General features: G+C 35.8%; 2 protein-coding genes and 2 non-coding genes across 4 annotated transcripts; 2 read left to right on the top strand and 2 right to left on the bottom strand.

Annotated features, from left to right (window-relative positions):
- The first annotated feature begins 13,117 nt into the window (after positions 1-13,117).
- On the top strand, positions 13,118-16,150 carry LOC130973145 (gamma-interferon-responsive lysosomal thiol protein-like). The gene is made up of 5 exons (XM_057897560.1): positions 13,118-13,432; positions 13,808-13,873; positions 14,493-14,633; positions 15,370-15,462; positions 15,915-16,150. Exons 1-5 carry the CDS (start codon positions 13,118-13,120, stop codon positions 15,990-15,992), a joined length of 693 nt encoding a protein of 230 aa, XP_057753543.1. The 3' UTR covers positions 15,993-16,150.
- A 575-nt stretch (positions 16,151-16,725) lies between these two features.
- Positions 16,726-21,547, bottom strand: LOC130973315 (kinetochore protein SPC24 homolog). The gene is made up of 7 exons (XM_057897792.1): positions 21,180-21,547; positions 19,366-19,483; positions 18,317-18,544; positions 17,518-17,659; positions 17,294-17,395; positions 17,117-17,190; positions 16,726-17,013 (listed from the first exon to the last, which is right to left on the bottom strand). Exons 3-7 carry the CDS (start codon positions 18,492-18,494, stop codon positions 16,898-16,900), a joined length of 612 nt encoding a protein of 203 aa, XP_057753775.1. The 5' UTR covers positions 18,495-18,544; positions 19,366-19,483; positions 21,180-21,547; the 3' UTR covers positions 16,726-16,897.
- Positions 21,548-42,448: 20,901 nt separating this feature from the next.
- On the bottom strand, positions 42,449-42,556 carry LOC130978785 (small nucleolar RNA R71). Its single transcript, XR_009086400.1, has one exon. It is a non-coding gene; the product is annotated as a small nucleolar RNA R71 (small nucleolar RNA).
- A 14,371-nt stretch (positions 42,557-56,927) lies between these two features.
- Positions 56,928-57,035, top strand: LOC130977349 (small nucleolar RNA R71). Its single transcript, XR_009085044.1, has one exon. It is a non-coding gene; the product is annotated as a small nucleolar RNA R71 (small nucleolar RNA).
- Positions 57,036-72,089: the final 15,054 nt, after the last annotated feature.

Here is a 72,089-nt window from a genome sequence, read left to right as displayed (position 1 = left end):
GAAAATTTATGAGACAATTTCATTTTGTCTTATGAATATCAGAAAACAGGATAGAGCAGAGAAGAGAAAAGCTAACACCATTATGTATCCTGGTTCGGTTGCCTTGTGCTATGCAACCTACGTCCAATCTCCACCACAACTATGATGAAATTTTTACTAAAGTTAAAGTATTACATTCACCAATTTCACAGGATTGACACAATCCTTTCACATTCAAGTTCTAACCTAAGTGCTAACCCAACTAAGAAAGGGATACCCAACAGGTACAAGATACAAGACACAAACTTTACCTAAAGAAATCTAAAATAACTCTAGGCTTTTCTCTTGAGTGTATCACTCAGCCTCTTTCCACTCATTTGGCTTTTACTTGAACCCTCTCATTATGCCTTTTCACTCAAGAAATTACAGAAAGATAAACATTGAAAAGTAAAATACAATCTGTAAAACATGAAGGAGATTGACTTCTTCAACAGCCTCTTTGCTATGTGATAAACTAGATTTGCATGTCTCTGATTCAGTTCTTCATTTTTGGCAGAATGCCTCTTTGAAAGAAAGCAATGTCCAAGTAGATGAACTTCTTCAGAGAACTTCTTCACAGAACAAAATCTCAATACACTGGGTTATCTCTCCTTGATTTTGAATGAAGAAAAATCTTCTTTTATCTCCTTGCAAGTTGTTGCTAATTAATTAAGGTGGTTATGATTTTGTCAATCTAAAAGTTTCTCCAATAATTCCTGTGATATTAATGTCCAAATTCTTCTTATTTTTAATTTTTTTGCACATTTTCTTAGTGTTGTATATCTGTGTCATGTGTGTGCTTCATGTGCGAAGTATTAAGGATGACAACAACTATTTTTCCATATATTCTTATTCTGAACTGTGAATTCTTTGCTGAAATTTTCTTTTTTCCCTTCTAGCAATATATGTGTGCAACAATCTCATAACTATTTGTAATTAATTTGTGATAATTCACTTGCTCATACCATGTTTGTGTATTTCTCTATGTGAATTTTGGGGATGAATTAATGCCAATATTTCATTGAGCCGTTAATTTTCTAGAGGCTACTATTGCAAGAGTACAAGATGAAAAATGGTTGTTCCTTTTTCTTTCATGCTGCTCATGACTGACTCTGAACTTTAATGTAATGAAAAACGGCTGCCAGATGCACCAAACAGGACACCGGCTGCCAATGTTGAAGGTGGCTGAAGCATTGCATTTTTAGGTATTACTTTTTTTTGTTATTTATTGTTCTTTCTGCTTTTAAATGATCCCACTATACATTAAACTTCTCAATAACTAAGCAGAATATTATTTTGATGGGCACCAACACAGGTACTGTCTAAATCTCTAAGACATTAACTGTAGATGAACTGCTTTATTTAAAGGAGGAGTTTACACTTTTGGAGCCAAACAAAAATGGAACCATTAGCCTAGAAAACATCAAAGCGGTTAGTTTTGTTTCAAATTCTTTTTATATACTTGGTTAAGATGACGATGTTTGCCATCTCACAAATTTGACATGGTTAGGCCTCGATGAAAAACGCAACAAATGCTATGGAGTCACATATTCTTGACTTTTTTGGATCAGTAAGTTCTATGATTCAACTGTACCAATGCTTCCATACATTATATAAATAGCATTTACACCAATAGTGCTTGCTGATTAAAATGAATTTGGATTGTAGCTTAATGCATTGCAATATAGAAAGATGGATTTTGATGAGTTTCGTGCAGCTACACTCAGTGTTCATCAACTTAAAGCACTTGATAGTCACCCCAAATATATTACAATGCATTAAGCTGCAATATGTTGTACCTTTAACAAGTCTTTCTTCTAATTATTGTTGGACAATGCAATTTGAAGACAATTATAAAAATTTTTTAATTAATAATTTAGGACGCATTTTGTTTTTGTAGCTATAATAATTAGAAGAAAGACTTATAAAAATAGTTGATGGTATGAAAGGTACAACTTATGTGATGCTGCTCACATCATGAGTTAGTCTGCCACACCAATTTTTAAAATTGTGCTTCCTTTGTCATTAAGCTTCTCACAGCATCTCAATTTTGTAAGAGATACTGAAAAATATTATGTGATATTTCTACTGTTTTATTTTAGCGTGATCAAGTATTTTTCATGTTCTATTTTAGCGTGAACAATTTTTTGCTCATAAATTAAAAAACTGAAAGATAAAATAGATTAATGAAAGAATTTTTTTGTACTAACCCATATAGGACATGTGTTTTTCTTTAAACAAAAATGTCTTCTACTAAATATTTGCCACCATAATTTTCTTTGCTGTTGGGTTAGTTAGTGCAAGTTGTAGCCTTTTTTCATGGGATCAGAATTTGTATCTTCTGTTTGATACTAATTATATCTAGATGCAAGATCAATTTGTAGTTTACTACTTGAAATGGCATAAGAAACTTATAAATTGGCTGTTTGGTCACTGATTTTATATTTCTTGGAAGATCAATTTGTAGTTTACTTTACTATTTTATATTTACATTTTGGTGTTTGATACTAATAGAGATATTTATATCACGAATTTTATTTGCAGATTCCATGATGCAAATTCTATGTCATCGCCGTTTAGTGTTCTTAAGGATCTCATTGAGATTTTAGAGAGCAAAAGTAGCCTCATTGAAGAGGCAAGGAGCTTGAAATGTCTCCAATCAAATTGCTAGGTATCAATACTGCTTGTTATATTAGCCAGTAGTATCTAAGACTTATTTCTTCATTTGAGATCAAGCATCATATGGTTATGTTACCTTAATTAGCCTCCTAATAATTGTGGTTAACGGGTTATAGTGTTGTCCTACTTATTGATGGAGGAAAAGAACTTTTAAAATTTTCAAAATTAAAAGATAAAAGAACTTTTAATTCTGCGTTTTTTGTGTGCATGGTCATTTTTTGTGCGAGGAAGAGATTCTTTTAGGATTTATAAGTGAATTTTACAAATGGATGATTTGAATAAATTGTGAACTGTAATCTTGCAATTGTTGGGGTTTTGATCACTTATTTTTTTGTGTATTTTGTGTATCTCTATCTGAAATTTCATTATCACATGATTATATTATCGTTATTAAAATGATTCTCCTCTTCATTGTGTTTAACCAACTTTTTTTTTTTCACAAAATTTACAGATAGTTTTCGTTGATAATGGGTTTCAATTCAGTGTATAGGAGCTTGCAAGATATATTCCCCCAAGTATTGCTCTTTACCTTTAAAATTTGAAAGTTTAATTGAATTATGGTAATCTATTGTTAGATTTTAAGTATAATAATTGCTATCCTGTGATCTGATGTTATTTATACTATATTGTGGCTACGAATTTTCAATTGTGGATTGAATTTACATTCAAATAATTAACTAATTAAAAAAAAAATTATTAAGTGATAGAGATTCTAACTGCATATTAAACATACAGTAGCTGCATATTTTTAGGTGAATGAGTAGCATTATATGTTGAGATTTTCATCTGACAATCCTTACAAAAGACTACTAATTTCACCTGAATAATTTCTGATATTAGTTGTTTAACACTATGATTAGTTAAAAAGTACTTTCCCTTCCAAATTTTCAAAAACCAACGTTGGTAGTTTCCATTTACATGAGAACAAGCTTGAAAGATTTCTTTTAGCCTATGATTTCCAAATTTTTGAGTATTTTTGTGTGCATTAATCTGTGCATGCGACCAACATGTAAGCATGCCTCTTTCAAGATTTCAAAATAAACACTTTATCCCATTATTTTAAAAAATTTTTGTTCATACCGGAACATTTAAGGCTCTGGCTATTGAAAATTCAAATGATGCTAATCAAGCTGCTAAAATTGTTCTCAGTGAAATTCTTCTGGCATCAAAGGTTCTATAAAATTTACTCAATGAATTGCATAGAGACTTGATATGCATGTGTAACGAAATTGGAATGGCTTCGTTTTTTATGGGATATTGGTCTTTTCTCTATGTATGTGTTTGGTCTGCAAATTGATAGTCTAATTGTATTCTTCACAGGTCATGAGAAAGAATTATGTTTTTAATTTATTGTTGAAGTATCATTATGCTTTTAGTTTATAAAAGTATTGAAAATTATTCTAATTATGTCTCTTCATTAGTGATTCTAAAATTCTTAGTGCAAAATGATAAAAAATGAATAAATGAATGAACTATTAATTAGTGTCCAAACTCCAAATTATCAAATTCTTTAAATGAAAATTAATTTAAATTTGGTCACCGTACGTACCTTGCTTTTTTTAAATTTTAAATTCAATTAATAAACAATAATTGAATAGGGTGCATGTTTGCATGATATATTGGTTGATTGTGTTGTAACACTATAATTCACATTGCATTGTGTCATCATGTATAATTTATCTTGCCATGGTTGCATGTAGAAGGGGTGATATCGCAACTTAATTAATATGAAATTTAAGAACATTAGTATGGTGCTAAAAATTTATTGATGTTTTTTAAACTTTTTCAGAAAAGGATTAGGAGGCACATATGAAAGGGACGTGCCATTTGCTACTGTCCTTGAAGATTTTGGAAGTGATCATAATGATTTTCATTTTGCTGTTTTAGGAGATATACTTCAGATTCTTTCTTTTATCACAGTTTCAATTTTAAATCATTCCATGCTGGAGTTTATATATGAATTGTGTGAGAAATGCTGCTATAGTTACATAATTTTGTTTAGGATGCTAGCAAATATTATTACAAAAAAAAATGTTGATTGTAATATATAAAATGCATAGATTTCCCTGTAACTCCATAGCATCAATGAAAAAATACTGAGAAATTTCAACAATTCAAGTCCCATCTATCAAAATATTGAATGAGCATTTTTAATAATCTATAGAAAAATATATATAATTGTGCTAGAAGAATTAATATATGAAAAGAACAAGACTCTTTTCTAATTGTTTTTTTGTTTTTAATTTTTTTAATTTTAAGATTTTTGTATGTGATGATCATGATTTATATTACTACTATTTTTATAGGTAGTGTTTTTGTCTTTCTATCTTTAGATATTATATAAAAATTCTCTACTAAATAATTAAACAAATAAATAAAATTTACTATCTTATCTATTATCATGGCAAATAATAAATTAAATATTTTTTTTATTCAAAATTTTGGTGGTAAAAAATATTATAATAAAAGATATGATATATTTATGAATTTATTAGTAATAGATATCTAAAAATAACATATTCAGTAATTAAGTTTTGTTATTCTTGCTATATGTATATCTTTTATAATAAATACTATTTTAACATTTGTATTTTCTTAACAATTATACAAAGATTTTGTTTGTATTATTAATTAAAAATAATTTAAATTTGTGATTAATTAATCATTTTTATATTTTTATAAAAGTGTCAAAAGTGTTTAATATACGAATAGATTTTTTATGTGTTTTATATTTTAATTAATATAATTATTTTTTAATAAAATATTAACCTCTTTTATAATAGTTAATTTTACCTTTTCATAATAGTTAATTTATCTATTCTTTAAAATTTAGTTACAAAGTATTTTAAAGGTTACCATTTGAAAAAAAAATTATTAACTGAATTAAATATCAATATAATAAAAGAGATTAATAATTTAATTTTTCTGTATATACTAAGTAAATTAATTTTTTCAATAAATATATCAATAATTTTATAAACAAATTATACATAAATATAATAAAATAAATTAAATACATGATTTATGAGTAGCACAAGTTATACACTAGAGATTAATAATATAAATAAATATCATTTAGTTAGTATTTGTTGTTTGTGTGATTATAATATAAATTATTTTTATTAAAGTTTTAATATTTTTTTAGATGGCATAACAGTAACATATTTAAACACAAACATAATAGCTTTTATATTTAAATAAAATCTTTTAATATGAACTAGAAAAATAATAAAATTATTTTGTTCTCTAAGAATATAGGATAAATTAATTTTATACACTGTATAATAAATTTTTATATATAAAAACCTTTTTAAATTAAAAATAATAATTATTGATATCAATAAATAAGTATTAATAAATTTTATAATGCAATAGTGTTTGGCCCAGACGTAGTCCGGATTTTACACTAGTTTTATAAATAACAAGCAATTCATGCATTTGACTTAATTTTTATTGAAAGATTTAAGAATAAAATTGAAAAAAAAATTGATCTCTAGAATCATATTTTTAAATTTAAAAAAAAGATAAATAAGTTCCTAACTTTTAAAATTTTAGACAAATATATTTTTGACAAAATTTAAATACAAAAAGATTTTTTATTTTCATAAATGGAGAACAATTTTATCTTTTCATTCATTTGTCTCTCACAAATTAAACAGAACTGATTGACGTAGTTATAACGTTGTCCAATTGTGCGTTGCAGTGCCATATTAGAAAGAGACTAAAATTTGTAGGACAAAAAGGTTCTTAGTGATAAAAATGATGTTGTTTCGAAGATTGTAAATTATTATAAAAATTCCTTTAAAAAGAAAGAAAGTACCATGAATTCTCCTAACCCGTTCATGAAATCAGAGCTTCGTTCCCTCCAATAAGAAACTGAAGCGTCATCAAGAAAGGTGGAGTAGAAAAAATGAAACTCGTTTGCTAAAGGAGTTCAGTCATCAAATAAGGTAAACAAATCCCTAACCTTTATGCTTTCTCCGGATTGGGTTCTATGAAATGTAGGGTGTGATGCATGCAAATGCCATGAATCATAGTTACTTTTCGTTTGAGTTTTGTTGAAAAAAGTTATTATGTCCTTATTTTAAAGGTTTCTAGGATTTTGAAACTTGTGATTTGATTTTGATTTTGTTAAAAAGTTTTAGATGGTTAAAAGGTTTGTAATTTCTGTTTTTCGTCATGAAAGAAATTTTGTGAGAAATGGTGATGGGGGCTTGTTTACGTGAATAAAAAAGTAGAAAATTTTTCAGAAATGACATAGATTTTATCAACTTTGGTGATTTGTTGAAGTTAGTTGATGGTTTAGGATATCTTGGCTGCAAGACAATATATTGGTTTGATAGTACAACAAGTAATATTAAAGGCAAGCAATATTAAATCTGGGCTTCATTGTTTAAAGGGGATAGTAGAATTCGTGAATTGTGTAATAATTTGATGAAGAATGAAGAAAAAGATGAGTTCTACATTTATTTTGATCATGTTGTCAATGAATCCGAGTAGAGGAAGCAAGAGCCGAAAATGCAGGAACTGAAAATATAGATATTGGCCAAAAAGGGAGTGGAATGAAAGGAATTGGGAGTGTTAAGTCTATATATAGAAATAGATGACATCTATGATAATTTGATGACATCATCCTCTAATGATGGCTACAAAAGTACGGAGGATAAACCTTACAAACCTTCACCTTCAGGGTATGATAATGACAGTGTTAATGATGAAAACAGTGGAGAAGAGAAGCGTGCTAAAAAGAAGAGAAATATGGCTTGTAAGAAAAAAAAGTGGTTGTACCAAAGAGAAAGGTGTAAGAGAATAAGAAGAATTCACTAAAGAGAAAGGATGCACCAAAGAACAATAGTCAAATATTGTTCAAAATGGACCTAATGTACAACCAAGTGTGGGGCCCAAAGTAGAACAAATAGTTAGGCCTTCTTTGCAAACTGGGAAGTTTAGTAATGGACCTATTGTACATTTAAGTTCTTCCGATTCAGAGTATGAGTACCATTAAGAGAATTTGTATACCCCTATTTTCTCTGATAAAGAAGCTGAGAATCATCATTGGCTCGAGTTCAATGATGAGTATGGCTTTCGAGAAAGCCACTTTGAAGTAGGTACCAAGTTTATAACTCTTAATGATTTTAAAGATGCGGTAAAGAACTTGTTTATTTCTGAAGGCAATAAGCTTCAATGGATTAAAAATAATAAAAAAAGGGTTTGGGTAGAATGCAAAGGAGAAGAATGTCTATAAATTTGTACATATATTCTACAATAATTCTCTTAAGTGCTTTCAGGTTAAAACTTTTAAATTTAAGCATACATGTGCAAGGGATATGGACAGTAATGTTACTGACTAGCACTAGCTAAGCAAGATAATTGAAAAAAGACTAGCTAATAGCTATCCATCCTCATATGACTAGGAAAGAGGCTACTAATTTTCTGAAAGATGAGTTTGGCAGGCATCCTTAGGATAAGATAGTTTACAGGACACTAAAGGAGGCAAAAGATAGAATTGCTGAAAACGAGAGTGAGCAATATGAAAAGGTGATGGATTATCTTTTCGAAATCCTACAGAGCAACCTTGGATCTACTGTACTCCTAGAGATAATACCAATTTCATAGTCTCCACCAGTGTTTGATAAGATATATATGCGTGTGTCCGTGGACGCGCGCATGGATGCATATAAAAAAGATTTCAAAAGTGGTTGTAGACCACTAATAAATTTGGAAGGATGCTTTCTAGGTATTTTGGTGGATAGTTACTTCTGGCGATGGCACAAGATGCCAATAATAGTAATTTATAATTTTTACGTCGAATCAACAGAAAATTAGTAATTTATTTGTTTATGCTTCTATTCTAAAAATTAGTTCGTTTATTTATGCTTGTATGGAGCGAAAAATTCATGCACAATTCTATGTAATTTACAAAAGTTGTCAAATTCATTAGAAAAATATTCTCCAACTCAATCACCACGAAAAATTTTTATTTTCTTATCATGCATATTTTCTACTTTCTTTTTATATTTCTTAAACATTTTAAAAATTTATCTTTATTTTTAAGCAATACACATAAGTAAATCTAGAACAATCATCAATAAAAGTTATAAAATATCTTTTTCTTTCTCTAATAATATTGCCATTTAATTCACAACTATCACTATGAATCAATTTTAATAAATGTGTATTTCTTTCAACTTTAGAAGAAAGTTCTCAGTAATTTTGGATTGTATGCAAATATCACATTTCTTATTAAAATCCTTGTTACTAAGATCAATATAATTATTTTTATACATATATTCAATTGATTTCTAATTTAAGTATGCTAATTTATACTATGCCATAAATTACAAGAATCGACAACATACAAATAAACATGCACTTTACTAAGTTTAAACATGCCTTCAATACAATATTTTTTTCCTATTAATACATCATTTTTAAGCAAGATCACTTTATCAGATTCCATTACAATTTTAAATCTTTTTTTACACAAGATACTAACAGAAACTATTTTTTTTTTCAAATAAAAAACATGAAGTGCATTTATTAAATTTAATTTCTTTTTAGATGTAAAATTTAATTTTACATTTTTTTACCACAAATTTTGGTTGACTTGGTATTGCCTATCAAGACTTGAAGGTTGTAGAAGGTTTAGAAAAGGGAGGTTGAATCTATACCTCTCTTTTAAGTTACTGTAATAACCCTTTTTTAAAACAAACTTGCTGTCTGAATCTATTTGAACTTAGCAGTGAAAAATTTATGAGACAATTTCATTTTGTCTTATGAATATCAGAAAACAGGATAGAGCAGAGAAGAAAAAAGCTAACACAATCATGTATCCTGGTTCGGTTGCCTTGTGCTATGCAACCTACGTTCAGTCTCCACCACAACTATGGTGAAATTTCCACTAAAGTTAAAGTATTACATACACCAATTTCACAGGATTGACACAATCCTTTCACACTCAAGTTCTAACCTAACTTGATATTGGCTATGCTAATACCTAACTCTTCAATCTTAGTGCTAACCCAACTAAGAAAGGGATACCCAACAGGTACAAGATACAAGACACAAACTTTACCTAAAAAAATCTGAAATAACTCTAGATTTTTCTCTCAAGTGTATCACTCAGCCTCTTTCCACTCATTTGGCTTTTACTTGAGCTCTCTCATTATGCCTTTTCACTCAAGAAATTACAGAAAGATAAACATTGAAAAGTAAAATTCAATCTGTAAAACATGAAGGAGATTGACTTCTTCAACAGCCTCTTTGCTATGTGATAAACCAGATTTGCATGTCTCTGATTCAGTTCTTTATTTTTAGCAGAATGCCTCTTTGAAAGAAAGCACTGTCCAAGTATATGAACTTCTTCAGAGAACTTCTTCATAGAACAAAACCTCAATACACTGGTTTATCTCTCCTTGATTTTGAATGAAGAAAAATCTTCTTTTATCTCCTTGCAAGTTGTTGGATTCTTCTTCCTAGGTCAACTTCTTGAACTTTGTGCTTCACCAACTCAGCCGTTCACTTTCTTCCATTTTTACCCAAATTAGGAACTTTTGGTTCTGACCTCCTTTGTTGACCGAAAGCCTTAGATCAGCAAAGATACAAGTTTCAAAGGTAAACTTGAATCTGAACCATTGATGATGTGCTTTGACTCTAAGAAACTTTGTGAACCCTTGATTTATAGCAGTAGAGATCAAAGGCTTCTTTCTTCATTTAACCAGAAATGGGTATGAGGGAAAAGGAAGTTTCAGCAAGTTACTTTGGGGTACCAATAATGGAAAGATCTTTCTGATTCGCCTAAGATCTGATTTTGCCCTAACTTCTGATTTCTTCTTCTTTCTTCTTTGTAGCTAACCTCTTTTTCCTTCTAGGATGTGAACCATGGCATGGCCATCTCTAACTTAGCTTAGCTTGCTTTGATTAGGGTGATTAGACATTAGCTTTTTGTGATTTACCTTTCTCTCTCTTTCTCTTTCTTTCTGATTCTTACTGAAGCAAACATGTGAAGTGCTTTGGAAGGCTGATGGAGTCTTCATGGGCTTGGGTTGGATTTATTTTCCATTCAGCCCAGCTAATTTCTTTGCTTAACAACCTTGGGCTTTTAGTGCTTTGTAGCCCACTTTGTTTCTGGTTTGATTTTTCTCCTATTGTGCTGCTGCAATATTCTTTCTTTGGCCTACAACACTATATCAAGAACAATTAAAAACTAATTAGATGATTAACCCAATAAAATAATGTTTGTCATCATCAATTGAAGTTAGTTAATTTCTCAATTCAACAAGACTTCTCTATTGTTCACTTCTTCATGTTTTGAATTGGTTGTGATCATTACAAACATAAACAGTAGTCCCAGAATCTAACTATCATTCAAGTAATTTTTCTTGTGTTGCATGTAACCATGACAATTTGTATATTTTGTACTTTTTCTGCAACCATTGCAATTAGATCCTTCTATTCTACTAAGTTGGTCTTTGGTACTTTCTTTTTCAAAAGTCTACATTCTTTTATATAATGTATTTCTTGTGACAATGATAACATTCTCTATGTCTCTCCTTGTCTTTCCTTGAATCTTTTGAGAACTTTTTTTCTTCTTATTGGTGTTGTTTTCACCAATATGATTCACTTTATAACTTTAAGAAAGATACATAACATCACGTTTTTGAGTTTCCACCTTTATACGTATATGCCTTAGTAATTTCTCAATTTTGAAGTCCTCACCAAGATGTAAAAGTTTCTTCCTGTAACTATTCCAAGATGAAGATAATTTTAAAATAATTGCTCCAACTTGTAATGATTCAGGGATCACTACTTGTAGATCATGAAGTCTACTTATAAGGATTTGTAATTCATGAATTTGATCCATAACAGGCATAGCATCATTCATCATAAATTCAAAATATTTCATCATAATAAACTTATCTATTCCTTATCATTCAGTATTATAAATTTCTTTCAAAGACTTCTAAATCTCCAATGGTTATTGAATTGACATGTAGAGATCATTGAGTCGGTCGGATAAAGTATTGAGAATATGATTTTGACATGCAAGAGTATCTTCATCTCATTTCTTCTTCAATTGAACAATTTTTTATTTTTTCTTTTGGTGTGGAATTTTCAGCAGATCGGCAATTGGTATAGACTTTGGGTCAATCACATATGCAAGATTGAAAACTAAAAGAAGAAACATCATCTTGTCCTTCCAATGGTTGAAATTTGTTCCGTCAAAGCGATCCAACTTGACAAATTCTTGATTTGACCTTGAACGTGGTGTTTTGATCTTGTGCCATCTTTAAAAAATATCTTTCTAAAATTGATGGGTATATGAAGATGGTTTTAAGGCACGATTAGATCGCTTTCTTTAAAGAGGTATTTGTCCTCACACTTAGTTGTTATAGGGTTTATGACAATACTCTCCCAATATACAATGAAACCTAAGAATTTCTTAATTAGTAATAGTAAAAAATTATCAACTCTTTTGAACAAAGAAAATCTCTTAATAATTAAAATAAATACTTGATTAGTATGTATAAATATTGGACAAGAACTTTATTTATATCTATTGTACATAGCAATTATAATTTGTCACGTCCATAAATTATTGTAATTCTTCTATTGTCAATATGCACAATGTTTCAAACATACATCAATCTTAAAAAATTGTGTCCTTTTAGCCAATAAATACACCGTTCTTAAAAAGTTGTGTCCCTTTAGGCAAATGATACTATATGTACCATTATTATAATTGACAATATATGAACAACTAATAATCATTTATTAATATTAATAATAATATTAATAATATTAATTAATTAAATTTATAAAAATCTTTTATTTATTTTATTATTGTTGTCATATAATATATAATGATTATTAAAAAAATATTTAAGTCAAATAATATATATAATATACATTATTTAATTCTTACAGAAAATAATATACATTTTACAAATAGTAAAAATAAAAATATTATTTAGGTCCTTCATAGGAGAAAAAATTGTCATTTTTCGTAAATATGACATTTTTTATTTTTTAGATTATCTTTTAGGCAGTGGGTAATTACGTAGATGATCATTCTATTATTTATTATATGACAATATAAACTTTTATAAGACAATAAATAGAAATTAAATTCACATTAATGTTATTTAATGATTCAAATTTAGTCACTATCGTGTGAGAAACTCAAATAATAACTCCAAGACACAGCAAAAAAGTCCTCCTAGTTACTTTGAAGTCTCATTCTATATTTATTATATTTTCTATAACAATATAAAACTTTCGTAGCGCAATACATAGAAATTAAATTCAAATTGATGTTATTTAATGATTTAAATGTAGTCACCATCTTGTGACAAACTCAAATAATAACTCCGGAACACACAAGCTCAAAAAAAAAAAAAAAAAAAAGAAAGAAAAAGAAATGGTTGTTTCTCTAAAACTAGGAATAATGATCATTGTTGTAGCACAAACCCTTTTGATTTTCATGGATGAATCTAGTGGTGTTAATTCATACCCTTGTGATTCACATGATGCCAAGATTGTTGATGAGACTAATATTATGAAAGTTAATCTCTCAGTGTACTATGGAAGCCTTTGCCAGCCATGTTCAACTTTCATTATTAAGAATCTCCAGGAAATATTCTACAATGGTCTTATCAACATTATCAATCTCCAACTAGTTCCTTGGGCCAATGCTTATATCAACAATGACACTAATAATTCCATAATTTGCCAGGTTTTGTGTTTTAATTTGTTTAATTTCTATTATTGTACATATAGAAGTATTTATGTTATGCTGAAAGAATTAAATACTGTTTTATTATATCTGACCAGATCATGAAACTTCCTAAGAATTAATTTGAAATTTTTGTGAATTTTGATCATGATTTCCATTTGCTTTGTATTTTTAGTGGTGTACATTCAGTTTGTTCTTTCAATATGCTTTCTAGGAGTCTCTTTTCTTTTCACTTTAAACGGGAAAAATTGTTCAAGCTTCAAACTTTCTAACAATGACTTTTTATTTCAATTTTCACAAAGTTTTGAACATTTCTTGTTTAATTATATATATATTTTATTCTTTTTTAATATTTCACTTTGTAATTTTAAGCAGAATGGCCCGGATGAATGTGAGCTTAATTCGGTGGAAAGCTGTGCCATCAACATTTTGAATGATGTGGTGAGTAGTGCACATTATTTGTCCACAATTAACCTGAAGATAGTAAAAATAAAAGGCTTATTGTTATTTATATATAGTTTCATTAAATTTTCAAATTTTTTTTTATAAATTTCAATTAAACCTTACTAATTATTTTCTGTTCAAATATAAAATAATTTTGAAATATTTATTTTTAAGTTTAATTTTAATGCATTGATAATATAAAACGTTTTATACAGTCGTATAATCACATTCATTCTTTTGGATGATCATTTACTCGATTAATGTAAAAGGTAGTTATTTATACTGTAACATTACGTAATTAGATGTATGTGTAAAATTAATTTAGACTGTTAATGCATAAAAATTAAATTCTTTTTTTATGCTAAAAAGAATTGTGAAATATTTTATAAATAAATATTCTATAATTATGTTTTTTTCTGAAATCTAATAACTACTAAAAAATTAATTAAAAATATTTATTTAAAAAATTTTAAATTATAAAAACTCAACTAAAATTTTGGTAAAATTTAAGAGACCATCAGAGCAATTAAATCAAAATGAAACATGTTCTAAAAATCTTGTTTCAATTGGATCATAGCTTTCTAAAATAACAAATTATTTATTTTATATGATGCAGAACAAATACTATGCTTTGATTGAGTGCTTGGAGCTTCTAGCAATTGAAAAAAGGCAAAAGAATTGGGAGGAATGCTTCAACACATTAGGTTTGCCTAATGCTCCTATTGTCAAATGCCATAACACAGGAAATGGAACCGAGGTTACCATATGTTTCTATCCATTTATAATTATTAAACAAAACAATTTAGAAGAGAAAATACTCTATAAAAGATGTGTTTTTTTTTATTTTTTTAAATGGTTAAATAATTTTTTTTGTCTCTATAAAATATGGTAGTTCATAATTTTAGTTTCGTTAAACATTTTTTATAAACATTTAGTTTTAACAATTTTCGAAGTGAAATTAATCTTTAATATCATATTCTATATATATGTATACAAATCAACTTTATATTTGTGATTCAAGTACAAATATTTAAAAGTCACGGTTGAAAATGAATTGAGTAAAATATATATACATACTACAACAAGAAAAGCACATAGAAGTATTATTTTTATTATGCAATGTGTTGATTGGACTCGATATTATAATTCCTCATTTTATCTAATGGCATAAAAAATATATAACAGTGTATCAATAAGTGTCAATGTGTTAGTCAAGATATATAATAATAACAAATATGATGTTAGTCAAGATAGTAAATAATTTAAATTCTAACAAAAAAAGGTTTGGGTTTGAGTCTTTAAAATAGTAAAAATATATTTTTTTATAGGTTATATATAATAATTAGTATTTCAGAAAAGAAAATTTGTATACCAAACTTCTCTTATATCACTTTTATATATATATAAAGTAGATAATAGATAAATGTAATTCAATTTCCACTTTATCTATGATGTTTTAACATTAAATTTTAATTTGAATTTGGCCTATGCAGCTTGGACGAAAACATATTAATGAAACTGCACTTCTTCATTCACCTCACACATTGTTGCCAGTGGTGGTGGTAAACAATAATTCAATTGGAAAGGTTTTTGTGCATTTCCTTCATTTTCCCCTTAGCTTTCTTATTGTTTCTATCAGATAATGAAACTTGAAACATATGAGGAATACTTGTATACCTTTTTAAAAAGAGTTCAATTAGGCAGCTAAATTTTTTAAGTTAATATCAATAGATATTTTACATTAATTTTTATTTTAATTTTTAATTTTTAAATTCTAAATACTAAATTCTAAATACTTCAAAAAATGAGTTAGAAAATAATTTTACAATAAAAAAATTAGCTTATATTGATTAATTAAAAAGTAGTTTTTTATACTTTTTTTAAAATATTTAATATGTCCTTTATGAAGAATAAGCACATCCTACATATATATAACTCCTAAGTGTTGTAAATATATATAACTCTTAATCTATGGTTTGGTTTATTATTGTTTTACAAATGTTCTCTTAAGTTAAAGTTTATTGCTTGTTTCATTCAGGAATATGAAAATTTCACAAGCTACGTTTGTAATTCTTATAGAGGCTCTTCCATGCCAGAAGCATGCAAACTTCATTAGAAATGAAATAAAAGGCTATACACTATGCTATGACTATATGAGCCAATCAACCATGGCCAAGCTCTCAACAGAGATGTGTAGTAGATGCAGAAAAGCCTTATAATATTATTTTATTTTTCTATAGTTCATCCTACTAGTACTAGGCAGTGAAATGTCACCATATGTGTAACAGTTCTGGGTATTAAGAAATCAATGACAACAATTAAACAGGGATAGCATATATTATATTATTATTTGTTTCTGTTGTGCATTTTTTTATTTTATGCCTAATACGGTAATACCATTTTCCCCGTCTTATATGGTCCATTTTACATGATCCATCATATCCATATTATTATATGACTAAACAATTCTTTTTTCTCTTTTTGGGTTGTTACTGAAGTGTATATCAGTATATTACAACTTTAATCATAATAAAACCGTTGGCCGTTTAATGGTTAATAGTGTGGGACACAGTTACAAAGTCTATAGCAATGCTAGGATGAAATCAAAGGTGCTACAATGTGTTATTCATTGAGATGAAACACACTTCTGCTGAAATGTGCTATTTGTTTACACCCTTTTTCAAATGCACAAGAAATGAGTTTCTTTTTATGAAGTATGTGTCAACTTAATATATGAATACATTAACACAAAATATTCATCAAATTGTAACGAATCAAACTAGTATCTGATTCTAGGCATAAAACAATCCATGAAATTGAGTATCTAAAGGTATACTCTCCTGGCTAACTAGTCAAAAAATAAACATTGCAGGATTGTCATTCATGTTAAATTAGCATATAACATAAATTCTTACACCATTGAACAAGTGACGACATGATTCCTATGATAGTATGATGTCACTCAAAGTTGGGAAATTATATAGTTACAACAATCATCTGAAAAACAGACATGTTTGTTGTTTAACACAAATCTGCACTTATTCTTTTCCAAATGTCATTACATACATCAAGGGGAGTCATCATTGATGTGTCATATTCAAACTTCTCCGCTGCATTTTTATCCTTGTCAACAATATCTGCAATAATGATTAAGGAACAAGCATATTTTGCATTCTAAATGACCTAAAAAGGAAGAAAGAGATGCAGGAACAAAGAATAGTAAACTCAACAAAAGGATACAGCCTGAAATTTTGGAGGGATCATCCAAGTCTGGTAAAATATTTGAGACACAAGCATACATTGAAAGTAGCTTCCTGAAACACGAGAATAATGCAATTCTTTATGTTCTAATCTATATGGAATTGTGTATAAGACTATAAGTTAAGATTTCTCACTAGTTTATAACAATTTACTTACTCTTTCCTTCGCTTATCTTTGTCAATTTTCAATAAAGCCTTCTTTCGCTCTTGGACAGAATTTTGCTGCTGCATTAGTTCATTAAACTCAACCCCAATGGTTGTGTTGAATCAAAATAGATGGTAAGAACTAAGAAGATATGTCATCCAGAAAGTCGGCAATCACGAGAAAAACACGCACACACGAATACACAATTAGAAATATGAAAACATCTAGACACTTATCTAAATTCCTCTTTCAGAAAGTTCTCTTTCTCAAGTTCCTCATCCAGCTCTCTCTGAAGAAGGTCTAGTTCTGCATCAGAAGCACTCTCACATCTAGCTTCCTCTTTTTTCTGCTTGCATGCATCTATCTTTTTCTGACAATCTGATTCGCATACAAACTAGTCAACCATACAGCTAGAAGGCCCACTCATCATAATTATCATGAAATAGATAACTTGAATTCAAATGGGCAGATATAAAATAGAATTGGTTGTAATGGAGTTCTTTCTTCAATCACAAAGAAGGCACAAGTACATATTAAACCTACTAATGAGTGAATCAGAGGCAAAGATTATAAAATCTAAGGAACTTGCACCTTTCCATGTAAGATTGTCATAATTTAGACTGAACTTATATGGTATATAAGTAAACCATAGAGGCAAATTTGCTAGCTTTGTAAAATAGAAAGACATTGCTTAAAACTTCTGCTCTGCTTTTAAATGAATTATATTTATGATATTGTTGAAATGTTCAAAATCATAAGAAAGACTTGTGAGTTGATACCAGAAATTGAAGATCAACATCTTCATCAAAGTTGCAACATTAGCAGCTACAACATCCGAGGTAACCAAATAACCAATGTACTTACCCCTCATCATCATAAAATGAATTTTTTGAACAAAATAAAATTCTCAAATTCCCACCTTTTCTCTTTCTACCATTGCATTGCAAAATTCGAATAGTACCTACTAAAATGGAACAAAATCGCGGCACAAGATGAGTTAAATAGAACAACAAAAATTGGAGGAATGAAAAAGACCTTGGAGCAAGTTGCGGACATGGTTGAGGTCGGAATTGCAGGTGGAAGAGAGGGAAGTAGTGCGTCGGAGACATAGAGCAAGGTTGTCGATGTCGTGCCGATCCGATAGGATCTTGACGAGGTCGTCGCACCAGGAGATCAACTTCTCTACGTCGATGGTTCTAGAAGGATCCACCATTGGAAATCTGAGTGGGAAAAAGGGAAAGGGAGTCTCTTCTGTGCGTTCCTCTTCACCATACCAAGAGTAAATAGAAATTAGAAAACAAGAGACACAAATATAGGTTCTAGCAGGAAAAAGAACTAGGGGTGTTCATGGTTCAGTTTTTTTTCATAAACTGGACTGAAACCGCACTAAACCAAGCTGTCTTTTTCACATAACAAGTTCTCTCTCTCTCCCCCTCTCCCTCTCCCTCCCCTCCCCCTCCCTCCCTCCTCCCTCTCTCTCCCCCTCTCCCTCTCCCTCTCCCTCTCCCTCTCTCAGAAGTCAGAACCCTCAAGTTGTCAAATTTGAGATATTTTACTTCACTTCACCTTCAAAGTTGATCAAGTATGGATGGAAGTCCCGAATTGTAATTAAAATCATGAGAAGAATTAGTAACAAATTTGTAGTCAACTCCTTGATTCTGGAAAATAAATTATATATCAACACAAGTTTCAAGTGCATAGGGAATCATCCATATTGTGGCATTCTTAAATATTTCAATATATTTAAGACTCCACTGTGTTCTTTTGTCCTTATTATTATTCTTAAACATTTCAATATATTTCATGCTATATATATGCCCAGAAATTAATTAGTGTCATGATGATGCTACTACATCATTTTATTCTTCAACATTCTTATTCATGTCAGCGGACCACAGGAAAATATAATTACATTACAAATACCTTTACATATTACTTATTATTTAAGGCCCAAGCACTGATATCAATTATTTAATTTGTCAAACATTTGAATCGGGGAGTTTGAGTTGAACAAATCACCAAGCATGAAGAAGTTAAAAACAAAATCAAGAGGCTACAGAAACCTGAAGAAGTGAGATTCTTACTGTTTATGCAGCAGCAGTACCTAGCCTTCTAAAACAGTGATCATCCACGAAAGGTAGAAGCTTTGAACGAAATGGAGCATACCCAGATGTAAGACGGCTGTCTCCCCTGGTTCCAATCCTATTAAAACATAAAGATAGGACAAGGGTAATGAATGGCAAATAGAAAAAGAAAATAAACAAAGAAAATATGGATGAACTGCATACAAAACTGTACAAGATAAAATAATAACTTGAATGCCAAAATCATATTGCACTTGCAGCAGCTTTAAACCATGATTTGAAACTTGTTCTTGCTAGAGACTAATGTGTATAATTAAACGAAACTAAGAAATACAGAACGCGGAGACTGTTCCTAATGCTCCAATCCGGAAGTAAGCAACGAAAGCTAGGGCCGAAGTGGTGTGCTAGGGTTTAGCCGTTGGTAATGGTGCACCGTAGCATCATGGAGGTTTTTTATGTTTGCAAGGTTCTAAAAACCGGACCGGTCATCAAACCACTCCGATCACTGGTTCACTGGTTTACTGGTCCAATCAGTTCAATCGTAGTCCAACCGGAAAAACCGTTTTATAATAAAATAATAAATAAATTATAAATAAACATCCTAGTACATACTTGTAGTCTAATACAAACTTAGTCATTCCATAAGAAAATCATCACCATCTAAAGCAAAATGCAATTCCAATCAATGAATACTATTCAATAAGTCAACCTAATCATTTAATAAGTTAATAAGTTCAAACAAAATGCAATTATAATTAATACTATACAATCCTTACAACTGAGTAGCAAGACCTCTTTTGCAATTAAGCTCAACCTAATCACTAAACCAAACCTTCTCAAAACACAATAATTATCAAAATTTATCACAATCTAAACTCATATCTAACAAACAGCTCAAAACTCCAGGCCATCAACAAACACCAACACAGGCAACAAAGATCAAAGATATCATCAAATTGAAAAATAAAATAAAACAAAATAACAATCATACCTGACCACACCCAACTGCACAAATCTCCTGTGTGGTGAACAGAGCATAATGGAAGAGAAAAAATGGAAAAGAATACAATCCCCAATTGGAAGAGAATAATGAAAACATTCAGCATATAATGACTGAGGCAGAAAACAGTCTCAACAGAGCATATTGGAAGAGAAAAAATGGAAGATAGTCACAATCTAAGCAAATGCTTCTTGATTGGCAGAAAATATTATTATTATGAGCAAATGCTTCTTGATTTATATTATCATCCATAACTGAAATTAACAGTTACAATCTAAGCACAAGATTAAGAAACTAACTCCTATAAGAATTAAGAAACCTGTAGTTCAATTCCAAAGATTTATTAACAGAAAAAATATGTTGATAGCAAAATCGCTAATAAAAAACCAAAGTGACATTTATTTTTGTTTCCAATAATGATTAATTACAAAACTTCTTTTATGATTTTGCAAAGGAATGGCCACAAAACCCCACATATGATGAAATCAAATTGTAATTAAAAAGAGAACACGGATAGTAGTAGAGATATACTGCTTCTCCTATAGAAACCATGGCGTAACTTAATTCCAGTAAATTCACTAAGCATCAATTCAACAAGCCCGTACCAATTTATCACAAGAATCAGTATCAATTTATCATCAAGAAGTAAGCCAGTAACAGACTTAATCAACCAGAGTTCACAAACACACACAAAATTAACTATTTTTTTTTTACTAAATCATTCTAAACACATTAAAAACTAAATTAACCAATCACATTTTCTTATAAACAACTGATTAAAAACAAAAAAATTAAGCAAGAAAAATTAACTAACCTTCGGTGGTCTTCGAACGAGCAGAGTAGGGAGGAGAGGGAGCAACAATGTGACGTGGAGAAGCTGGCGGCAGTGGCGATGCAACAGACGACGAAACTGGACCAGGCAAAGAAGCTGGCTACGCGCGAAGAAAAGAAGCTGGCGAAGAACGGCGGGACGGCGGCGGTGAGAAGAACGACGGCAACAATGGAGGCTAGGGTTTGTCACCTTTTTTTTCTTTCTTTGAGAGAGGGAAGCTTGGTTGAAGGTTTCAAGGTGACTGAGAGCAATGGGCGGTGGCGCTGATTCTCACGCCCTGCGGCGGTGGGGAAGACTTCTGTGACCTAGGGTTGTGATTTGGGGGTGGGGGACTGCAGCGCAGAGGGGTGACTGGGTGAGGACCGAAGAGATACTGGCGCGTTCTTTTTCTTAAAAACGAAACGACGTCGCTTCAAGAAAACCGACCGGGTCCTGATTCAATCCGACCGGCCAATTTCTGGCAGATTCAATTATTTTTAGCCCATTTTTTTTTTAAAAAAATGGTTTTTGATATTGAACCAAACTGCATTAGCACCTGATTCGTGATTAGATTGATCAAATAGATCGGTTCAATCCGAATTTTAGAATCATCGATATTTAGATTTTTGACATTCATTCAACTTAGAAACCAGTTTTTTTATGGTTTGGTTTTATAAAAATTGTAATCTCAATTTGGTTATTTTACTTAATTTATTTAAAACTGTTTCAATTCAGTTTGATTAAACTAATTTCTTCTAACACCCTTAGAAAGAGCTGAGTTAGTACTCAAAGTGGTCCTTGAACTTGTAGTTGAACTTCAATATAATTTTTGAACTTAAAATTGCCCTAAATTTGTCCCTAAACTTAACAACGATTGTTCATGATATACTTTCCGATGACAAAATGATAACGTGGTTGGATGGAAGCCACGCTGCACTGGTAAAACATCGTCGTTTCATTTTTTGCACCCAAATAGAACATAAACGACATCGTAAAGTATCTATTTGGGCGCAAAAAACGATACAACGATATTTTACCAGTGCAGCATGGCTTCCATCCAACCACGTCATCTTTCCGTCATCGAAAAGTATCTCACGAACGACCGTTGTTAAGTTCAAGGACAAATTTGGGGCAATTTTAAGTTCAGAAACGACATTGAAACTCGACTGATGAAAAACAACACTGCATACCTAAATTTTTGTAGGAGACAGCGTTCGTTGCGATGCCAGTAACAGAGATTTTAGGCGACAGCAGATGCTATTGGTGGATAAACAATGGTCAGAGAGAGAGAGAGAGAGAGAGAGAGAGAGAGAAGGGCACTGAGATCGGGTAGAGTGACTCGAAGAAGTAGGTATTCGCAGGCAATTGAATCCAAAATGCGATGTGGAAGTGGTAGGATATTTTGGCGAGTAAATTGCCATTTCTAACCATGAAAGATTCGGATGCTAACATTTCTTCCCATGAAAGACAAAAATTAAAGTTATACCCATGAAAGATGGGTTTTTACAGAAAAAATTATCCAAATCCTAAAAAATTAAATAAAATTTTCAAACTACCCTCTAATGTAACCTAAGTCTAACCTCGAATTTTACTCCACACCACTACTCCCCCAATCCCAAACCTTACCACCACTTTCATCCTCAACTACTGCCATCACCACTGCCATCACTATCACCACCACCGTTATTACCACTTCGTTTTCTGTTCTGTCATCATATTCCACTCGTGGAACCACTGCTATTTCTCACCATACCATCTAAGAGTAATAGAAGAAAAGCAAAACCAAACCATCATCAACCTCCTTTCATACCCTTTTGCACAGAACCACCTTATCTTCTCATCAAAGCCACCTTCAAAGCTTCTCAAGATTGCACTCTTTGTTAAGAGATGGCCTCAGGGATCTCATGCCGGAGGGCTTGAATGCCATGCTATGATTATCCATATTGCTCTTGCAAAAAGAGGCTATGAACTTCACATATTCACCACTTCACCAAGTTCCTCTACTATCTCGAAATCTAAACTTGAAAAGTATTTTCACTTCTCAAAACCAACTCCAAGTAATCACCTTGACCAAGCTTTAGTTTGGGAACAGTTTCAGGAACAGAACAAAACAGGGTCACCATTTGACATTGTTCATACTGAAAAGTGTTGGCCAAATTTGAGGAGGATTATGAAGAATAGGACGAAAGAGAAAGTGAGGTTAATAGTGAAGAAATTGAAAAAGTTGAAATTTTTAAGATGTGTTCTTTTTCTTTGCTTTTTTGGGTACCTTTGATTTTGGAGAAAAATAAAACAAAAAATGATTTTTTCCTCTATTTTTACATGAAATAGGATCCATGGTTAGATTTTGATGAAAATAGAAGAGAAGGTACGAGAGATAAACAAAATTTTGGATTTAGTGAGTTCTATGATGTGTGTGTTCTACGTTTTCGATGATGATGATGATGGATAGTAATGGTAGAATCGAACATGTGTTGAGGTAGTGTCTAGGAGCAGTAGAGGTGGTGCTAGCAGTGGTGGTGATAGCGATGAGAGCAGTGATGATGGTAGTTGGGGGATAGGAGAGTGGTGGTAGAGTTTGGAATTGGGAGAGTGATGATGTAAAGTAAAATTAGATGTTAAAGTTAGGTTATACTAGAGGGTAGTTGAAAAATTTTATTTAATTTTTTATGGTTTGGATAATTTTATATGCAAAAGCCTATCTTTCATGAATATAACTTTAATTTCCGTTTTTCATGGGTAGAGACGACAGCATCCGAATCTTTTATAGTTAGAAATGATTATTTACTCATATTTCGGCAAGTACCTGATTATCTATTTTTTAAATTGGTCTTTGATTTTCTCTGTCACCTCTATTTACGACATTAAAAATTACTAATGTGACACATTAAGTAATATTATATTAATTATAATATACATTTAACAGTTTTAGTTTTTTTTTTATTTTTTTCAAAGATAAATAAATTTTTTATTTGTTGAATAAAATTGAGTCAGAAAACTTCACACAAGTAAAAAAAAAAGAGATATTTACTATAATTAAATTATATAAAAAGACAACAACAAAAAACTAAGTTAATGTATGATATATCTATAACATTTATCTTCTTCACTTATCTTCTTTCTATCTAAGAGAAGCTATTCAGTTAAGGAAAAATTATTGTCAAAGATGAATGAGCTACATGCTTTTCATATTAGTTAGAGAAAATTAATAGTGAGTAATAGACATTTTTTTTGTTTCTCTTTTTCTTCTAATTATCAACAACTTCCACCCACCATTTTCAAAAGACTTTGTTGGGTTTAAATTGAGGATTTGGAATTTTAATTCTTGCCAAATAGTGCTAGAGTGAACACAAGAGATTAAGCTATAATGCTCAAGAAATTCTTTCAATTGCTTGCATCTTGAGCAAATTGGAGAGATTGTCATTATTTTTTTATGAAGTTTTTGGCTAACTGGCTAGCCATTGCACATCACCTTTCACAAAAAATCCTACTATAAGCTCACAATTGAGGGCCCATATTAAAGATTATAAGCGCTTTTCCCGACATAACTCTGACAGAAAAAAATTGGAAAGCTATGCAATAGCCTTAACTGAATATCATCCATCTTTGGTGCCCCTCCAGGTCAATTGATAGCGTGCCATCCGTCGGTTTAGAAATTCTCTCAAAAAGAATCTTGTTGCAAGTATAGTTCTAAACCAACATACGACGTGTATCAGAATTTAATTTATTTGCCATGAATTTAAATCAATAAAAACCGGGAGTTTTAAATCTCGGATCGTCTCTCAAAGGAATTGCAATGCGGTGTGCGTATTATCGGTTATGAGAATAAGGAGTTTGAAGGCAAAAAGACAAGAAACTAAATTGTAAGAAAGTAAAGCTAACAAATAAGGAAATTGAAATGCTAAGACACTCCTGGCAAAGATTGAGAGTCAAGGCTTCCTATCCAAGTCATTGATCACAAACATGGCAATTACCTAGAGTTAATCCTACTTTGTCATCTCCTACATCGGAAGAAAGCCAGGCATAGTTAATCTTAATCCATTGGTCTTACTCGTTAGTGAAAACAAGACCAACTAACAACCCTAAATCACCAATCAATATTGGACATCAATGACTCTCAATATCACTAACCATGACATGATGATTACAAAGATTGAACCTAATTCGTCAATCTCTAAATAGTGAGGTAAGTCAACCGGGATTAATTAATCTTAATCCATAGGTCTTACTCATTAATGGAAACAAAATTAATTGAATCTCTAAATAATCAATCAATTCGAACATTAGCGATTCAAGGTTACCTAAGTCCTCAATTCCAAGGCAAGAGTGCTAAAATTCTACACTAAAGCTAAACCAAGCATTTTATCAAACACTTGGAAGACATAAAAGAAAAGCATCATACATTGTAATAATAATAAAATCTATAACTACCAAAAATAAGAAAACAATAACAATAACTCAAACAAGCATAAAGAAAACATAAAACATCAAATTGTATTAAAGAAAATCAAAATTAACAAGAGAGTTTATAAACTAAAGTTAACAAAATAAAGAAACTAATAAGCAAAATTAGAAAAATTAAGACAATAGAACAAGGAAATGTAAACAAATCCACCCTAAAATAAGAATTAAACCCTAAACTAAGAAGAAACTAAACCTAAAATCCTAAATTCTAGAGAGAAAAAAGAGCTTCTCTCTCTAGAATTCTAAACCTAAAACATCACTCTAAACTATTCTATGACTCTATCATTGATCCTCCTTGAGTCTTACTTCCATATGCATTAGAAATGAGTTAGATTGGGTCAAAACTGGGCCAGAAATTGCTAGTCACGTATTTACTTAAGTGAATCATGTGTTGTAACTAGTGCGTACGCACAAGCCATGCGTACGCACAACCTGGCAGATTTCCAAAAGATGCGTACGCACAACCATGAATTTCTCCAATTTTTATTTCTTCATGAATTCTCCACTTTTGCATGCTTTTTTTTTTCATTTCTTCAAGCCATACTTGCCTTCTAAACCTTAAATAATTCAAACAAACACATCAAGGCATCGAATGGGAGACAAGTGAATTAAATTTGGCAATTTTCAAGCACAAAAATCATGTTTTCTTACCATTAAGCACAATTAGGAGAAATTCACAAAACTATGCATTTTCAATGAATAAATGCAAGATAAGTTGATAATTTCCCTTCTTTTCAACCTAAAATTCATCATAAAATAGGGGTTTATCATCAGTACATCTTCTTTTCCAATTTCAGTTTGTAAAATGAGTTATGCTGTTTCTAGTCTAAAATTTTTGGAGGTTATTTGATGATTCTATTATTTGTCTTGTGTAATAAGCTGTGAGATCCATTGTACTTGTGGGTTGATATTTAGATTATCCATATTTACTATTGGAGAATTATTTGCCAACCACATATCCTCAACTATTCTCACCCCAATAAGGCTTCTCCATTCTCAAGATGGATTGGTACCAACCTTTATCTTCAAAAAATTTGAGAATTTTAAATATTTACTTCTATAGACCTTAAAAATCAGAGAGTTTGTCCTGGACAGCAATTTTCAGCCATGTCTACCCATCATTGCTAAGTTAAAAGCTCTCAAATCTTTAATATTGAGCCCTCTCTAATTCTTAGGTCGACAGACAGTACTCCATTTCACCCAGTGTAATTTTCTTTTCGATCCTCGTTGTCCCCACCAAAACTGCATAATCATTTTATGAATCTCATCAAGCAAAGTTTTTAATAGTTTAAAACAGCTAAGAGTATAGATAGAGATAATTGATGCTACTTCCTTAATAAGAGCCTTTCTACCACTAGCCCATGGTTAGAACCTTTTTCACTATTGTAATTTCTTGGCCACTTTATCCTTCACGTATTTAAAAGTAGCTTTTTTTTATTTGTAAACCTCGGAAAGGAGACCTAAGTATTTGTCTTGATTGCCCACATGTGAAACTTGTAATAAGGTAGCTAATTGATTTCTCACTCATTCAGGAGTATTATCATTGAAAAACATAGATGATTTGTCTAAATTGACCACCTATATACTAATCTGACCATAGATGTTCAAAGTATTAAGCAAGTTCAGATAGTCCTCCCGCAAAGCTCTAATAATAGTATAGAGTCATCTGTAAAGAATGAATGATTGATCTTAGGACACCTTTGGTTCAGTCTCAAACCTTCAATTTCATGTCTCTATTCTTCTATGTTTAGCAGATAGAATAATCCTTTCTACAAAAAAAAAAAGATAGAAAAAAGAGAGTCTCCTTGTCAAAGTCCTTTATATGGCTTAAAAAACCATAAGGTTGTCATTCTATAGTAACAGAGTATGAAACAGTTGCCACACGCTCCTTTAACCAATCCATCCACCATTACAAAAGCTCATACTCTCCATTATCGCCCAAACAAAACTCCACTCTACTCTGTCATACACTTTGATCATGTCTAGTTTAAGAGCCATCTCATAATCACCATATCTCTTGTTCTTCAAATGATGCATGAATTCATGAACAATCAGACTACTGTCACTGATAAGCCGGCCTCTAATAAATGCACCCTGATTATCAGTTATCACCTTATTCATGATGTGTTTATGCGATGGATCAAAATCTTAGACACTATCTTGTAAAAAATGCTGCTTAAACTGATGGGTCAAATTTGTTTCATAGTACGGGCATTATCTGTTATAGGAATCAAACATACATGAGTATGGTTAAAAGTCCTTAGTAATGTCTACCAGAAAAAAAAGCTAAAAATAACTCTTAAAACATCATCTTTAATAATATTCTAATAGAATTGAAAAAAAATTGCAATAAAACCATTATCATCTGGAGTTGAGAAAAGATTAATAGAGAAGTCAGTTGCCTTCACTTCCTCCTCTAAGAACGGTCTAGTTAATATTCAACTAGTACCATCATCAATTTTGGGGGGGTAAATCATTTAGAAATTTAGTAGGACTACTCAGGTTAGAGGACTTAAATAAATCTTCAAAATATTCCTGTGCTATGGATGCAATTCCAGTTGGGTTCGACTTAATTCCTCCATTTCCATTTTCCAAATTGCTGATTTTGTTCTTGCGGCTTCTAGTTTAGAATTTGAAGTGAAAGAATTTAGTATTATTATCCTCCTACATGAGTCATTGAACCCAGGACTTCTCTTTCCAAAATCTTTCCTCCGTTTCATATGCATCTTTCAAATCAGTTTCCATCTGCCTAATAAATTCACTATTGGCTTCCTCACCCTTATCTTTCTCAAAAATTAGTTGCGCAAAATAGGCGTTGATTTGTATTTTTAAATTGGAATTAGAAGTTTTTTTTTCCATTCCACCAAAGCATATCTACACTTCCTAAGCTTCTGGAACAGTTTGAAAATTGAGAAACCCTCCACCTCTACTCTATATACCTCCCAAACTATATTCTTCACCTCTTTCTTATCACACCAATGCTTCTAAAAATGAAATATGTATTTTACTTTGAAGGAACTAGTTTTTGAATTAAGTAGGATAGGACAATAATTAGAATTAGCATCACTCAAGTGAGAAATGATTGCTCTGGGAGAGTTGATAAGGGATAAATGTCGATAGGAAATTACCAAAGGATTTTTCCAATTCAATATTACAAAGTATAGTCCCAACTGACAAATTATCCTCAATCAAAGTCTAAAAGGTTGCCACAATACAAATCAAAATAACCGAGAGTATTAATCCCGGGTCGTTCTCCCTATGAATTGCAATCAAGTGTTCAATTATTAGCTTTGATGAAAATCGGGGGTGAGATATCAATTGACAAGAAGTGTAAATAAGCAATTAACTAATAAAGGAAAGGAAATCAAATGGTAAAAAGGTCTTAGCAAGGGTTGATGGTTAAGGATCACTATCCTTATTACCAACCACAATATGATAATTGCAAGGATCACTCCCAATTTGTCATCCCCAAAATTGGAGAAAAGTCAAGTGAGCTTAATTGATCCTATCCAAAAGTCCTAGCCACTCACTAATTAATTTAGTGAAGACTAGTGTCAATTGAAATAAATTATCAATCACTTGGACATTAGTAACTTAAGGTCACCCAAGTTACCAACCCAAGTCAAGAATAGAAAAATCTAATCCATGGCTAAAAGAAATATTTCATCAAACACCTAGAGTGCAATAAAGGTAAACATCATACAATGCAAGAATTAATAAAAACCATAACTAACCCAAGCAAGAAATAAATAACAACAACGAAAGCAAACACCAAAAGACATGAAAGCATAAAATTGCATAAAAAGGGAATTGAGATTAACAAAAGAGTTCATGAACTAAAATTGGCAACATGGAGGAATTAACAAGAGAAGTAGATAAACTGCTAAGATACTAGAACAATAAAAAGTAAAGAAAACTAAATTAAAACAAGATTGAAACCTAAATCTAAAAAGAAATTAAACTAAGAAACCCTAAAACCTAGAGAGAGGAGAGTGCCTCTCTCTCTCGAATTCTTTCCCTATCTAAAAACTAAGCTAATGGCATGTGTGTCCCATTCTCCTTCACTCACAGTCTCTAATCTGCAGAATGGGCTTGAAACTGGGCCAGTAGGAGGTTTGAAATCGCCCCCATCGTGTTCCCTTTAGTGAGGCACGTGCCGCTTGTCATGCGTACACGTCGGTCGACTGCTGCACCTGGTCACGCATACGCGTCAGTCACATGCATGCGTCGGTACTAACTTCTCAATTCTTCTATTTTTTGTGTTCCTTCCACTTTTGCTTGCTTCTTTCCATCCTCTAAGCCATTCATGCCCTATAAACCCTGAAATCACTTAACAAATGTATCACGAAATCAAATGGTAATAAGAGAGGATTAAGAATTAGCATTTTTAGGGCCTAAGAAGCATGTTTTAAACTATGAACCATAATTAGGAAGAAATCTTAAAATCATACAATTTATGTGAATAAGTGTGATAAGAGTTGACAAAATCCACTCAATTTAATTCAAAATAAACCATAAAATTGTGGTTTATCAATCTCTCCACACTTATACATTAGCATGTCCTCATGCTAAGTTCAAGAAAACCACAAAGGAGTGAAGGATAATGGTAAGACTTATAAAATACGGCCTATCTATATGAATGTAACTATCTGTAAAATACTTCTACCTATTTGGTTAAAAATAAATCAATCTCCAAGAACATATACGAACATGTAGGGCTAAGATAGCATGATGATTCAAGAATTCCACCAATTCAAATATCAACATCAAGTGTAAATAAACTTGTAAGAAGAAAGCTCGCGAAAGCAAAGAACAAAGGATTGAGCATCGAACCCTCACCGGAAGTGTTTGCACTCTAGTCTCTCTAGTGTTTGAGGGTTGATTCTCTCAATTCTCTACTAATTTTGCTTTCTAAGGCTTTCTCTTATTCCACCAATCAACATATATTCAAAGCATGGATACACATATCAAGATATCTTTTTAAAGGTTGTAATGGGGTTAGGGTCAAGGTAGGATTGTATTTGGTCAAGTGGACTAAAATCTGAATCCTTGATTAACCTAAACTTCCCACTTAACCTAGAAAAATCAATGTAATCAAAATGCAAAACCTAACCACCTGCTTCCTATCTTTTCTACATATTCATGCATCCCAATTTTAAGCATAGTTCATATGCATTGCTATCATTATTTACCTTGGGGCATTTTGTCCACTTTTTATTGCTTTCATTTTCTCTTTTTCTCTCTTTTTTCTATTTTTATACATGTATATATATGGTAGAGAATATACACAAGAGATTAATGCATATGATTAAAGTATTGAATGCATGAATATGTACCCAAAATTTTTCACATTTTCACAGAAAGTATAAATACCCACTTCTCAAACCAAATGTTCCTAAACTCAATTTCTCCACACTTAAATTATGAACACTCTCACTAGTCTAAGCTAACCAAGGATTCAAATTGAGGACGTTTATTATTTTTCGCTTAGAGTTAGTGATGTGCTAAAATAGAGAACAAAAGGGGTCAAATAGGCTCAACATTAATTTGCAAAGGATGATGAAATGGTAAGGCCATTTGGGTAAGTGAGCCTTAGTGAAACAAAGGCCTCAATCACATAAATGCATGCATACATTGAACAATGGACATATAGAATCAAGTAAGACAAAGATCACAATCTTAGAGAGAACAACAAACACCAAAACAAAATATTGATTGATAAGATGCAACCAATCAAATAGGCTCAAAATCTCACTAGGCTTGTATCTTCTATCTCTAAAACCTTGTTCCAAAATTAATTCCTTCAAGCAAGTTCAACAAAAAGTTTTGATTCAAATTAGTGAGATGCCCTGAAACAATTTTCTTGGGAAAGAAGTCATCACTTCAATCAAGAAGTCCTAGCACAAAAATGGATAGAATATGTACAAACTCTAACTATCATGCAATTTATCATGTAACAACTAACTACAAAAAGCAAATTATACTAACTAACAAAGAAAATTACGATTTAGGTGTCGGAAAGAGGGATTGTTACCCACGGAAGTCGGTCATCGACCTCCTACACTTAAAGATTGCACCATCCTCAGTGCATTCAAAGATAAGCAAGGGGGTTCAGAATCGCCACTTTCAATGGAATAAGGATGGTGCGATAGGGGCACCTCCATGTCAACATCTCAATTGCTTTCTTTGCCAAAATCCGAAGTGGACTCTGGGGTATTGGTCTCCTTCAAAGGTGGGTAGATGGATGAGGTGCTTCTGGTGATGTTGATGATGTTGGAATTTCAGGTTGGCTACCTTAATTCCTTGGAGCTTGCTTTAGTCCTCTCTTGGTGACCTTCTTGAAAAGGAGGAGAAGGGAGAATCATTACGCTAAGAGAGAGAGAGAGAGAGAGAGAGAGAGAGAGAGAGAGAGAGATATATATATATATATATATATATATATATATATATATATATAAAATAATAAAGTGCAAGTGAGAAAGAATGCCAAATACGAATAATGTGTCTCAAGTACATGGTAGCTACAACATGTAAGTGAGAAATCAACTAAAGCATTGAGGCATATCACTAGCACCCGGTGCATGAGTCAAGAAAGCACATAAATATAGACTAAGAAAAGGGCAACTCAAGCATTAAAATTGACAAAGATGAACCTACGTAAGAATAGTAAAGACATGAGAGAAGTATTAACTCAGAAGAACTCCAAATCAATGAAGCACAAAAAGAATAATATGGAGTTAAATCACTAATTCATGCATGATGTCAAAAGAAAAGCAATCCATGAACAATAAGAATTAATCATGAAAAAGAGTATAAAATCAGAGCAATGCATAAGGGATGCAACTGTTATGAAAAAGAAGCAAAGAGTTGGAAGAATAAAACCAAAATTGAGGCAAAGTCTCATTGGTTCTTTTTCACAAACACTTGGTGTGCATGGTAGGAATCAACAAGTAAATTGATAAAGCCAAATATGTAGCACACTCAAAATGAAAAACAACAATCATAGCATCACCAACCAACACAAAACAAGGTAAGAGACACTACAACAATCTATTGAATTCACAAAATTTGAATATGGAAAAACCAATACCAATGCAAAAATAACAAGTTTGGAAAATAAGGATGAAAAACTAATTATATATAGTAAAATTAAATGGCAATCAACAAGAACAGAGATAATCAAGTACTAAAAGCAAAAAAAAATTAGAAAGTAGGAGAAGTTGAGAAGTAAAACCTTGAAAAGAGGTAGAAGAAGAAATAGAGAAATGTAAGTGAGAAATGATGAGAAATTTGAAAAGAGAAGAGAGAAAGAGAAGAGAAGGAATGGGAGAAGAAAAGTTGAAGAAGAAAGGAAGGAAGGAAGTAGAAGTAAGAAAGAAAGAAAGAAGAATGGAGTAAGGATGAAGAACAGGGCAGCTGAAGTCACAAAGGCAACGCAAAAACGAAAAAAGCTACGTGACATGTATGCGTCAGTCACGCGTAGGCATAAAAAGTATGGAAAAGGAGGGTGACGCCTACGCGTCAGTCACGTGTATGCGTGAGGGCTAATTGTGCCCAGCGCACAGTTCCCACATGGTCTCGGCACAACTCACTGTCCGGACCATGCGGCCGCACCAACCCAGCACCAAAAGTTCACAATCCAGGATTGCAAGGCGGCACGTATGCGTCGGCCTCGCATGCGCGTGACAAGGGTTGTGCGCGGCGCACCCCACCAGCACGGTCCTGGCACAACACACTGTCCAGGCCGTGCTATTGCACAATTTCAGTATGATTTTTGCATCATCAAAATTTAGGCCTCAACGTGCACGCGTCGGTCACGTGTACGCGTGACATCCCTTCTTTTTTTCAGAAAATAAGGAAAAGCAATTATGGCACATTTTTTGCATCTATGCAAGTAAAATACTACAAAAATCCTTAAAATTGCATTGTAATAACCAAAATTGCCAAATTAAACAAACTAACATAGATGAAAACTTCATGAAACAACCATCATTCAAACATACATAATCAAACTCAAAAGATTCATACCATATCTCATCAAATATACCTAAACAAAGAGGTGAAAAATAAGGTAAAAGAGGCTATAAACAAGGAAGATCATACTATGGTGGGGTGTCTCCCACCTAGCATTTTTGTTTAAAGTCCTTAAGTTGGACATTTGATGAGGTCTTCGTATGGTGGCTTGTGCTTGTACTCATCCTTGAACTTCCAAGAGTTCTTGATCTTCAAATGGTTGTCAGAATTTCCAACCAAATTCACCAAGCTTTGGTGAAGTTCTTCACAAGATATGAGCTCCCCTAGTTGGCATTCATGTTGTAATCTGGGATCCCATATTTTATTTTTGCATCCGTCTTCAAATTGACCCTTGTAATTCCACTCGAGTGGTAAGCAAGCTGAATTCTCAATCAAGTACCAAACTTTTCTTTTAGACCGATCCACTTGAGCACTAGTCCAACCTTTGCATTTGATCCTCGAACTCTCAATCGTAGTGAGCCTTGATTTGCAATGCCAACCACTAAACATCCTTCTCTTACGCTTCATTCCACAATGCGCCCTAAGTTGGCAATCCGTTTCAAACAAACCAAATGCAAGTAGGATAATAAAGCTAAGAGAAACAAGTTTTACCCACTCAAATGAAGGAGTAGATGGTAACCTAGGTAGAGAAGTCTCCAATGATCTTGACAAATCATATTTCACTCCCATCCATCCTTTTCGAAGGGCTTCCACCTCTTGATAAGATTCTTCACCTTCAAGCCTCTCCTCACCAAGTTCATCTAACTCTTTTCCATCACTCAAATAATAAATCAGAAGTTGAGAGAAATCTACCTCCACGTAAATTTTAAATTCATTGGGAGAAGGTTCTTCAAACTCAAATGTGTAACACCCTAATTAGCCTAAGCTTTACCTCGCATTGTAAAGCAAAGTTTAGTCAGAGATTACGACAGTTCTAAGCTAATACATATAATATATAGAAAGAATTAATATAATCTAGAAGCCCAATGAAGGATATAGTCCAAAAAAATAGGATTTACAAAGCGCAAAATGTACTAACGAAGTGATGAGCGGATAATTTATACACTTTTTGGCATTGTTTTTAGTATATTTTTAGTATGTTTTAGTTAGTTTTTATTATGTTTTTATTAGTTTTTAATTAAAAATCACATTTCTGGACTTTACTATGAGTTTGTACATTTTTCTGTGATTTCAGGTATTTTTTGGCTGAAATTGAGGGACTTGAGCAAAAATCTGATTTAGAGGCTGAAAAAGGACTGCAGATGCTATTGGATTCTGACCTCCCTGCACTCAAAATAAATTTTCTGGAGCTACAGAAGTCCAATTGGCGCGCTCTCAATTGCGTTGGAAATTAGACATCCTGGGCTTTCCAGCAATATATAATAGTTTATACTTTGCCCAAGAATTGATGGCCCAAACTGGCGTTCCAAATCAGCTTCAGAATTCCCGGCGTTTAACGCCGGAACTGGCACACAAGTTGGAGTTAAACGCCCAAACTGGCACAAAAGCTGGCGTTTAACTCCAGGAAAAGTCTCTACATATGAAAGGTTCAATGCTCAGCCCAAGCACACACCAAGTGGACCCCGAAAGTGGAATTTTACGTCATTTACTCATTCTTGTAAACCCTAGGTCACTAGTTCACTATAAATAGGACTTTTTGCTATTATATCTATATCTGATGACATTTTACACGTTTCATATTGTATCTTCTACGGCATGAGTCTCTAAACCCCATGGTTGGGGGTGAGGAGCTCTGCTGTGTCTTGATGGATTAATGCAATTACTACTGTTTTTCATTCAATCACGCTTGCTTCTATTCTAAGATATCACTTGTTCCTCAACTTGATGAATGTGATGATCCATGACACTCATCATCATTCTCACCTATGAACGACTGCCTGACAACCACCTCCGTTCTACCTTAGATTGAGTGGATATCTCTTGGATTCCTTAATCAGAATCTTCGTGGTATAAGCTAGAATCCATTGACGGCCATTCTTGAGAATCCGGAAGGTCTAAACCTTGTATGTGGTATTCTGAGTAGGATTCAGGGATTGAATGACTGTGACGAGCTTCAAACTCGCAATTGTGGGGCGTTAGTGACAAACGCAAAAGAATCACTGGATTCTATTTCGACATGATCGAGAACCGACAGATGATTAGCCATGCGGTGACAGCGTGCATTGAACATTTTCACTTAGAGGACGGGAGGTAGCCATTGACAACGGTGAAACCCAACATACAGCTTGCCATGGAAGGAGCCTTGCGTGCATGAAGAAGAAGACAGTAGAAAAGCAGAGATTCAGAAGATAGAGCATCTCCAAAACCTCAACCTGTTCTCCATTACTGCAAAACAAGTATTTATTTCATGTTCTTTTACTTTTTACAATTAAATCTAAGAATTATTGATATCCTGACTAAGAGTTACAAGATAACCATAGCTTGCTTCGAGCCGACAATCTCCGTGGGATCGACCCTTACTCACGTAAGGTATTACTTGGACGACCCAGTGCACTTGCTGGTTAGTTGTGTGGAATTACAAAAGTGTGATTGTGATTTCGTGCACCAAGTTTTTGGCGCCATTGTCGGGGATTGTTCGAGTTTGGACAACTGACGGTTTATCTTGTTGCTTAGATTAGGAATATTTTATTTTGGTTGGTTTAGAGTCTTTTATTTGAGTTTCGTTTCAAATTCTAAGTTTGGTGTCTTCCTTGTGTTTTCCTTTAAGTTTTCAAAAATTTGTGTTTGATTTTCTAAAAATTTTAAGTTTGGTGTCTTTTGTGCTTTTATTCACTTAAAAATTTTTCAAAAATTTGTTCTTGGTGTTAATCTTGATCTTCAAAGTGTTCTTGGTGTTCATCTTGACATTCAAAGTTTTCTTGTTTGTTCTCTTTGTTTTGATCTAAAATTTCTATGTTTAGTGTTGATTTGTTGTTTTTCTCTTCCCTCATTAAATTTTAAAAAATCAAAAAAATATCTTTCTCTTATTTTACTCATAATTTTTGAAATTTTGCATTAATTTAGTCAAAGATTTTCAAAATCATATTTTTTTTAATTGCAATCATATCTTGTTAATCACATCTTCTTCAAAACAGTTTTCAATCATATCTTTTTGATTGCTCTTTCCAAAATCTTTTTAATCAATTAATTAATTTAGTTTTCAATTTGCTTTTATTGCATTTCCTTCTAATTTTCGAAAGTTTTATTTTATCTTCAATTTATTTTGTTTTATTTTTTTCGGTTATTTTTAATTAAATAAAAAAAATTAAAATATAATTTAATTGTAATTCATATCAATTTTCTTTTCTCCATCATGGACATAAGTCGAAATGAACAGTCCAGAAGGACTCTAGGGTCATATGCTAACCCCATTACAGCTGCATATGGGAGTAGCATCTGTATACCTCCCATTAAAGCAAGCAGCTTTGAGCTAAATCCTCAGCTCGTTATCATGGTGAAGCAAAATTGCCAGTATTCCGATCTTCCACAGGAAGAATCTACTGAGTTTCTGGCACAGTTCTTGCAAATTGCTGACACAGTACGTGATAAAGAAGTGGATCAGAATGTCTATAGATTATTACTGTTTCCATTTGCTGTGAAAGATCAAGCTAAGAGGTGGTTGAATAACCAACCCACAGCAAGCATAAAAACATGGAGACAGTTATCAGACAAATTCCTGGATCAATTTTACCCTCCAAAAAGGATGACACAGCTAAGGCTGGACATCCAAGGCTTTAAACAAGAGGATCATGAATCCCTTTATAATGCCTGGGAGAGGTACAGAGGTATGCTAAGGAAATGCCCCTCTGAAATGTTTTCAGAGTGGGTACAGTTAGACATCTTCTACTATGGGCTTACAGAAAAAGCTCAGATATCTCTAGACCACTCAGCTGGTGGATCCATACACATGAGGAAGACGATTGAAGAGGCTCAAGAGCTCATAGATACGGTTGCTAGAAATCAACATCTATACTCAAGCAGTGAGTCCTCTTTAAAAGAAGAGGCTATGGCAGTAACTACTGATCCTAATCCTCAAGAACAGATTGTTGAACTTAATCAGCAATTACTTCTTATGACAAAACAATTAGCAGAATTTAAAGAAATGCTCCAAGACACTAAAAATGCTAACAAGAATATGGAAGCACAATTGGATCAGACAAAATAGCAGCTATCTAAACAGATAACAGAAGAATGCCAAGCTATTCAATTAAGGAGTGGGAAGACATTGAATGTTTCAACTCAAAGCAGCAGAAAGCCAAGAAAGGAACAACTGACAGAGGATGACCAACCCACTGCCCAAAATCCCTCTGAGGACAGTAAGAGCCCAGAGAGGAATAATTCTGGCGTTCAAACGCCAGAAAAGGGTAAGAAAGTGGCGTTAAACGCCCAATGGATAGCCAAATCTGGCGTTCAAATGCCAGAAAAGGGTTGCAATCTGGCGTTAAACGCCCAAAAAGCACCCAATCCTGGTGTTCAAACGCTACAAAGGGATTAGACACCTGCAAGTGCTGATAGTAACCCCTCTAAGAAGGCTTCTCCAACCACCTCTATAGGGAATAAACCTACAGCAACTAAGGTTGAAGAATATAAAGCCAAGATGCCTTATCCTCAGAAACTTCGCCAAACGGAACAGGATAAACAATTTGCCCGCTTTGCAGATTATCTCAGGACTCTTGAGATAAAAATCCCATTTGCAGAGGCATTTGAGCAAATACCCTCTTATGCTAAGTTCATGAAAGAGATCTTAAGTCATAAGAAGGATTAGAGAGAAACTGAAAAAGTTTTTCTCACTGAAGAATGCAGTGCAGTCATTCTGAAAAGCTTACCAGAGAAGCTTAAAGATCCAGGAAGCTTTCCGATACCATGCACATTAGAAGGTGCTTGTACGAAGACAGCTGATGAGCGGATAATTTATACACTTTTTGGCATTGTTTTTAGTATGTTTTTGGTAGTTTTAGTTGAGTTTTTAGTATATTTTTATTAGTTTTTAGTTAAAATTCACTTTTCTGGACTTTACTATGAGTTTGTGTGTTTTTCTGTGATTTCAGGTATTTTCTGGCTGAAATTGAGGGACCTGAGCAAAAATCTGATTCAGAGACTGAAAAGGACTGCAGATGCTGTTGGATTCTGACCTCCCTGCACTCGAAGTGGATTTTCTGGAGCTACAAAAGCCCAATTGGCGCGCTCTCAACGGCGTTGGAAAGTAGACATCCTGGGCTTTCCAGCAATATATGATAGTCCATACTTTGCCCAAGATTTGATGGCCCAAACCGGCGTTCAAAGTCACCTCAAGAAATCCCAGCGTTAAACGCTGGAACTGGCACCCAAATGGGAGTTAAACGCCCAAACTGGCATAAAAGCTGGCGTTTAACTCCAAGAAGAGTCTCTACACGAAATTGCTTCATTGCTCAGCCCAAGCACATACCAAGTGGGCCCGGAAGTGGATTTTTATGTCATTTACTCATTTCTGTAAACCTTAGGCTACTAGTTATCTATAAGTAGGACCTTTTACTATTGTATTAGAGAGACTTTTGGTAGCTATCTTCGTTTTATGCTATCTTAGATCATTGGGAGGCTGGCCATTCGGCCATGCCTAGACCTTATGCTTATGTATTTTCAACGGTAGAGTTTCTACACACCATAGATCAAGGTGTGGAGCTCTGCTGTACCTCGAGTATTAATGCAATTACTATTGTTCTTCCATTCAATTCCGCTTGTTCTTGTTCTAAGATATCACTTGTTCTTCAACTTGATGAATGTGATGATCCGTGACACTCATCATCATTCTCACTTATGAACAAGGTGACTGACAACCACCTTTGTTCTACAAGCAACCAAGGCTCTAGTGAATATCTCTTGGATTCTTTAATCGGAATCTTTGTGGTATAGGCAGGACCTGATGGCGGCATTCAAGAGAATCCGGAAGGTCTAAACCTTGTCTGTGGTATTCTGAGTAGGATTCAATGACTGAATGACTGTGACGTGCTTCAAACTCCTAGCAGGCGGGGCGTTAGTGACAGACGCAAAAGTATCGATGGATATTATTCCGGCCTGACCGAGAACCGACAGCTGAATTCCGCTATGCTGTGACAGAGCATATGCAATCGCTTTCACTGAGAGGATGGGAGGTAGCCATTGACAACGGTGAAACCCTACACGAGCTTGCCATGGAAAGGAGTAAGAAGGATTGGATGAAGACAGTAGGAAAGCAGAGAGACGGAAGGGAAGGCATCTTCATGCGCTTGTCTGAAGTTCCTACCAATGAATTACATAAGTATCTCTATCTTTATCTTTTATGTTATTTTCGTTCATCACCATATACATTTGAGTCTGCCTGACTAAGATTTGCAAGATGACCATAGCTTGCTTCATACTAACATTCTCCGTGGGATCGACCCTTACTCACGTAAGGTATTACTTGGACGACCCAGTGCACTTGCTGGTTAGTTGTGCGAAGTTGTGTAATGCCATGGAATTGAACTACCAAGTTTTTGGAGTTCATGACCGGGGATTATGAGAGTTGTGAAAAGTATTGTTCACAATTTCGCGCACCAAGTTTTTGGCGCCGTTGCCGGGGATTGTTCAAGTTTTGAGCAAGCTTTTGGTAACATCAGTGCCAAGATCCGGCAACAACACCAAGTTTTTGGCGCCGTTGCCGGGGATTGTTCAGTTTGGACAACTGACGGTTCATCTTGTTGCTTAGATTAGGTATTTTTTTCGAAATTCTTGAAGATGAATTCTAGAGTTTCATGATGATTTGTTGAAATCTGGCTGGCTGAGAAGCCATGTCTAATCTGATTGGACCGAGGTTTCAACTTATCATCACAAGAGCTTGTTGATTTTTATCAATCTTGCTTTTGGAGCAGTGATCTGCTAAGGCTTGGCTGGCCTTTGGCCATGTCTAGTGTTTTGGACCGAAGCTTTCTTTGAAAGCTTGGCTGGCTGTGAAGCCATGTCTAATTCCTGGACCGGAGTCTTAGACTAGCATTGCACTGATTCCTGGAATTCTCATTAAGAATTTTGATACCTTTTTCCACTTAATTTTCGAAAAACACAAAAAAATCAAAAAAATCATAAAATCCAAAAATTTCTTGTTTAAGTCTAGTGTCTCATCTTAAGTTTGGTGTCAATTGCATACATTCATTCATGTATCTTAAGGATCTTCAAGTAATTCTTGATGATTTCTTACTCTGATCTTTGAATTCTTTTGGCTTGAGTGTTTATGTGTCTCATATAGTGTCAGTAGTATACAAACTGCTAAGTTTGGTGTCTTGCATGCATTGTTATTTCATTCTTGTTGCATTTTGATTATTAAAAATCCAAAAATATTTTTAATTTGTGTCTTTTCAAGTCAATAATACAAAGAATTGAAGATTCAGAACATGCTGCAGAGGAATTATACAGAAAAAGCTGAGCATTCAAAAATGCCCAGTGAAGAAGACAGACTGGCGTTTAAACGCCAGCCAGGGCACCTGGTTGGGCGTTTAACGCCCAAAGAGGTAGCATTTTGGGCGTTAAACGCTAGAATGGAGGCCATTCTGGGCGTTTAACGCCAGGATGGCAAAGGGGGAAGATTTTGTTTTTCAAATCATTTTTTTCAAGTTTTCTAAGCTTTTCAAAATCAAATCTTTTTCAAATCATATCTTTTCAATCAAATGTTTTCAAAATCAATTCCTTTTCTTTTTCAAAGATGCTTACTAACAATTAATGATTTGATTGAACATCTCAAATATGTTGCCTTTTCTGTTGAGGAAGGTTTAATGTTTTAATCATATCTTTTCTTGTTAGACAAGTCATTGATTTTCAAAATCAAATCTTTTAAAAAAAAAAATTTGTTTTCAAAACATATCTTTTAAAATCATTTTTTTAAATCAAATCTTTTCAATCATATCTCTTTAATCACATCTTTTTCAAAATCAGTTTTCAATCAAATCTTTTTAACTTCTAATTTCAAAATCTTTTTCAAAAATCACTTGATTTCTTTTCCACTCTCAATTTTCGAAAATTAACAATCAATTTTTTAAAATGTTTTTGACATCCTTCTAATTAATTTTCGAAAATTATCCTCCCTCCTTCTCACATCCTTCTATTTATGGAGTACTACTCCTTCTTAATGCACAATTCGAACTTTATCTCATCAAGTTCGAATTCTTCTACCTTCTTTCTTCTATTTTTTTTTCCTCTGACACCTCAAGGAATCTCTATACTGTGACATAGAGGATTCCACATCTTCTTGTTCTCTTCTCTTTCATATGAGCAGGAGCAGAGACAAAGGCATTCTTGTTGAAGCGGACCCTGAACCTGAAAGGACCTTGAAGAGAAAGCTAAGAGAAGCCAAAGCACAACTCTCTTTAGAGGACCTGACCGAATTCTTCAAAGAAGAAGAACACATGGCAGCCGAAAACAACAACAATGCCAACAATGCAAGGAAGGTGCTGGGTGACTTTACTGCACCTACTCCCGACTTCTATGGGAGAAGCATCTCTATCCCTGCCATTGGAGCAAACAACTTTGAGCTTAAGCCTCAATTAGTTTCTCTAATGCAACAGAATTGCAAATTCCATGGACTTCCAATGGAAGATCCTCATCAGTTTTTAGCTGAGTTCTTGCAAATCTGTGACACAGTCAAGACTAATGGGGTTGACCCTGAGGTCTACAGACTGATGCTATTCCCTTTTGCTGTAAGAGACAGAGCTCGAATATGGTTGGACTCACAACCTAAAGATAGCCTGGACTCTTGGGAAAAGCTAGTCAATGCCTTCTTGGCAAAGTTCTTTCCACCTCAAAAATGGAGTAAGCTTAGAGTGGAAGTCCAAACCTTCAGACAGAAGGATGGAGAATCCCTCTATGAAGCTTGGGAAAGATACAAACAATTGATCAGAAAATGTCCTTCTGACATGCTTTCTGAATGGAGCATCATAGGTATTTTCTATGATGGTCTCTCTGAACTATCCAAGATGTCTTTGGATAGCTCTGCTGGAGGATCTCTTCATCTGAAGAAGACGCCTACAGAGGCTTAGGAACTAATTGAGATGGTTGCAAATAACCAATTCATGTACACTTCTGAAAGGAATCCTGTGAACAATGGGACAAGTCAGAAGAAAGGAGTTCTTGAGATTGATACTCTGAATGCCATACTGGCTCAGAACAAGATATTGACTCAACAAGTCAATTTGATTTCTCAAAGTCTGTCTGAAATGCAAAATGCACCTGGCAGTACTAAGGATGCTTCATCTGAGGAAGAAGCTTATGATCCTGAGAACCCTTCAATGGAAGAGGTGAATTACTTAGGAGAACCCTATGGAAACACCTATAATTCTTCATGGAGAAATCATTCAAATTTCTCATGGAAGAATCAAGAGAGACCTCAACAAGGTTTCAATAACAATAATGGTGGAAGAAACAGGTTTAGCAATGGCAAGCCTTTTCCATCATCTTCTCAGCAACAGACAGAGAGTTCTAAGCAGAATACCTCTAACTTAGCAACAATGGTCTCTGATCTAATCAAAACCACTCAAAGTTTCATGACTGAAACAAGGTCCTCCATCAGAAATTTGGAAGGACAAGTGGGTCAGCTGAGCAAGAAAATTACTGAACTCCCTCCTAGTACTCTCCCAAGCAACACAGAAGAAAATCCAAAAGGAGAGTGCAAAGCTATTAACATGGCCGAATTCTGGGAGGAAGGAGAGGCAGTGAACGCCACTGAGGAAGACCTCAATGGGCGTGCACTGGCCTCCACTGAGTTCCCCAATGAGGAACCATGGGAATCTAAGGCTCAAAATGAGACCATAGAGATTCCATTGGACTTACTTCTGCCTTTCATGAGCTCTGATGAGTATTCTTCCTCTGAAGAGGATGAGTATGTCACTGAAAAGCAAGTTGCTAAATACCTTGGAGCAATCATGAAGCTAAATGACAAGTTATTTGGAAATGAGACTTGGGAAGATGAACCTCCTTTGCTCACCAAAGAACTGGATGACTTGTCTAGGCAGAAATTACCTCAAAAGAGACAAGATCCTGGGAAGTTTTCCATACCTTGTACCATAGGCACCATGACCTTCAAGAAGGCCCTGTGTGACTTAGGGTCAAGTGTAAACCTCATGCCTCTTTCTGTAATGGAGAAGCTAAGGATCTTTGAGGTACAAGCTGCAAGAATCTCATTAGAGATGGCAGACAACTCAAGAAAACAAGCTCATGGACTTGTAGAGAATATTTTGGTAAAAGTTGAAGACCATTACATCCCTACTGATTTCATAGTCCTAGAGACTGGGAAGTGCATGGATGAATCCATCATCCTTGGCAGACCCTTCCTAGCCACAGCAAAGGCTGTGATTGATGTTGATAGAGGTGAACTGATCATTCAAGTGAATGAAGAATCCTTGGTGTTTAAGGCTCAAGGATATCCTTCTATCACCATGGAGAAGAAGCATGAAGAGCTTCTCTCAAATCAGAGACAAACAGAGCCCCCACAGTCAAACTCTAAGTTTGGTGTTGGGAGGCCACAACCAAACTCTAAGTTTGGTGTTGAACCCCCACATTCAAACTCTAAGTTTGGTGTTGGGAGGTTCCAACATGGCTCTGAGTATCTGTGAGGCTCCATGAGAGTCCTCTGTCAAGCTAATGACATTAAAGAAGCGCTTGTTGGGAGGCAACCCAATGTTTTATAATTAACTATTTCCTTTTGTTATTTTATTTCTTTTGTAGGTGGATGATCATGAGAAGTCACAAAATCAATGAAAAAAGCAAAAACAAAATGAAAAACAGGAAGAAAAACAGCACACCCTGGAGGAAGATGTTGCTGGCGTTTAAACGCCAGTGAGGTTAGCTGTTGGGCGTTTAACGCCCAGTCTGGCACCATTCTGAGCGTTTAACGCCAGAAAGGGGCACCAGACTGGCGTTAAACGCCAGAAAAGGGCAAGAACCTGGCGTTAAACGCCAGGAATGGGCACCAGCCCGGCGTTTAACGCCAGAAATGGCTCAAAACGTGATTTTGAGCAACATTTGGTGCAGGGATGACTTTTCCTTGACACCACAGGATCTGTGGACCCCACAGGACCCCCACCTACCCCACCACCACTCTCTCTCTTCTTCCCCCATTCACCAATCACCTCAATACCTCTTCCCCAAAAACCCTTCACCTATCAAATCCCATCTTTCTCTTCACCACTCACATACATCCTTCATAAAACCCCACCGAACCTTCCATTCAAATTCAAACCACTTTCCCATCCAAAACCACCCATAATGGCCGAACTCCATCTCCCCTCTATCCTATAAATACCCTTCTTCATTCCTTCATTTTCACACAACCTAAACACCACTTCTCCCCTTCTTTGGCCGAATACAAAGCCATCTCCCTCTCCTCCATTTCTTCTTCTTCTACTCTCTTCTTTCTTCTTTTGCTCGAGGACGAGCAAACATTTTAAGTTTGGTGTGGTAAAAGCGTTGCTTTTTCATTTTTCCATAACCATTTATGGCATCCAAGGTCGGAGAAACCTCTAAAAAGAGGAAAGGGAAGGCAAAAGCTTCCACCTCCGAGTCATGAGAGATGGAGAGATTCATCTCAAGGGTGCATCAAGACCACTTCTATGAAATTGTGGCCTTGAAGAAGGTGATCCCCGAGGTCCCCTTTTCACTCAAAAAGGGTGAATATCCGGAGATCCGCCATGAGATCCGAAGAAGAGGTTGGGAAGTACTTACCAACCCCATTCAACAAGTCGGAATCTTGATGGTTCAAGAGTTCTATGCCAATGCATGGATCACCAAGAACCATGATCAAAGTGTGAACCCGAATCCAAAGAATTATCTTACTATGGTTCGGGGGAATTACTTGGATTTTAGTCCGGAAAGTGTGAGGGTAGCGTTCAACTTGCCTATGATGCAAGGAGATGAACATCCTTACACAAGAAGGGTCAACTTTGATCAAAGGTTGGACCAAGTCCTCACAGTCATATGTGAAGAGGGCGCACAATGGAAGAGAGATTCAAGAGGCAAGCCGGTTCAATTGAGAAGGCATGACCTCAAACCCGTGGCTAGAGGATGGTTGGAGTTCATTCAACGCTCAATCATTCCCACTAGCAACCGGTCCGAAATTACTCTAGACCGGGCCATCATGATTCATAGCATTATGATTGGAGAAGAAGTGGAAGTTCATGAGGTTATAGCCCAAGAACTCTATAAAGTGGCGGACAAGTCTTCCACCTTGGCAAGGCTAGCCTTTCCTCATCTCATTTGTCACCTCTGTTATTCAGTTGGAGTTGACATAGAGGGAGACATCCCCATTGATGAGGATAAGCCCATCACTAAGAAAAGGATGGAGCACACAAGAGACCCCTCTCATCATGAGATCCCTGAGATGCCTCAAGGGATGCACTTTCCTCCACAAAACTATTGGGAGCAACTGAACACCTCCCTAGGAGAACTAAGTTCCAACATGGGACAACTAAGGGTGGAGCATCAAGAACACTCCATCATCCTCCATGAAATTAGAGAAGACCAAAGAATCATGAGGGAGGAGCAACAAAGACAAGGAAGAGACATTGAGGAGCTCAAGCACTCCATAGGATCTTCAAGAGGAAGAAAGAGCCGCCATCACTAAGGTGGACCCGTTCTTTAATTTCCTTGTTCTTTATTCTTCTGTTTTTCGAATTTTATACTTATGTTTATCCATGTTTGTGTCTTGTGATCATTAGTGTCTTAGTGTCTATGCCTTAAAGTTATGAATGTCCTATGAATCCATCACCTTTCTTGAATAAAAACGTGCTTAAATTGAAAAGAAAAAGAATTGCATGAATTTTGAATTTTATAACAGTTTAATTATTTTGATGTGGTGGCAATACTCTTGTTCTCTGAATGTATGCTTAAACAGTGCATATGTATCTTGAATTTGTGGTTCATGAAGGTTGGCTCTTGAAAGAATGATGAAAAAGGAAACATGTTACTGAGGATCTGAAAAATCATAAAAATGATTCTTGAAGCAAGAAAAAGCAGTGAATACAAAAAAAAAAGAGAGAAAGCAAGCGAAAAAAAAGAAAAAAAAAGAAAGAAGAAAAACGAAAAAAAAGAGAAGAGAAAAAGAAAGAAAAAGAAAGAATAAAGTTGTGATCCAAGGCAAAAAAGAGTGTGCTTAAGAACCCTGGACACCTCTAATTGGGGACTCTAGCAAAGCTGAGTCACAATTTGAAAATGTTCACCCAATTATGTGTCTGTGGCATGTATGTATCCGGTGGTAATACTGGAAGACAGAGTGCTTTGGGCCACGGCCAAGACTCATAAAGTAGCTGTGTTCAAGAATCATCATACTTAACTAGGAGAATCAATAACACTATCTGGATTCTGAGTTCCTAAAGAAGCCAACCATTCTGAATTTCAAAGGATAGAGTGAGATGCCAAAACTGTTCAGAGACAAGCTAAAAGCCCCGCTCATCTAATTAATACTGATCTTCATAGATGTTTTTGGGATTCATTGCATATTCTCTTCTTTTTATCTTATTTGATTTTCAGTTGCTTGAGGACAAGCAACAATTTAAGTTTGGTGTTGTGATGAGCGGATAATTTATACACTTTTTGGCATTGTTTTTAGTATGTTTTTGGTAGTTTTAGTTGAGTTTTTAGTATATTTTTATTAGTTTTTAGTTAAAATTCACTTTTCTGGACTTTACTATGAGTTTGTGTGTTTTTCTGTGATTTCAGGTATTTTCTGGCTGAAATTGAGGGACCTGAGCAAAAATCTGATTCAGAGACTGAAAAGGACTGCAGATGCTGTTGGATTCTGACCTCCCTGCACTCGAAGTGGATTTTCTGGAGCTATAGAAGCCCAATTGGCGCGCTCTCAACGGCGTTGGAAAGTAGACATCTTGGGCTTTCCAGCAATATATGATAGTCCATACTTTGCCCAAGATTTGATGGCCCAAACCGGCGTTCAAAGTCACCTCAAGAAATCCCAGCGTTAAACGCTGGAACTGGCACCCAAATGGGAGTTAAACGCCCAAACTGGCATAAAAGCTGGCGTTTAACTCCAAGAAGAGTCTCTACACGAAATTGCTTCATTGCTCAGCCCAAGCACACACCAAGTGGGCTCGGAAGTGGATTTTTATGTCATTTACTCATTTCTGTAAACCTTAGGCTACTAGTTATCTATAAGTAGGACCTTTTACTATTGTATTAGAGAGACTTTTGGTAGCTATCTTCGTTTTATGCTATCTTAGATCATTGGGAGGCTGGCCATTCGGCCATGCCTAGACCTTATGCTTATGTATTTTCAACGGTGGAGTTTCTACACACCATAGATCAAGGTGTGGAGCTCTGCTGTACCTCGAGTATTAATGCAATTACTATTGTTCTTCCATTCAATTCCGCTTGTTCTTGTTCTAAGATATCACTTGTTCTTCAACTTGATGAATGTGATGATCCGTGACACTCATCATCATTCTCACTTATGAACAAGGTGACTGACAACCACCTTTGTTCTACAAGCAACCAAGGCTCTAGTGAATATCTCTTGGATTCTTTAATCGGAATCTTCGTGGTATAGGCAGGACCTGATGGCGGCATTCAAGAGAATCCGGAAGGTCTAAACCTTGTCTGTGGTATTCTGAGTAGGATTCAATGACTGAATGACTGTGACGTGCTTCAAACTCCTAGCAGGCGGGGCGTTAGTGACAGACGCAAAAGTATCGATGGATATTATTCCGGCCTGACCGAGAACCGACAGCTGAATTCCGCTATGCTGTGACAGAGCATATGCAATCGCTTTCACTGAGAGGATGGGAGGTAGCCATTGACAACGGTGAAATCCTACACGAGCTTGCCATGGAAAGGAGTAAGAAGGATTGGATGAAGACAGTAGGAAAGCAGAGAGACGGAAGGGAAGGCATCTTCATGCGCTTGTCTGAAGTTCCTACCAATGAATTACATAAGTATCTCTATCTTTATCTTTTATGTTATTTTCGTTCATCACCATATACATTTGAGTCTGCCTGACTAAGATTTGCAAGATGACCATAGCTTGCTTCATACTAACAATCTCCGTGGGATCGACCCTTACTCACGTAAGGTATTACTTGGACGACCCAGTGCACTTGCTGGTTAGTTGTGCGAAGTTGTGTAATGTCATGGAATTGAACTACCAAGTTTTTGGAGTTCATGACCGGGGATTATGAGAGTTGTGAAAAGTATTGTTCACAATTTCGCGCACCAACAGCTCTATGTGACTTTGGGGCAAGTATCAACCTAATCCCTGCATCTACTATCAGAAAGCTCGGCTTGACTGAAGTGGTCAAACCAACTCGGATATGTCTTCAACTTGCTGATGGCTTCATCAAATACCCATCAGGCATAATTGAGGACATGATTGTCAAGGTTGGGCCATTCACCTTTCCCACTGACTTTGTAGTGCTGGAAATGGAGGAGCACAATAGTGCAACCCTCATTCTAGGAAGACCCTTCCTAGCAACTGGACGAACTCTCATTGATATCCAAAAAGGAGAAGTAACCCTGAGAGTCAATGAGGATGAGTTCAAGTTAAATGTTGTCAAAGCTATGCAGCATCCAGACACATCAAATGACTGCATGAGCATTGATATTATTGACTCCTTGGTGGAAGAGATCAATATGACTGAGAGTCTTGAATCAGAACTAGAGGACATCTTTAAAGAAATTTAGCCTGATTTGGAGGAACCAGAGGAAATAAAAGAACCTCTGAAAATTCCTCAGGAAGAGGATAAACCTCCTCAACCCGAGCTCAAACCACTACCACCATCCCTGAAATATGCATTTCTGGGAGAAGGTGACACTTTTCCGGTGATCATAAGCTCTGCTTTAAATTCACAGGAAGAGAAAGCACTAATTCAGGTGCTGAGGACACACAAGACAGCTCTTGGGTGGTCCATAAATGATCTTAAGGGCATTAGCCCAGCAAGATGCATGCACAAGATCCTATTGGAGGATGATGCTAAGCCAGTGGTTCAACCACAAAGGCGGCTAAATCCAGTCATGAAGGAGGTGGTGCAGAAAGAGGTCACTAAGTTACTAGAGGCTGGGATTATTTATCCTATTTCTGATAGCCCCTGGGTGAGCCCTGTCCACATTGTCCCCAAGAAGGGAGGCATGACAGTGGTTCATAATGAAAAGAATGAACTGGTTCCCACAAGAACAGTTACAGGGTGGCGTATGTGTATTGACTACAGAAGGCTCAATACAGCCACCAGAAAGGATCATTTTCCTTTACCATTCGTAGACCAGATGCTAGAGAGACTAGCAGGTCATGAATACTACTACTTTTTGGATGGCTATTCAGGTTACAACCAAATTGTAGTAGATCCTCAAGACCAAGAGAAAACAACATTTATATGTCCTTCTAGAGTATTTGCCTACAGAAGGATGCCTTTTGGTCTGTGCAATGCACCTGCAACCTTTTAGAGGTGCATGCTCTCTATCTTCTCTGATATGGTAGAAAAATTTCTGGAAGTCTTCATGGATGACTTCTCAGTATTTGGAGACTCATTCAGCTCCTGCCTTAACCATCTAGCACTTGTTCTGAAAAGATGCCAAGAGACCAACCTAGTTTTAAACTGGGAAAAATGTCACTTTATGGTGACTGAAGGGATTGTCCTTGGGCATAAAATTTCAAACAATGGAATAGAGGTGGATCAAGCTAAAGTTGAAGTAATTGAAAAATTACCACCACCTACCAATGTTAAGGAAATCAGAAGCTTTTTGGGGCATGCAGGATTCTACAGAAGGTTTATAAAAGATTTTTCAAAAATTGCAAAACCTCTAAGTAACCTGCTAGCTGCTGACACACCATTTGTGTTTGACACAGAGTGTCTGCAGGCGTTTGAGACCCTGAAAGCCAAGTTGGTTACAGCACCAGTCATCTCTGCACCAGACTGGACATTACCATTTGAACTAATATGTGATGCCAGTGACCATGCCATTGGTGCAGTATTGGGACAAAGGCATGATAAGCTTCTGCACGTCATTTATTATGGCAACCGTATTCTAAATGATGCACAGAAGAACTACACAACCACAAAAAAGGAGTTACTTGCAGTGGTTTATGCCATTGACAAGTTCAGATCTTATTTAGTAGGATCAAAAGTGATTGTGTACACTGACCATGCTGCTCTTAAATATCTACTCACAAAGCAGGATTCAAAACCCAGGCTCATAAGATGGGTGTTGCTTCTGCAAGAGTTTGATATAGAAATAAGAGACAGAAAAGGGACAGAGAATCAAGTAGCTGATCACCTATCCCGGTTAGAACCAGTAGCAGGAGCATCCCTCCCTCCTACTGAGATCTCTGAAACCTTTCCGGATGAGCAATTGTTTGCTATTCAGGAAGCTCCGTGGCTTGCAGACATTGCAAACTATAAGACTCAAGGTTCTCCTTCTACCACCATGGAGAGGAAGCATGCAAAGCTTCTCTCAATACAGAGTCAAACAAAACCCCCACATTCAAACTCTAAGTTTGGTGTTGAGAGGCCACAACCAAACTCTAAGTTTGGTGTTGAAAGGCCCCAATCATGCTCTGAGTATCTGTGAGGCTCCATGAGAGCCCACTGTCAAGCTACTGACATTAAAAAAGTGCTTGTTGGGAGGCAACCCAATTTTATCTATTTATTTCCATTGTTATTTCATGTTTTCTGTAGGTTGATGATCATGTGAAGTCACAAAAATAATTGAAAAAGCAAAAACAGAATGAAAAATAGCATACCCTGGAGGAGAAACTTGCTGGCGTTTAAACGCCAGTAAGGGTAGCAGAATGGGCGTTAAACGCCCAGTCTAGCACCATTCTGGGCGTTTAACGCCAGAAATGGGCACCAGACTGGCGTTTAACGCTAGAAAAGGGCAAAAAGCTGGCGTTAAACGCCAGAAATGGGCAGCAGCCTGGCGTTTAACGCCAGGATTGGCAGCAAGGGGCGTTTTGCACGCCACATGGTGCAGGGATGAGAAATCCTTGACACCTCATGATCTGTGGACCCCACAGGATCCCAACTACCTCACCTCTTCTTCTCTCCTCTTCACACCCTTCCATAACACTCTTCCCCAAAATAACCTCACCCAATCACCTCCAGTACCCCTCCAAAACCATCATACAAACCACCTACACCCACCCACTCAAATTCAAACCATCACTCCTTCCTTTTCCCACATCATAACCACCTAAAACTCCCCTTGGCCGAACCACTCACACCTCTCCATCTCATCTATTTTCTTCTTCTTCTACTCCCTCTTCTCTTCTTTTGCTCGAGGACGAGCAAACCTTCTAAGTTTGGTGTGGTAAAAGCGTTGCTTTTCCAAAACCATGTATGACACTTAAGGCCAGAGAAACCTCTAGAAAGAGGAAAGGGAAGGCAAAGCTTCCACCTCTGAGTCTGGGAGATGGAGAGATTCATTCCAAAAGCTCATCACTAAGAAAAGGATGGAGCAAATAAGAGCTTGAGCAAATTCCTCATCATGAAATCCCTGGGATTAGAAAAGATCAAAAAGCTATGAGGGAAGAGCAACAAAGACAAGAAAGAGACATAGACGAGCTCAAAAGCACTCCATAAGATCTTCAAGAGGAAGAACAAGCCGCCATCACTAAGGTGGACCCGTTCTTTAATTTCCTTGTTCTTTATTTTCTGTTTTTCAATTTTTTATGCTTTATGTTTATCTATGTTTGTGTCTTTATTACATGATCATTAGTGTCTTATTGTCTATGCCTTAAAGTTATAAATGTCCTATGAATCCATCACCTTTCTTAGATGAAAAATGTTTTTAATCACAAAAGAACAAGAAGTACAGGATTTCGAATTCATCTTTGAAACTAGTTGAATTAGTTTGATGTGGTGACAATACTTTTTGTTTTCTGAATGAATGCTTGAACAGTGCATATGTCTTTTGAATTTGTTGTTTTAAGAATGTTAAAATTGTTGGCTCTTGAAAGAATGATGGAAAAGGAGAAATGTTATTGAGGATCTGAAAAATCATCAAATTGATTCTTGAAGCAAGAAAAAGCAGTGAATACAAAAAAGAAAAAAAAGCAAGCAGAAAAAGCCAATAGCCATTTAAACCAAAAGGCAAGGGTAAAAATAAAAAGGATCCAAGGCTTTGAGCATCAGTGGATAGGAGGGCCTACAAGAATAATATCCTGGCCTAAGCGGCTAAACCAAGCTGTCCCTAACCATGTGCTTGTGGCGTGAAGGTGTCAAGTGAAAACTTGAGACTGAGCGGTTAAAGTCGTGATCCAAAGCAAAAAGAGTGTGCTTAAGAACCCTGGACACCTCTAATTGGGGACTCTAGCAAAGCTGAGTCACAATCTGAAAAGAGAGTGCTTTGGGTCACAGCCAAGACTGGAAAACTGGAAAACAGAGTGCTTTGGGTCACAGCCAAGACTCATAAAGTAGCTGTGTTCAAGAATCAACATACTATACTAGGAGAATCAATAACACTATCTGAATTCTGAGTTCCTATGGATGCCAGTCATTCTAAACTTCAAAGGATAAAGTGAGATGCCAAAACTGTTCAGAGGCAAAAAGCTACTAGTCCCGCTCATCTAATTGGAGCTAAGTTTCATTGATAATTTAGAATTTATAGTATATTCTCTTCTTTTTATCCTGTTTGATTTTCAGTTGCTTGGGGACAAGCAACAATTTAAGTTTGGTGTTGTGATGAGCAGATAATTTATACGCTTTTTGACATTGTTTTTAGTATATTTTTAGTATGTTTTAGTTAGTTTTTATTATGTTTTTATTAGTTTTTAATTAAAAATCACATTTCTGGACTTTACTATGAGTTTGTGTATTTTTCTGTGATTTCAGGTATTTTCTGGCTGAAATTGAGGACCTGAGCAAAAATCTGATTCAGAGGCTGAAAAAGGACTGCAGATGCTGTTGGATTCTGACCTCCCTTCACTCGAAGTAGATTTTCTGGAGCTATAGAAGCCCAATTGGCGCGCTCTTAATTGCGTTTAAAAGTAGACATCCTGGGCTTTCCAGAAATATATAATAGTCCATACTTTGCTCAAGAATTGATGGCCCAAACCGGCGTTCCAAATCAGCTTCAGAATTCCCGGCGTTTGGCGTTTAACTCCAGGAAAAGTCTCTACACATGAAAGCTTCAATGCTCAGCCCAAGCACACACCAAGTGGACCCTGGAAGTAGATTTTTACGTCATTTACTTATTCTTGTAAACCCTAGGTCACTAGTTCACTGTAAATAGGATTTTTTGCTATTATATCTGTATCTGATGACATTTTACACGTTTCATATTGTATCTTCTACGGCATGAGTCTATAAACACCATGGTTGGGGGTGAGGAGCTCTGCTGTGTCTTGATGGATTAATGCAATTACTACTATTTTTCATTCAATCACGCTTGCTTCTATTCTAAGATATCACTTGTTCCTCAATTTGATGAATGTAGATGATCCTTGACACTCATCATCATTCTCACCTATGAACGTGTGCCTGACAACCACCTCCGTTCTACCTTAGATTGAGTGGATATCTCTTGGATTCCTTAATCAGAATCTTCGTGGTATAAGCTAGAATCCATTGGCGGCCATTCTTGAGAATCCGGAAGGTCTAAACCTTGTCTGTGGTATTCTGAGTAGGATTAAGGGATTGAATGACTGTGACGAGCTTCAAACTCGCGATTGTGGGGCGTTAGTGTCAGACGCAAAAGAATCACTGGATTCTATTCCAACATGATCGAGAACCGACAGATGATTAGCCGTGCAGTGACAGCGTGCGTTGAACATTTTCACTGAGAGAACGGGAGGTAGCCATTGACAACAGTGAAACCCAACATACAGCTTGCCATGGAAGGAGCCTTGCGTGCATGAAGAAGAAGACAGCAGAAAAGCAGAGATTCAGAAGATAGAACATCTCCAAAACCTCAACCTGTTCTCCATTACTGCAAAACAAGTATTTATTTCATGTTCTTTTACTTTTTACAATTAAATCTAAGAATTATTGATATCCTGACTAAGAGTTACAAGATAACCATAGCTTGCTTCAAGCCGACAATCTCCGTGGGATCGACCCTTACTCACGTAAGGTATTACTTGGACGACCCAGTGCACTTGTTGGTTAGTTGTGCGGAATTACAAAAGTGTGATTGTGATTTCGTGCACCACGAAGCTACTAACTTAAAATGGAAGAAACAGATTCAATATAACAAAATATCGTAGTATAATAGTGTAATATCATAAGAATCTAGCCACGGCTCGCGGAGTTTAAGCCGGCTAGCCATATATACAGACGAAATAGAACCAGACAGTAAAAACCAGATTATACAAGTTTGTCTCTCTCAAATACAAGCCTCTAGGCAAAACAAAATACAAAAGTGAGAGATGTATAAACAAAGTAAACCAAAAAGACTCCAAACAGAGTGAATTCTTCCTCCAGGGTGTGCTGTTTTTCTTCCTGTTTTTCATTCTGTTTTTGCTTTTTCAATGGATTTTGTGACTTCTTATGATCATCAACCTACAAAAAACATAAAATAACAAAGAGAAATATATAAAATATAATCATTGGGTTGCCTCCCAACAAGCGCTTCTTTAATGTCAGTAGCTTGACAGAGGGCTCTCATGGAGCCTCACAGATACTCAGAGCAATGTTGGAACTTCCCAACACCAAACTTAGAGTTTGAATGTGGGGGTTCAACACCAAACTTAGAGTTTGGTTGTGGCCTCCCAACACCAAACTTAGAGTTTGACTGTGGGGGCTCTGTTTGTCTCTGATTTGAGAGAAGCTCTTCATGCTTCCTCTCCATGGTGACAGAGGGATATCCTTGAGCCTTAAACACAAAGGATTCTTCATTCACTTGAATGATAAGTTCACCTCCATCAACATCAATCACAGCCTTTGCTGTGGCTAGGAAGGGTCTGCCAAGGATGATGGATTCATCCATGCACTTCCCAGTCTCTAGGACTATAAAATCAGTAGGGATGTAATGGTCCTCAATCTTAACCAAAACATTCTCTACAAGTCCATAAGCTTGTTTTCTTGAGTTGTCTGCCATCTCTAGTGAGATTTTTGCAGCTTGTACCTCAAAGATCCCTAGCTTCTCCATTACAGAGAGAGGCATGAGGTTCACACTTGACCCCAAGTCACACAGGGCCTTCTTGAAGGTCATGGTGCCTATGGTACAAGGTATGGAAAACTTCCCAGGATCTTGTCTCTTTTGAGGTAATTTTTGCCTAGACAAGTCATCCAGTTCTTTGGTGAGCAAGGGAGGTTCATCTTCCCAAGTCTCATTTCCGAATAACTTGTCATTTAGCTTCATGATTGCTCCAAGGTATTTAGCAACTTGCTCTTCAGTGACATACTCATCCTCTTCAGAGGAAGAATACTCATCAGAGCTCATGAAAGGCAAAAGTAAGTCCAATGGGATCTCTATGGTCTCATTTTGAGCCTCAAATTCCCATGGTTCCTCATTGGGGAACACAGAGGAGGTTGGTGCACGCCCATTGAGGTCTTCCTCAGTGGCGTCCACCTCCTCTCTTTCCTCTCCATATTCGGCCATGGTTATGGCTTTGCACTCTCCTTTTGGATTTTCTTCTGTATTACTTGGGAGAGTACTAGGAGGGAGTTCAGTAATTTTCTTGCTCAGCTGTCCCACTTGTCCTTCCAAATTTCTGATGGAGGACCTTGTTTCATTCATGAAACTTTGAGTGGTTTTGATTAGATCAGAGACCATTGTTGCTAAGTCAGAGGTATTCTGCTTAGAACTCTCTGTCTGTTGCTGAGAAGATGATGGAAAAGGCTTGTTATTGCCAAGCCTGTTTCTTCCACCATTATTGTTATTGAAACCTTGTTGAGGTCTCTCTTGATTCTTCCATGAGAAATTTGGGTGATTTCTCCATGAAGAATTATAGGTGTTTCCATAGGGTTCTCCTAGGTAATTCACCTCTTCCATTGAAGGGTTTTCAGGATCATAAGCTTCTTCCTCAGATGAAGCTTCCTTAGTACTGCCAGGTGCATTTTGCATTCCAGACAGACTTTGAGAAATCAAATTGACTTGCTGAGTCAATATCTTGTTCTGAGCCAGTATGGCATTCAGAGTGTCAATCTCAAGAACTCCTCTCTTCTGACTAGTCCCATTGTTCACAGGATTCCTTTCAGAAGTGTACATGAATTGGTTATTTGCAACCATTTCAATTAGCTCTTGAGCCTCTGTAGGCATCTTCTTCAGATGAAGAGATCCTCCAGCAGAGCTATCCAAGGACATCTTAGATAGTTCAGAGAGACCATCATAGAAAATACCTATGATGCTCCATTCAGAAAGCATGTCAGAGGGACATTTTCTGATTAATTGTTTGTATCTTTCCCAAGCTTCATAGAGGGATTCTCCATCCTTCTGCTTGAAGGTTTGGACCTCCACTCTAAGCTTACTCCATCTTTGTGGTGGAAAGAACTTTGCCAAGAAGGCATTGACTAGCTTTTCCCAAGAGTCCAGGCTTTCTTTAGGTTGAGAGTCCAACCATATTCTAGCTCTGTCTCTTACAGCAAAAGGGAATAGCATCAGTCTATAGACCTCAGGGTCTACCCCATTAGTCTTGACTGTGTCACAGATTTGCAAGAACTCAGCTAAGAACTGATGAGGATCTTCCATTGGAAGTCCATGGAATTTGCAATTCTGTTGCATTAGAGAAACTAATTGAGGCTTAAGCTCAAAGTTGTTTGCTCCAATGGCAGGGATAGAGATGCTTCTCCCATGAAGTCGGGAGTAGGTGCAGTAAAGTCACCCAGCACCTTCCTTGCATTGTTTGCATTGTTGTTGTTTTCGGCTGCCATGTCTTCTTCTTCTTTGAAGAATTCGGTCAGGTCCTCTATAGAGAGTTGTGCTTTGGCTTCTCTTAGCTTTCTCTTCAAGGTCCTTTCGGGTTCAGGGTCAGCTTCAACAAGAATGCCTTTGTCTTTGTTCCTGCTCATATGAAAGAGAAGAGAACAAGAAACCGTGGAATCCTCTATGTCACAGTATAGAGATTCCTTGAGGTGTCAGAGGAAAAAGAAAAATAGAAAGAAGAAGGAGAAGAAGAATTCGAACTTTAATTAGATAAGGTTCGAATTGTGCATTGAGAAGGAGTGGTACTCCATAAATAGAAGGATGTGAGAAGGAGGGGAGTAATTTTCGAAAATTAATTAGAAGATTTTGAAAACATTTTTGAAAAACACTTAATTGATTTTCGAAAATAGGAGTGGAAAAGAAATCCAGTGATTTTTGAAAAAGATTTGAAATTAGAAGTCAAAAGGATTTGATTGAAAACTTAATTTGAAAAAGATGTGATTAAAAAGATGTGATTGAGAAGATATGATTTGAAAACAATTTGAAAAGATATGATTTGAAAACAATTTAAAAAAAAAAGATTTGATTTTGAAAATTAATGACTTGCCTAACAAGAAAAGATATGATTCAAACATTAAACCTTTCTCAACAGAAAAGGCAACAAATTTGAGATGTTCAATCAAATCATTAATTGTTAGTAAGTATCTTTAAAAAAAGGAAAGAAATTGATTTTGAAAACATTTGATTGAAAGGATATGATTTGAAAAAGATTTGATTTTGAAAAACTTTGAAAACTTGAAAAAATTGATTTTGAAAACAAAATCTTCCTCCTAGCACCATCCTGGCGTTAAACGCCCAGAATGGTATACATTCTGGCGTTTAACGCCCAAAATGCACCCTTTTTGGGCGTTAAACGCCCAACCAGGTACCCTGGCTGGCGTTTAAACGCCAGTCTGTCTTCTTCACTGGGCATTTTGAATGCCCAGCTTTTTCTGTATAATTCCTCTGCAGTATGTTCTGAATCTTCAATTCTTTGTATTATTGACTTGAAAAGACACAAATTAAAAATATTTTTGGATTTTTAATAATCAAAATGCAACAAGAATCAAATAGCAATGCATGCAAGACACCAAACTTAGCAGTTTGTATACTACTGACACTATATGAAACACAAAGATACTCAAGTCAATAGAATTCAAAGATCAAAACAAAGAAATACATGCATGGATTCGAAAAATATAACAAAAACATGCATTTGACACCAAACTTAAGATGAGACTCTAGACTCAAACAAGAAATATTTTTGGATTTTATGATTTTATAAATATTTTTTTTGTGTTTTTTTTTCGAAAATTAAGTGGAAAAAGATATCAAAATTCTTAATGAGAATTCCAGGAATCAGTGCAATGCTAGTCTAAGACTCCGGTCCAAGAATTAGACATGGCTTCACAGCCAGCCAAGCTTTCAAAGAAAGCTTCGGTCCAAAACACTAGACATGGCCAAAGGCCAGCCAAGCCTTAGCAAATCACTGCTCCGAAAGCAAGATTGATAAAGATCATCAAGCTCTTGTGATGATAAGTTGAAACCTCGGTCCAATGGAATTAGACATGGCTTCTCAGCCAGCCAGATTTCAACAAATCATCATGAAACTCTAGAATTCACCTTCAAGAATTTCGAAAAAAAATAAATGCCTAATCTAAGCAACAAGATGAACCGTCAGTTGTCCATACACAAGAACAATCCCCGGCAACGGCGCCAAAAACTTGGTGCACGAAATTGTGATCAATTCTTTTCAAAACATAAACAATCCCTAGTAATGGCTCCAAAGACTTGGTGCTCAATACCATGGCATAAACACAACTTCGCACAACTAACCAGCAAGTGCACTGGGTCGTCCAAGTAATAAACCTTACGCGAGTAAGGGTCGATCCCACGGAGATTGGTGGTATGAAGCAAGCTATGGTCATCTTGTAGATCTCAGTCAGGCAGACTCAAATGGGTATAGTGATGAACGAATAAAGCATAAAGATAAAGATAGAGATACTTATGTATATCATTGGTGTAAGAGCTTCAGACAAGCGTATGAAGATGCCTTCCCTTCCGTCTCTCTGCTTTCCTACTGCCTTCATCCAATCCTTCTTACTCCTTTCCATGGCAAGCTCGTGTAGGGTTTCACTGTTGTCAGCAGCTACCTCCCATCCTCTCAGTGAAAATACGTCCCTGATGCTCTGTCACAGCATAGGCTAATCATCTGTCGGTTCTCGTTCAGGCCGGAATAGAATCCATTGATTCTTTTGCGTCTGTCACTAACGCCCTAGCCTGCTAGGAGTTTGAAGCACGTCACAGTCATTCAATCATTGAATCCTACTCAGAATACCACAGACAAGGTTAGACCTTCCGGATTCTCTTGAATGCCGCCATCAGTTCTTGCCTATACCACGAAGACTCTGATCTCACGGAATGGCTGGCTCGTTTGTCAGGCGAGCACTCGGTTGTCAGGCGATCAACCATGCATCGTGTTATCAGGAATCCAAGAGATATTCACTAAGCCTCAGATGCTTGTAGAACAAGAGTGGTTGTCAGTCACTTTGTTCATGAGTGAGAATGGTGATGATCCGTGACGACCATCACCTTCATTAAGTTGAAGAACAAGTGATATCTTGGACAAAGAACAAGCGGAATTGAATAGAAGAACAATAGTAATTGCATTAATACTCGAGGTACAGCAGAGCTCCACACCTTAATCTATGGTGTGTAGAAACTCCACCGTTGAAAATACATAAGCATAAGGTCTAGGCATGGCTGAATGGCCAGCCTCCCAATGATCTAAGATAGCATAAAAATGAAGATAGCTACCCCGATATCTCAATACAATAGTAAAAGGTCCTACTTATAGAAAACTAGTAGCCTAGGGTGTACAGAGATGAGTAAATGACATAAAAATCCACTTCCGGGCCCACTTGGTGTGTGCTTGGGCTGAGCAATGAAGCATTTTCGTGTAGAGACTCTTCTTGGAGTTAAACGCCAGCTTTTATGCCAGTTTGGGCGTTTAACTCCCATTTGGGTGCCAGTTCCAGCGTTTAACGCTGGGATTTCTTGAGGTGACTTTGAACGCCGGTTTGGGCCATCAAATCTTGGGCAAAGTATGGACTATCATATATTGCTGGAAAGCCCAGGATGTCTACTTTCCAACGCCGTTGAGAGCGCGCCAATTGGGCTTTTGTAGCTCCAGAAAATCCACTTCGAGTGCAGGGAGGTCAGAATCCAACAGCATCTGCAGTCCTTTTCAGTCTCTGAATCAGATTTTTGCTCAGATCCCTCAATTTCAGCCAGAAAATACCTGAAATCACAGAAAAACACACAAACTCATAGTAAAGTCCAGAAAAGTGAATTTTAACTAAAAACTAATAAAAATATACTAAAAACTAACTAGATCATACTAAAAACATACTAAAAACAATGCCAAAAAGTGTATAAATTATCCGCTCATCAGGGTGCGTACGCACAAGGCTGTGCGTGCGCACATACCAGAAATCACAAAATTGTGTAACTTTGAAGAATTTCAGATTTTTACACCACTCTTTAAATGACCATAACTCCCTCTACAAAATTTCAAATTTTACAAACTTTTATCAAATTGAAGGGTTTTCAATAAACTTTAATTCTAAACCAATTTCAACAAATTTTGAAAACCAAGGCAAAAGTTATGATTAGACAAAGTTCACCAAAAACCAACTTTTATCAAAACTTACAAAATCTCAATTTACCAACTTTCACAAACCACATGCAACCAAATCAATATCACACTTCTAATTTTAACACAATCTACCCCTTTGGTCACCATTCATCATTCACACTAACTTTTCCCATCCCAATTCATCATTCTCAATCTCAATTATCAAACATATAACATCACTAACAATTTTCCTACCAATACATTCACCAATCATCATTTTATCATCAACTTCAATATCAATCTCACATATCCAACTACCAACATCAATGTAGCCATTTATCAATCATTCCAAATCCTCAATTACCATTCCAACAACCTCAACATCACATATATCATATCAAATCACTTTTCAATCCACACAATCAATCATCCTCATCATATCAATATTAATCGTCATAATTTGAACTCAAGATTCCTCAACCCATTATAGAAGCTTACAATCTTGTTGGAAAGGTGAAATAGTTTGAAAGAAAGTTAAAATTTGAGAGACAAGGTGTGTGAGTACGCACAGGGGTGTGTGTGCGCACGCCCAGGAGAAGTTTCAAAACGTGTCCGTACGCCTAGAGGTCTGCATACGCGTAGGTGCCAAAATTCACAATGTCTGTTCACTCGCACAACCTGTGCTAGCATCCCCAACAGACTGACTTTCCCAACGTGTGTGTGTGCACAGGGTTGTGCGTACACACAGGTTGCAATTTCTCATTGGAATGTGTGCGCACAAGCTGTGCTAGCGCTGCAAACAGGGAGCCTTCCCCTACGTGTGCATACGCACAGGCCTGTGTGTGCGCACATGTTAAAAATTTCGCAGAGGTGTGCGTTCGCACATACCAAAAATCACAAAATTCTACAACTTTGCAGAATTTCAGATTTTTACACCACTCTTTGACTGACCATAACTCCCTCTACAAAATTCTAAATTTTACAAACTTTATATCAAATCGAAGGGTTTTCAATAAACTTTAATTCTAAACCAATTTCAACAAATTTTGAAAACAAAGGCAAAAGTTATGATCAAACAAAGTTCACCAAAAATCAATTTTTACCAAAACTTACAAAATCTCAATTTACCAACTTTCACAAACCACATCCAACCAAAACAATACCACACTTCCAATTTCAACACAATCTACCCCTTTAGGTCACCATTCATCATTCACACTAACTTTTCCCATCCCCATTCATCATTCTCAATCTCAATTATCAAACATATAACATCACCAATAATTTTCCTACCAATACATTCACCAATCATCATTTTATCATCAATTTCAATATCAATCTCACATATCCAACTACCAACATCAATGTAGCCATTTATCAATCATTCCAAATCCTCAATTACCATTCCAACAACCTCAACATCACATATATCATATCAAATCATTTTTCAATCCACACAATCAATCATCCTCATCATATCAATATTAATCGTCATAATTTGAATTCAAGAATTCCTCAACCCATCATAAATTATCATACATCATCATTCAACAATCAACAATCATTTTAATTTAAACCTATCCTATGGGTCACTAGCCTAAGTGTCCGTAAATATTATATACTACATAGAGGAAATCAAAACCATACCTTGGCCGATTCCCAATATGCCAAAACTCAAAAAATGAGCACAACAAGCTTTCCAACACAATCCAAGCCACCAACAAGCTCCAAAGGCTTCCAAACTCACAATAATCAAGCTATATATACATAAATCATCACAAATCAATCTAGGGCTCAAGATAAACATAATCTCACAAGGGTTTCAAGAGCTCTTACCTTATCTAACTGTTTTGGAAGCCAAAACCATAAATAATCAAATGCTAGAGTGTACCTAAAACACCCAAAACACAAGATTTCACTCAAAACCAAACTCCAAAACTCGAAATTCACAAGGGCACAAAAATTGGGTAGGGAAACTCGAGAGACTTACCACAAAGCTTCGTGTAGCCACTGACGGCACGCAAATCAGAGTACCGTAGCTCAAGATATGATGAAAAGAGTGAGGAGATGAATAGTATTTCTTCTCTCTTCTCTCCTTTCCTCTTGCAGCTGGTGTGTGTGTGTGTGGTGTGTTAAATGGGTTCATTTAATGAACCCTTATATATGTTGGGCTTGGGCCCAACTTGGACCCGGTCCAATCCGTTAGCGTTTTTAGCCTGTTGGGCCAAACCTTTAAAATTTATGCCCGGTTTTTTACTTCTAATATTTTTCTAAGGTTTTTGACTATTTTTTCTTTTTCTCACGCATAACCAGGCAGATTTGAACTGGTTCAACCGGTTTAACTGCCGGTTCACAATTTTTTATAGTTTTTTCACAGAAAACACATTTTTTGATTAAAAAAAACCCATAGAGTCCAAAAATCATATTTAAATCTCCAAATTCTCGTTCTAACTTTCCAGAACCTAATTTGGGCATTTAAATTATTCTATTCGTGAAAACTTCGGTTATTAAATCCTTCCCTCCTTAAAAAAATTTTTGCCCTCGAAAATGCTAATCAACATGCTTTCGCTGCGTCACTCTGATCGTTCGTCATCACAAGTCCGAAATCCTCGGCTACCGCCACTAGAATCCTCGTAATCCATGGTTTGCTTCCAACAAAAACCTAAGCTCTTGTAATCCTAACGACCACTTTACAAAAGATAGAACCAAGATACCCTCAGGTCCATGCAATATAATACTTAAAGCATACGCTTACCTCTCGTCGGAGGATCCGACCCTGTCGCATCACATGCATCCAAGGTAAAGACACGGCCTGACTGTTGATTCTTACCCTCGTCTCGGTCCCTCCCACGGCGATAATACTTGAATATATGTCCAGGATACCCACAAGTAAAACACAGGCGGCCTCCCCTCATATGATGAAACTGAGCATTGTTGTCCCTTCCAAAGTTGCCATCTCTCTTAAAGCTTTGTCCTCTCGGTGCAAGGTAATCGTCGCGTTCTCTATTAGAGCTTCCTCCATAAGTATCCTTTGATGAAGCTACCGTCTTTGCATATTCTTCAACCACTCTTGCCTTGTTCACCAGATCGGAAAAAATACGAATTTCCATAGGAGCCACAGCAGTCATGATGTCATCCTTCAAGCCCCTTTGATACTTGATACAGTTCCAACTTTCATAGGTCTCCGGGGCACCCTGACACGCCCTAGAGAACCTACAGAGCTCCTCAAATCGGCTGGTGTAGTCCGCCACAAATAAGGAACCTTGCTTCAACTGCATAAGTTCTATCTCCTTTGCTTCCCTCGCAGGCTCAGGAAAGTACTTCTTGTAGAAGGCCGTTTGGAATACATTCCAAGGAACATCGGCGTTCTAAAGCTATAGCAAGAGGCATTCTGCCTGCCACCAATGCTGGGCCTCTTCCCGAAGCTGATAAGCAACAAACTCCACGTATTGATTCTTCGGGACATGCTGTGCTTGCAGTGCACGCTCCATAGCTTGGAACCAGTTGTCCGCTTCTGTAGGATTGGTTGATCCTCGGAAAATTGGCGGATGAACCTTGAGAAAAGTCTCCAAGGTCATCGGAGCGCTTCCCATGTTATCTCCATTTCCCTCAGCATTATCGTTTGCATTTCCCTCACCATTTTCGTTTCCATTTCCCGTCGGTTGGCCTAACCTCTGCACAGATTACAGAGTCGCAGCAGCATTCGCCTCCATGGTGTTTGCATGATTCGCCATTGCCGCCATAAACTCGGCATGGTTATCGGCCGGTTGCTCATTCCTACTCTCTCCTCATGAACACGTACGACCTCGTTCGTGAGGGGCCATTAGGGTTCCTGTCTACACCAAACAATCGATATCAAGGTAATTAGTCTCAATATCAAAAGTCTAGTGCTTCAATTATCCTAAACAGACACTCACAAACAAGCATGCTATGCAATATCAAGTAGATAACCTAATAGCATCAAAGAAAAGGACACATAGAGTATGCAATGAAGCACAATCGGTCCATCCCTCAGGCTCGCGAGGACGAACCGCTGTGATACTACTAAATGTAACACCCTAATTAGCCTAAGCTTTACCTCGTGCTATAAAGCAAAGGTTAATCAGAGATTACGACAGTTCTAAGCTCATACATATAATATATAGAAAGAATTAATATAATCTAGAAGGCCAACGAAGGATATAGTAAAAAAATAGGATTTACAAAGTGCAAAACGTACTAACGAAACTACTAACTTAAAATGCAAGAAACAGATTCAATATAACAAAATATCATAGTATAATAGTGTAATATCATAAGAATCTAGTCACTGCTCCTGTAGTTTAAGCTGACTAGCCATATATATAGACAAAACAGAACCAGACAGTAAAAACCAGCTTATACAAATTTTTTTCTCTCAAATACAAGCCTCTAGGCAAAACAAAATACAAAATTAAGAGATGTATAAACAAAGTAAATCAAAAAGACTCCAAGAGTAACAGGATCCTCCGCTTCTGTTATCATCCAAACAACTCACCGAGGTGGATTGTGACCTACATCTGAAAAATACAACAGAAATATGGTATGAGAACCAGAGGTTCTCAGTATGGTAACAGTGCCTAGTCATGTAGGATATAAGACCCCGTGATGCCAAAGGCAATCCTAGAACTTCATATCCATCACAGATTCATCTTAAAGCATATTAAAACATTGAAACATAACTTAAAACAATAATATAATAACAGGGTAATCTACCCTAGAGGATTACTAACTAAACTAGTCACCACTGTCCCACAGCCTTCACCAACCTACCCTCCGTGCGATCCCGTCGCCACCACCTACCTAGCCTCCTCAGCACCAGACAAACACAGATAATGCAAGCAAGGAAAACACATGTAATATTTAAATATATAACAAGTAATTCAAAAATCAAGTAGGTATATAATACAATTAGGCAAACCCAAGTAATCAAAGCAAACAAGCACATAAGAAATACATATGATGAATGTCTATTCTATTGGCTCGTGATATCACTTGTCGGTCCTTAAATGCCAACCCGACACATCCTCCTAGATGTACCCTTTTCTGCCATGCCAGAGATATAGTGCCCTGCATACTCCTGCAACAGCGAATCTGCTACATCAGAGATATAGTGTCCTGCACACTCATGCAGTAAGAAGCCTACTACGCCAAGGATATAGGCCCCGCACACTTCCTGCAGCAGAGAACACTCTCAACATTCAACAAGTCATGCGACAGAAACATCTGCCATGCCAGAGATATAGGCTCCGCACACTCTCAACAACAACTAGTCATGCATAAGAACAATCTGCTACGCCGGGAATATAGGCCCCGCACACTCTTAACATCCATCAAGATCATCATTTCTCTTCGAGTCCTCGACTCATCACAACCATCATCAATTCATGATTTCCATTCTGAACTCATAGTTCACCAATTCTCATCTCATATACCAATCCTTTTTTACGCTCCATCCAACCCATCCTCAGCACACCAGAAACCTAAACCTCCATTTTCTAATTTTTTAACGTAAAACGGTGTTATAGAAGCTTACAATCTTGTTGGGAAGGTGAAATAGTTTGAAAGAAAGTTAAAATTTGAGAAACAGAGTGTGTGCGTATGCACAGGGGTGTGTGTGCACGCCCAGGAGAAGTTTCAAAACGTGTCCGTACGCCTAGAGGTCTGCGTACGCGCAGGTGCCAAAATTCACAATGTCTGTTCACTCGCACAACCTGTGCTAGCGCCCCCAACAGACTGACCTTCCCAAAGTGTGTGTGCGCATAGGGTTGTACGTACGCACAGGTTGCAATTTCTCATTGGAATGTGTGCGCACAAGCTGTGCTAGCGCTGCAAATAGGGAGCCTTCCCCTACGTGTGCATACGCACAGGCCTGTGTGTGCGCACATGTTAAAAATTTCGCAGAGGTGTGCGTTCGCACATACCAAAAATCACAAAATTCTACAACTTTGCAGAATTTCAGATTTTTACACCACTCTTTGACTGACCATAACTCCCTCTACAAAATTCTAAATTTTACAAACTTTATATCAAATCGAAGGGTTTTCAATAAACTTTAATTCTAAACCAATTTCAACAAATTTTGAAAACAAAGACAAAAGTTATGATCAAACAAAGTTCACCAAAAATCAACTTTTACGAAAACTTACAAAATCTCAATTTACCAACTTTCACAAACCACATCCAACCAAAACAATACCACACTTCCAATTTCAACACAATCTACCCCTTTAGGTCACCATTCATCATTCACACTAACTTTTCCCATCCCCATTCATCATTCTCAATCTCAATTATCAAACATATAACATCACCAATAATTTTCCTACCAATACATTCACCAATCATCATTTTATCATCAATTTCAATATCAATCTCACATATCTAACTACCAACATCAATGTAGCCATTTATCAATCATTCCAAATCCTCAATTACCATACCAACAACCTCAACATCACATATATCATATCAAATCATTTTTCAATCCACACAATCAATCATCCTCATCATATTAATATTAATCGTCATAATTTGAATTCAAGAATTTCTCAACCCATCATAAATTATCACACATCATCATTCAACAATCAACAATCATTTTATTTCAAACTTATCTATGGGTCACTAGCCTAAGTGTCCATAAATATTATATACTACATAGAGGAAACCGAAACCATACCTTGGCTGATTTCTAATATGCCAAAACTCAAAAATGAGCACAACAAGCTTTCCAACACAGTCCAAGCCACCAACAAGCTCCAAAGGCTTCTAAACTCACAATAATCAAGCTATATATACATAAATCATCACAAATCAACTTAGGACTCAAGATAACATAATCTCACAAGGGTTTCAAGAGCTCTTACCTTATCCAACAGTTTTAGAAGCCAAAACCATAAACAATCAAGTGCTAGAATATACCTAAAATACCCAAAACACAAGATTTCACTCAAAACCAAATCCCAAAACTCGAAATTCACAAGGGTACGAAAACTGGGCAGAAAAACTCGAGAGACTTACCACAAAGCTTGGATAGAAATGACGGGCTCAGCGAGAGCTTCGCGTAGCCACTGACAGCATGCGAATCAGAGTACCGTAGCTCAAGATATGATGAAAAGAGTGAGGAGATGAATAGTGTTTCTTCTCTCTTCTCTCCTCTCCTCTCCTCTTGCAGCTGGTGTGTGTGTGTTTATTTGTATGGTGTGTTGAATGGATTCATTTAATGAACCCTTATATATGTTGGGCTTGGGCCCAACTTGGGTCCGGTCCAACTCGTTTGCGTTTTTAGTCCATTTGGCCCAACTTTGGGCCAAACCTTTAAAATTAACTCCCGGTTTTTGACTTGTAATATTTTTCTAAGGTTTTTGACTGTTTTCTCTTTTTCTCGCACAGCACCGGATAGACTTGAACCGGTTCAATTGATTTAACTGCCGGTTCTCAGTTTTTCATGATTTTTCATAGAAAAACACATTTTCTAACTCCGAAAAAATTACTGAGTCAAAAAATTATATTTAAATCCCCAAATTCTCGTTCTAACTTTCCGGAACCTAATTTGGGCATTTAAATTATTCTATTCATGAAAACTCCGGTTATTACAAAAAGACTCATTTGCGGAAGCGAATTCTTCACTAAGAGGACTTGATGTTAGGTTATCGTCACCAAGGGAACTCAATTCTGGCTCCATTCCTTTAATTCTTCATTCAAAACATGCCTTAGAGGTTGTGCACTATCCTCCTCAACATCAAACTCAAGCTTCATGGAAGAATGTTCTTTAGTCCTAGATTCCCATGGAGGTTCGGCATTTTCTAAATCTTTAACCACTTCTTCCCCTTCAATAATTTTGGCTTTCTCCACTTGCTTTAGTACAAAATTCCACTCCTTGTTTTTCACCGGAGTCTCTAATCTCTCTCTCATGCTTCATTCTTCATTAGATTCTCCATATGTAACTATGGGAGGGCCTTGAGTGTCTAAGCTTAGGGCGACTAAAGTAGTTACTACCCCTTGGAGAGTAGTATAAATCTCCCTTTGCTCTTGGAGACATGAAATGAGAATGTCATTCATTGATGTTTGAGGTGGATAGGAGGATTCATCATGTGAGAGAAAGGGTTCACAATAGGAAGGTGGTTCATATTGGTGGGAGTATTGAGGTGGTGTGTGTGAGAATGGTGGTTCTTGGGAGTAATTTTGTTGGAATTATGGTGGCTCTAAGGATTTTCTTTCATAGTGGTCACAAGGGTAAAGTATACAAGGTTGGTAATATGATGCAGGTGGGTTATAGGAAGGTGTTTGGTAAGAGGAGACTTGTGAGTATGGTGGGAAACAATGTTGAGGAATTGGTTTATATTGGTGTGCATTATGGGGTGGATCATAACCATAAGAGATCGGAGGAGATTGTTGCCATGAAGGTTGACCATAGGCATGTGGCTCCTCCCTAACTTGATATCCATTCCCATAATGTGATTCCTCGTTGAAGCTTTCATTTCCTACAATATAGTTGTAACCAAACTCATAGCCAAAGGGGTGAGAATTCATGATAGCAAGAGAAAATAAAAACAAAAGCCAATATGAAACAAAGAAAACAAACTCCTACAACTAGCAAAAATTTGTAAACAAACAAAAAGTAAACTATTCACAATATTCACATATTCACAATAGCCAATAATATAACACCATTGTGATTCTCCGGCAACGGTGCCAAAAACTTGATAAGGGATAAATGTCGATACGAAATTACCAAAGGATTTTTTCAATTTAATGTCGTAAAGTATAGTCCCAACCGACAAATTATCCTCAATTAAAGTTTAAAAGGTTGTCACAATACAAATCAAAATAACCGAGAATATTAATCCCGGGTCGTTCTCTCTAGAAATTGCAATCAAGTCCTCAATTATTGGATATGAGGCAAATCGGGGGTGAGATAGCAATTGACAAGAAGTGTAAATGACCAGAAAATAAATGGCAATTAACTAACAAAGGAACGGAAATCAAATGGTAAAAAGGTCTTGGCAATGGTTGATGGTTAAGGATCACTATCCTTGTTACCAACCACAATATGATAATTGTAAATATCACTCCCACTTTGTCATCCCAAAATTGGAGGAAAGTCAAGTGAGCTCAATTGATCCTAATCCAGAAGTCCTAGCCACTCACTAATTAATTTAGTGAAGACTAGTGTCAATGTAAATAAATTATCAATCACATAGACATTAGTAACTTAAGGTTACCCAAGTTACCAATTCGAGTCAAGAATAGAAAAATCTAATCCATGGCTAAAAGAAATATTTCATCAAACACCTAGAGTACAATAAAGGTAAACATCATATAATGCAAGAATTAATAAAAACCATAACTAATCCAAGCAAGAAATCAATGACAACAACGAAAGAAAACATCAAAAGACATAAAAGCATAAAATTGCATAAAAAGAAAATTGAGATTAACAAAAGAGTTCATGAACTAAAATTGGCAACATGGAAGAATTAACAAGAGAAGTAGATAAACTAGGATACTAGAACAATAAAAAGTAAAGAAAACTAAATTAAAATAAGATTGAAACCTAAATCTAAAAAGAAATTAAACTAAGAAACCCTAAAACCTTGAGAGAGAAGAGAGCCTCTCTCTCGAATTCTCTCCCCATCTAAAAACTAAGCTAATGGCATGTGTGTCTCATTCTCCTTCACTCCCAGCCTCTAATCTGCAGAATGGGCTTGAAACTGCGCCAGCAGGAGGTTTAAAATCGCACATAGCATATTCCCTTTAGTGAGGCACGTGCTGCTTGTCACGCGTACGCGTCGGTTGACTGCTCCACCTGGTCAAGCGTACGCGTCAGTCACGTGCACGCGTCGGTACCAGCTTTTCAATTCTTCTATTTTTTGTGTTCCTTCCACTTTTGCATGCTTCCTTTCCATCCTCTAAGCAATTTCTGCCCTATAAACCCTGAAATCACTTAACAAACGCATCACGACATCGAATGGTAATAAGAGAGGATTAAGAATTAGCATTTTTAGGGCCTAAAAAGTATATTTTGAACTATGAAGCATAATTAGGAAGAAATCTTAAAAACATGCAATTTATGTGAATAAGTGTGACAAGAGTTGACAAAATCTACTTAATTCAATAAAAAATAAACCATAAAATTATGGTTTATCAAGAGTCTTCTCTCCATTGAACCGAGGCCAACCCCCTTTCTAGTCTCTTTTGGATTAGCTTACCATCAAATTGTCTGTTACTCCAAGTAAATTTCTTTCCTTCAAACTCCAAATCAACTAGTCTCTCATTTTTTATAAAATTTAAAAAAATTTAAATGGAAGTAGCAGATTTCATCCTTTCTCCTTCCTTTTCATGGTAAAAGGAAGTAGTTACAGGATTAAAGTCACTAATACTTAAACAGTGTTTACCTGTGTTAGCCATGATATTTAGAATTTGGCTAAATTGTGTTTCTCTTTATATCTCATTAGTGTACAAGTAAACTCCCATCACATCCCATGACTTCAAGCCCATAGAGTCCTCCGATTTAAAATGTACTAAGTAGTCTTCATATTGTATAATCTGTATTTTCTTCCCTTCCTTCCATATAGGGGTGGCAATGGGGCGGGTAGGGGCGAATTTTTGCTCTACCCGACCCCGTCCCGTTCAACAAAAACCCGCATTGAACCTGCCCCGCCTCTACCCGCGGGTAGTAAAATGTTAAACCTTAACCCGCCCCGCCCCTACCCGCCCCTACCCGCCCCTATAATTATTAAATCCAAAAAATAAAATAAAATTTTAAAAATTATATAACTATTATTTATATACATAACATAAATTAAAGTAAAAATTTAAATATGATACAATATTATTAATCATTTTACTAATTATTTTATATATATTACATATATATTAAAAATATATATTTATATATCTATTATATATACCGAGGCGGTAGGGGTGGGTTTAACCTAAACCCGATCCCGCCCCGCCCC

Source organism: Arachis stenosperma, chromosome 4, assembly GCF_014773155.1.
Source record: "Arachis stenosperma cultivar V10309 chromosome 4, arast.V10309.gnm1.PFL2, whole genome shotgun sequence".
Taxonomy (NCBI): Eukaryota; Viridiplantae; Streptophyta; class Magnoliopsida; order Fabales; family Fabaceae; genus Arachis; species Arachis stenosperma.
The sequence above is the reverse complement of the archived record's forward strand: the minus strand, read 5'-3'. Positions and strand labels throughout refer to the sequence as shown.

What these genes read in the sequence shown, in the direction of transcription:
- LOC130973145 (XM_057897560.1), top strand. Translation starts at nt 13,118, where the DNA reads ATGGTTGTTTCTCTAAAACTAGGAATAATGATCATTGTTGTAGCACAA. An exon ending in ATAATTCCATAATTTGCCAG is followed by an intron (nt 13,433 to 13,807) that starts GTTTTGTGTTTT and finishes AATTTTAAGCAG; the next exon opens with AATGGCCCGGATGAATGTGA. An exon ending in ACACAGGAAATGGAACCGAG is followed by an intron (nt 14,634 to 15,369) that starts GTTACCATATGT and finishes TGGCCTATGCAG; the next exon opens with CTTGGACGAAAACATATTAA.
- LOC130973315 (XM_057897792.1), bottom strand. Translation starts at nt 18,494, where the DNA reads ATGGTGGATCCTTCTAGAACCATCGACGTAGAGAAGTTGATCTCCTGG. An exon ending in TTTCTGAAAGAGGAATTTAG is followed by an intron (nt 17,396 to 17,517) that starts ATAAGTGTCTAG and finishes TTGATTCAACAC; the next exon opens with AACCATTGGGGTTGAGTTTA. An exon ending in AAAGATAAGCGAAGGAAAGA is followed by an intron (nt 17,191 to 17,293) that starts GTAAGTAAATTG and finishes CTCGTGTTTCAG; the next exon opens with GAAGCTACTTTCAATGTATG.